Here is a 70,678-nt window from a genome sequence, read left to right on the forward strand (position 1 = left end):
CCCCTGTGGAGACTCAATCTGAATTCCATCAAGATTCACATAAACAAGAGGCTAACAAGCTTTCACTGTGTTACTTATCAAAGTCTGTGAAGAAGAGCCACCACTTTGTCATCGTCACAGCCAATATTAGATCTCCTGAGATAGGCTGATATTATAGTTGAGCATGTATTGAATATCAAGGAAAAGTAGGAAGTCAGAAGTTTTATTTAAACTGCAGGATACTCTCTGCTGCTGCATTGATAAATGACTCTTATGGAGATTGTGAGCAGATGTATTTGTGCTTGTAATTATACTTGTCAGTGAAAGCTCTAATTCAAATGTTTAGGATTAGTCATGGAGTCAGAGCCGGCCCGAGCCTTTTGGGGGCCCTAAGCAGAATTTGATTTGGGGGCCCTCTCCCACTACGCGAAGTCACCTGTGCTTGACAATTATTGACACAAATGTCACGCAATAATGATATATTATAAATGAATACAGTTATGTATTAATACAAAATAAATACTTAATAAAAAATAGATGCCTACTTAAATAAAAAAGTTTAACTTTTACTTTACTCTTTTACTAACTCTTTGAAACTTCTTAAAACAAACGGTCTCAAAACATAAAATAAATTATTTGCAAAAAATAATGACAAAACTGAGAAATCAGAAACATAATAAGAGCAAGGGTTCAACAATGACAATTATTGTTGAAAACTGTAAAAATATTATTATTATTTCTCAACTGTCTCAATACAGTGTAACTGTCCTCAAAATCTTTTTTTATTATTATTATTGTAACAGACTTTGTTGGATTGTAAATGAAAGAATCCAACAAAGTATGTTACTATTATACTGTTAATGATGTACTGGCGCTCGTTGTATGTGTGTATGCACTCTATTTTTCCCCTCGGGGCTTGCCGTAGATAGGAATGGGTAGTGCGCACTTGGTACCGGAGTGTCGCGGGTTTGGAGTTAGTGATCTGATGTGTGGTATAATAAAGTGGAGAAGAGTTCAAACTGCTATGTTTATTATTTATTCAAACTGCTACCCTTACACCTAGAAGGTTAAGTTCCCCTGCGGCTATTTTCTCCAACTTAAACCGATACCGTGACTATGCGCAGTTGAGAACGAATTGTCTATGCACTCGCGAGGTGTCTAGATTATGCGCATGACTTAAACGCTGGCAGACACAACAGCAGTTGTTGGCAGGTATATTGATCATGAAATCAGAATTTTCTTGTCTTGAATTATTCATTCATTCATATTCATTCATTCATTTATGTCACTTGTGGTTTAAGTCATCTAAAAAAAACAAAAATCTAAACTCGATTGGGGGGCCCCCTGGTGGCCAGGGGGCCCCAAGCAGCCGCTTAGTTCGCTTGTGCCTCGGGCCGGCCCTGCATGGAGTTAACAAATGTGGCCGTAAAATGCCCTCCATGCAGTGCTCATATCTTCTTTAATGTCCATCAAAGGGCACCCATAAGGTGAAAAGGTTCCCTATTAGTTGCTCACGTTCGATTGGGATCACTTCAGGGAGTCCTATCATCTTTGAGTGTCTACAGAACGTGCCAATGGACGTCGGCGTGCGTGAATCGCGTCACGCGCCCCGCCCTGCAAGCGCTAGTATAAACAGGAAGCAGGCGCACGCACACATTGTCTTTCACTTCGGAGCCGAAAAGTTTCTTGACTTCACGAGTGCTGCAGGAAGAGACTCTGTTGGAAATCAAGAGAAGAACTCTGTTCTCGTGTTGGTGTGACGGCGCGAGCAGCGTTGGCCGCGAGCATTACGGCTCACAAACTGCTGTTCCCTTTCGAGAGGTCTCTCCTATTGCGTAAGTAGCTTACGCTATGGGAAAACTCCTTTTCTCGAGAATATTGAAGTCTTTATGTAAAACGCATTGCAGCTGCACAGCAGACAGCAATGAGCGAAGGAGCTCGGTCATTGGCTGTGCTGCGGCAACTTGCTTGAACCAATGACGGGGCGACTCTGAATGCGCGACCAATGAGCGCACCTCGCGCCCGCGCGCGTCAGAGCCCGCCAAGATGGGCGTGGCCAAGAGCTATATATTGGGCGCCCCTTCATGAGAGTTCTTTAGATTTAATCTCCTTCAGCGAACACCTTCTTCGCTGGATCCTCCGGATTATTGAAAGCCTTCGCCGCCGTGGAAAAGCATACCAGCGGGATTGCTACGAGGACGTCGGCATCTTCAGCCGCCTTCGAACGCCATCCTACTGAGCCATCAGGCGCGCTGCACGCAAGTATTTTACATCTGTTCGCCCCGCGACATTTGTAAAAGAGCAATTTTCCGAGGCGTTGTTTCAAATGCCTTCCTGCAAGTCGTGCAGAGACCCTCTTACAGACTGGGATCGTCACATCATCTGCGTTCGCTGCCTGGGCCGGGACCACGCAGAAGCTGCTTTGACAAGTGCGGATGCCCGGAATGTGAGGACCTGGGTCTCTCCGCACTGCGGGCTCGCTTCGCAGCTTTCGGCGCGAGCGAGCCCATCGCCGCCACCCCTCTGTTTGAGCCGCGCGTTAAGAAAAAGCGCCGCTCACAGAGGCTTCCTGAAACTGAGCTCAGTGACGTCACGCCGAGCCAGTCTCCGCGTGCTTCACCGCGGTTCTTGTCTTCCCCACCGCCGGTTCAGTTCACTTAGCCGGACCCACACCCCTCTAGCAGAGCGGTGGGCCTTGTGACTTTCGGCGAGTCCGAGGACGACGGGGGAGTAGATGACACCTTGTCTATCGACGCCGCATCTGACGACTGGCCGGGCTCCGCTTTCGACCCCACCCCGTCAACGCTAACTAACACGAGTGGGGGCTCCACCATGGATACAGAGATTGTCCGCATCCTCTCGAAGGCCGTGGAGGACCTCGGGCTCGATTAGTCTTCTCCCGAAGAACCAACCCGAAGCCGACTGGACGAGTGGTTTCTGCAGGGGCGCCAGCAGGCCCCTCGGCAAAGGCCTTCTCCTTTCTTCCCGGAAGTTCATGACGAACTCACCAAGTCATGGAAAGCCCCCCACTCTGCGCGTCTGAAGCCTTCTTTTTCTTCGTCGCTCTCCTCTGTGGATGGCGCGAAGGAAAGAGGCTACGAGGGAACCGCCCTTCGAGGAGGCCGTGGCCAATAATCTCTTCCCGCCCTCCACCACCGGATGGAAAGCCAAGGCTTCCCACCCCTTGAAGCCCTGCCGCACTACTTTGGCTCTCGCTGGTCGCGCCTACGCCGCCGCCCGCCAAGCTGCATCAGCGCTTCACTCAATGGCGGTACTTCAAGTGTTCCAAGCCAAATTTCTCCACTCCCTGGACGAGTCTGGCCCCGAACCCGAAGCCTTCAAGGACCTACGCAGCGCGACTGACATAGCCCTGCGACCCACGATGGCCACCGCCCAGTCTATTGGCCGCGCCATGGCTAATTTGACTGTTCTCGAGCGCCATTTGTGGCTGACTCTGACGGAGATGAAGGACGCGGATAAGGCCCCGTTTCTCGGCGCGCCTATCTCCGCCAGCGGGCTGTTTGAACCGGCGGTTAAAGGTTTCGCCGAACGCTTCACTGAGGCCCAGAACGCTTCACAAGCTATGCACCATTTCTTGCCTAAAAGCTCCAGCTCATCGCAGAGGAGACAGAGGCCACCACAGCCGCAGTGGGCTAGAGCAGCCCCCACCGCCTCTCAGCCCGCGCCTCAGACTGACGCTCGACGCCGCTCGCGCTCCCACAACCGCAAGCCGCCTCCTGAGCGACGGGGTCCTCGGCCCAAGATTGTGCTGAACCCTGAGCCTCGAAAGCCTTACTAGCCACAGGAATGAGAAGAGAGAGTGCGTGTCTCGCAAAAGCCGGACCACTCTCTCTGCAAAATCTCAAACATTACCCAGTCCCCTTACAGGCGGCTGGAAATGTCCATACAGCAGTCAATGGGTCAGTCACAGAGCTCGCTCACCTGCAAACAAACGCCGTTTTTACGGCGACACATAGAAAACACAAAAATAGTATTTTTTTGTGTCACTAAGGGTTCACATGTCCACAAAGTGTGCATTCCCAGATACTGCAAAACAGTGATACTGTCAAAATTCATTCCCAGCTCAGGCTGCACGCCCCATGAATGTAGATCACGTGCCTACGGTTATGTACGCACCAGTACACACAAGCACTGTTCACACAGTTATGAATTCATCCCCAGTAAAAGCGGGAAACATTATAAAAGTGACGCGTGTGCCTACCACTGTCTATGCACCCCCACTTATAAACACTGCCTACACCTGTTCGGTTACCTTCTTTGTTTGTAATGAATTTGTTATATATATTCTGTTTTGTGTTTAGTAACCGAATAAACCTTTATTTTATTTATTATTTTACTTATAAACACTGTCCCTACAGTGTCAAACACAGCCCCAGCTCAGGCTGCGAGTTTTACAGACATAGCGTGCGCTGTTGTAATCACACACGCGCCCATTCACTCAGCTGCTCAGCGTGCGCCCGCGCCTCCGAGAGCTACGAGCTCAGGCGATTCGCTGACCGGGACCCTACGTCACAGCGGGCCGCCCCTAGCCTGTATTCAGCCCATATCTGTACACGCAGCGGCATGGGAAAACATTCAAGATATGCCGAAATGGGTGTTGAATATAATAAAGCACGGATACTCGCTCCAGTTCACTCGCAGACCACCACGTTTTACGACTGTGGTCGAGACGAAAGTGAGAAAGGAGTGTTCGCATGTTCTACGCACCGAGGTGTGCAAATTAATAGAAAAGGGCGCTGTGGAAACTGTTGCCCCCTCCATGAGCGGGGCAGGTTTTTACAGCCGCTATTTTCTCGTCCCGAAAAAGGATGGCGGTCTCCGCCCCATCCTAGATCTCAGACACCTGAACAAAGCACTAATGATTCGCTCGTTCAGAATGTTAACAACCAAACATATCCTCACGCAAGTACGCCCAGGAGATTGGTTTCTCTCAGTGGATCTGAAAGATGCTTACTTTCACATTCCAATAGCGCCTCATCACAGGCCTTTTCTGAGATTCGCTTTCGAGGGACAGTCTTACCAGTACACAGTACTTCCGTTCGGCCTGTCCCTGGCTCCCCATACATTCACGAAATGTATGGATGCAGCACTTTCCCCCTTGAGACGAAGGGGAGTGCGAATACTGAATTATCTCGACGATTGGCTGGTCCCAGCACAATCAGAGAGTCAGTTAATAACACACAGATCTTGGATTATCAGCCATCTAGAATGCCTGGGTCTAAGGATCAATTTTGCAAAAAAGTATACTATCTCCACGGCAGAAGATTTCTTTCCTGGGAATAGTTCTAGACTCGATGCAGATGACAGCTCGTCTCTCATCAGAGTGCGCGCTCACCATCCGGCGCCTTGCAACATCATTCAGGGTGGGCGCGTGCGCCCCCGTCAAGCGGTTTCAGAGGATGCTAGGTCTCATGGCCTCAGCATCAGCCGTACTCCAGCTAGGGTTGTTGCATATGCGTCCTCTCCAACGCTGGCTCAAGAGCCGCGTCCCGGCTCACGCGTGGTGTTCGGGCCACCTTTTAATCAGAGCGAACCACGGCTGTATAAAATCCCTGACGCACTGGAAAGCCGCTGACTGGTACCAGTCAGGCGTGAGTCTGGGTGTGAACACAAGGAGAAAGATGATCACAACAGATGCCTCCAAAATAGGTTGGGGGGCCCTTTACGAGGGCAGGCCTGTTTCCGGCTTTTGGTAAAACCCGGAGAAGCGCCTACACATAAACTGCCTGGAGATGAAAGCGGTCGCTTTGGCTCTCAGAGCCCTGCTTCCACATCTAAAAAACGAACACGTCCTGGTCCGAACGGACAACATAGTGTCGTACATAAATCGCCAGGGTGGCGATGGCCAGGAGACTGGCCAGGAGACTCAATGGCCAGGGGACTCATCTTATGGTCCCAGCACAACTTGCGCTCGTTGAGAGCAGCGCATGTGCCAGGCGCGCTGAACCAAGGGCCAGACATGCTATCCAGAGACAAGATTCTCCCAGGAGAATGGGCTCTCAACCCGCTGACGAATTCACACTGCTCTCTTTTCTTCACGAAAAGCACGGACGCGCTTGCCCAGAGCTGCCGAGCCGCCCCTTATATGCTTTTCCCCCGATCACGATGCTGCCACAGGTCATCAGTCGGGTCAGAGAGGAGAAAAACGCAGTGCTCCTGATAGCCCCACTCTGGAAGAACCAAACATGGTTTCCAGAATTGATGCAAATGCAATCTACACCACGGCCGATTCCACTGAGGCCAGACCTCCTCAGTCAGGCCAGCGGGATGATATTTCATCCCCGCCCCGATCTGTGGGCCCTTCATGCATGGCCCCTCAACGGGTTCCCAGGAACCTCACAAGTGGAGCGCTAAAAACCATCGCTGAGGCGCGGGCGCCCTCCACGAGACGCTTATATGCCCAGAAATGGAAAGTGTTTAGTGACTGGTGTAACACCGAGGGCCTGAACCCTGAAACATGCGAGATTACGAACGTACTCGCTTTTCTACAAGGGCTTCTGGAGGCGGGCCGCACCCCCTCCACGCTCGAAGTATATGTGGCGGCCATCACAGCGTCACACGACCCTAGAAACAAAACCTAATTATTCGTTTCCTAAGGGGCGCTAGGAGGATGAACCCTTCACGCACCCACTCAGTGCCGATCTGGGACCTAGCTACTGTCCTAGACGCTCTTAAAGGGCCCCCGTCCGAACCACTCCGAACCGTGCACCTTAAGCAGCTCTCGCTCAAAACTGCGCTCTTGCTGGCACTCGCCTCGGTCAAGAGAGTGGGCGACCTGCACGCGCTTTCGACAAGCGCTGCCTGCTTGGAATTCGGACCTAACGACTGCAGGGTCGTCATTAGGCCAAAACATGGGTATATTCCTAAAGTGCTCACCACTCCCTTCAGAGCACAGGTTATCTCCCTAACTGCGCTATCGTCACCAGCAGACGAACACGACGCTAATCTACTCTGCCCCGTTAGGGCTCTCAGAGTGTATTTGGAGCGTTCTGCCCTATTCAGACAGACAGAACAACTGTTTGTATGCTTTGGCGGCCGTACGAAAGGTTCCGCCGTTTCAAAGCAGAGAATCTCTCACTGGATAGTTGAGGCTATAGCGCTGGCTTATGAAGCCAAGGGAATGCAATGCCCCTGGGGAGTCAAAGCACACTCCACCAGGAGTGTGGCTTCTTCCTGGGCATGGTCGAGCGGGATACCGATCGACGATATTTGTGCGGCAGCAGGCTGGGCCTCACCGTCCACATTTATCAGGTTTTACAACCTACAGGTCCCAACATTGCATTCCAATGTACTATCAGCATGATGCTAGTAGAACTATGAGTTCATATCTAGATTATGTATGTGCTTGTGTCACACTGAGCGCCTTCTAGCCGCTCTATACTTTTTCCCACATATAAAGCTTGCCTCTGCCGGCTAGTTGGATGATAACTTTGCTTTTCAGTTCAGGCACCTGCCTCTGGCTATCATAAGGCGAAGTTCAGCACGCACGGCGTTTTGCATGGTGTTCCCATAGCGTAAGCTACTTACGCAATAGGAGAGACCTCTCGAAAGGGAACGACTCGGTTACTAACGTAACCTCGGTTCCCTGAGAGGAGGGAACGAGTATTGCGTAAGCTGCCGTGCTTGTGCTTGGTTAGTTCGCTTCAGTCGTTTTAACCTAAAGAGCTCTCATGACGGGGCGCCCAATATATGTCTCTTGGTCACGCCCATCTTGGCGGGCTCTGACGCGCACGGGCGCGAGGCGCGCTCATTGGTCGCGCATTCAGAGTCGCCCCGTCATTGGTTCGAGCAAGTTGCCGCAGCACAGCAAATGACCGAGCTCCTTCGTTCATTGCTGTCTGCTCTGCAGCTGCAATGCGTTTTACATAAAGACTTCAATATTCTCGAGAAATATTAATAGTTTTCCCATAGCGTAAGCTACTTACGCAATACTCGTTCCCTCCTCTCAGGGAACCGAGGTTACGTTAGTAACCGAGTCGTTTTCACAGCATTAACCATTGTGTGTGTGTGTGTTTGTGTGTGTTTGTGTGTGTTGGTTTCGTTGGGTGTTTCCCCTGAGTGTGTTTACATTACACTGTGGCAATCCCTGCCTCAGCATTTTATTTTCTCTTTTTTTTAAATTTCTAACTGAAAGAGCAACACAAGCGTGACCCTACGTCCTTTTCAGGATGTCATTCCGCTTGTGCGTTTCCTCACTAACGCTGCAGCCGACGGAGCCTCGAAAAGAGCGTGCTGGTCCTTCACATGGACGTGTCTTTTGGAGCTCCTCCTGACGACCAGATGTCGGTTTTTATTTATCCTTTATTTTACCAGGATAGTCCCATTGAGATAAAAATCTCTTCTTCCAGGGAGTCCTGGCCAAAATGGCAGCATAAAAAGTTTCACATATACAATACAAACATAAAATTCAAAAATCGTACATAAAATGTAACCCAGCACTCATAAAATGGCAACAAAAGTTACTTTACAAAACATGCACACGTTCCTTTAAATTGGTCGATAAGAGATTTTTAAATACGTTTAAAGAGGGGAGAGTTTGTATCATTATTATACTCTGCAGCTCATTCCATAACCAGGGAGCATAGGAAGAAAAGGCAGTTTTACCAAGCTCTGAACGTACTCTAGGAACCTTTAAAAGCAGTTTTGCACTAGATCTAGTGCTATAATTACAGATACAATAAGATAATAGACGACAGATATAAATTGGTAATTTGCCTAACAATGCCTTAGCAATAAACATCAACATGTGTATTTTTCTCCTTTGAAACAAAGAAGTCCAACCCACCAATTCATATAAAGTACAATGATGAGTGCGTGAGGAGGCACTCGTCACAAAGCGTAAGGCAGCATGGTAAACACAATCCAATCTTTTTAGCGACGATGAACCTGCATGCATATAAATCACATCACCGTAATCCAATACTGAGAGGAAACAGCTTTGAATAATTCTCTTTCTTGCTTCAAAAGGAAAACATTTCTTTAAATTAAAGAGGAAACCCAGTTTTGGTCTAAGCTTTTTCAAGAGATTTTCAATATGTACATTAAAACCTAATTTTTCATCCAACCATATGCCTAAGTATTTATAACAATTTACTCTTTCTATACAGTCCCCCTCTAAACTTAAAATCGAGCGATCTGTGTTGATGGAACAACGGGTGAAAAGCATATAATTAGTTTTTTTCGTGTTTAAAACCAGTTTCAGACTTGACAATGACAGTTGCAAAGACCGAAAAGAATCTTGCAGAAGCTCTATGGCTTGATTCAGAGAGTGTGCTACTGTATAAATGATTGTGTCATCAGCATATAGATGAATTCTAGCTAGAGTTATCCCACAACCTCGGTCATTGATTAAATAGAAAATTAAATTGGTGCTAAAACAGAGCCCTGTGGGACACCTTTTTTAATTGTTTGTTCTGCTGAAGTAAAATTTTCAACTGAGACACACTGAGTTCTTTCTGATAAGTAGTTTTTAAACCAATTTAGAGCTGTTTCAGCTCTGATGCAGCCGGTTGCAGCATCAGAGGTGGAGCTTCAGTCCCCTGGAGATGAGGATTCGGCTGTGTTGCCCCCTTTGGGGAGTGTAGCGTTGCCCCAGTCCGATCCAGAATGGACGGCTGCTTTCCCGGGCCACTGAGAAGGTCAGGCTTGCGTGGAATCCTCCACCACGTCCCGAACCTTCCCGGTTGGACGATTGGTTTCTCGAGGCGGGCCGTGCTGGTTCTCAACGCGCCGCCCCAGTACCATTCTTTCCGGAAGTGCATGAGGAGCTCACTAGCATGTGGATGGCACCGTATAGTAGGGGTTGAACAGACTAGTCGATTAGTCGCGTTGTTCATGTGACACTATGATTGCGCTAATTTTGATACTAACAATATGGCCGCGTCAGCAGGTGACAACAGATGAAGAGCCCAGACTGTCACTGCAGCAAGAAAGCAGCATTGGTACATAAAGTGTGTGGAGAGAGTTTACTAACTTAACACTAGATATTGTTGAAAACAAAAGTAAAAGCATGACGCACGCTCATTGTTTTACGGGAAAATGAGAGTTCAGACTCTTTATTAAAATCATTAAAAAAAATTTTTTCATATATTTAAACATATTAATGATAAATCTCTAATTCACCCGCAATTAATTGGAATATTATTTTGTATTACTCACTACATTACATAACGCGCAGATGTGAATTTATAGCTTTTTTTCTTGGCTTTTTTCTTTTTACACCAGGTCACTTCATGTGTTTCTGTGGTCTGATAGCTGTCCGATCGTCAAAAGACCAGGTTTAAATGTCATCTGGGAAACGCATTCGAGATGGATTGAAATCCGATCGCTAAAACCACTTCAGGAGGTGGTCTGGGCCGCCCGCATTCCAGACGAAACTGGACAAGTGTAAATGCATCTGGTTGTTGAAACCACATGTAAATTGGACTCTTCCCAACAATGCTAAAAATAAACGTGAGAGCGTGTTATAGGCTATATGTCATGTTATATTCATTATATGACGAAGCTATGGCAAACATCCATCACCGCAAAAGAGCAGCTCGAGCATCTATTCATCAAGCCAACGTGCAAACTATTGCAAATCAAAGTAAAAGTAAGGCTTAACACACAATCATCTTCGTTAAAAGTAAAGAAACAAAATTATCTTACCAGTGCTGTTGCCACTCTCTCTTACTGTGGTCTTTGATTTTAAAATTAGCTGATGATCAATAAAATGCAGCTCATTACTGTTGCTTTCGTTCAGACCCGTCGCTATGGGCGGGCCATATAGGGGGCCGGGCCCGCCCCAAAAAATGCTTGTGCCCCCCCACTTGACGCACAGATAATTTAATTTTAATTTAATATTATCATAGTTGCTAATTTTGTGTTGCATTAATGTTGCATTCTTTATCATTAAAATATTAAAAATATTAAAAAATATAAAGAAACAATGGTGTGATTTAGTTTGATTGATTGGAATCTACACTGCAACAGCCTATCACGGCCGTACAAAAGAACGTTAGGCTACGTACGTGACATACAACTAAGCCGCTCAACAGTTACCGCGCATTTTTGAAAGCTGTTTCAAAATGAGTTTTCGCCGGCTTACTCGCTTCAGTTCCTTCCGAGTGGAATGATACTTTGATGAGGAGGTTCTGCTCGGAGAAACGCTTCCTCTCGCTGTACTGGGACTGGAGAGAGGACAGCGCTGCCATCCACTCAAAGTATCTGTGCGAGTGTATTTGCGTGCGTATGTATGGTGTGTGTGTGTGTGTGTGTGTGTGTGTGTGTGTGTGTGTGTGTGTGTGTGTGTGTGTATCATGGCAATGCATATCCCTCTGTTGACTGCTTTAAAATGCAATGTTTGAGAGATGCTTCTAGTGTTACATCTAATATGTTGTGTAGTCAAGTGTTTTATGGATATTCATAACATTGCTTCTGTGTAATGTGGTGTAGGCTAGCTTACCTGCTCATATTGCTGTTGGTTATATGTTTAACGTGATGATTACGTGCTGCGCGACTAGAGTTATATATTATATAATAATATATATTATTATAAATATACCAACTGTAGGCTAATAATAATTGTGCCCCCCATAAATTTCATATGCCCCCCTTAAGACTGAGGTCTGGCGACGGGTCTGCTTTCGGTGACGTGAACTCCGTGTAAATGGAATCGTTTTGATAAATCAGATAGCTATCCGATCAGAGAAAACGCATGAAGTGTCCAGGTGTAAACAGCCCCCTAAGCTGTCTGTCAGCATCTGTATAATTGTCTGCTAATAAATTGCAAATTGTGGCATGTTGCAAAGCAGTCCCATCTCTTGTGTTTTTATGAATGACGTCAGCGACTGGTCGACGTACGCGACTTCAAAAAATCTGTCGTTCAACCTCTACCGTATAGTGCCAGAAGCCATCCTAGTGGCTCCTCCCTCCTCACCACCCTCGATGGCGGAGCGACTAAGGGGTATTTGGATGTCCCGCCGTTGGAGCGCACCGTTGTGATGCAACTGTGTCCAGCGTCCCCTTCCTCCTGGCGGGGCAATCCACGCCTCCCGTCCAAGGCATATAAATTTTGGTCCGGTCTTACGGCAAAGGCTTACAGAGCCTGTAGACAGGCTGCTTCCACCCTCGATGCCATGGTGCTCATACAGGTCCACTAGGCCCAGGCGCTCATGGACATGCACAAGGGTGGTTCTGACCTCCTCTGGGAGCTCTGTGTGGCAACTGACAAAAGAAACCGCACAACCAAAAATAGGTTTTATTCAAATGTTTATATGAAAATTATATAAACTTAATCTCTGTATTGATGGTTTGACTCCTTCTGTAGGTTCCATTGTTACTGAACGGTACAATGTTTTTATGAGTGAGTCATTTGAACCGATTATCAAAACTAATATTTCATTGAATCATTCACTCAACCGATTTGTACAATATACTGATTGATTCAGGAATGAAACAAATGAGTCATTGAATCATTCACTAAACCGTTTTGTTCAAAGCAAAGTACTTTCTAAAGCAAGCGCTAAAAAAAAATTTCTGTGTATAGTATGAATGTGTGTTGCTCAAAGACGCATAACGTCTGCTTCTGTTTTTGGTTTGTTTGGGAATATTTTTGTTGTTGCAGTGAAAATAGATAAAGAAACTGGCGATGTCTCTAAAATGTAAGTCACTTTATATCAACGTCTTGTTTACTAAACTATCGTATTGTTCAATCGTGCTGTTGGTCTGGATATAAGAATGACTGCTATATTTGGAACAACAGCTGTCTTGCACGTGTGATATTGTATCTGTACAATAAACGATAATGGTTTGACCACTCTGCCTCCTCTACGTAATAATCAACATGTGTTTTTAAGTATTCAAACAAAGCAGATGTTATCTGCATATTGTAAGCTTGCTGAAATCGTTTAAAATGTGCCTTTCAACAGTACCTTGACATTACATTCAGTCATTCAATGACGACCCTTTGACAAAAAAAAATTTTCATTTATTGAATAAGAAAACCTTAATCAATGTTCTTGGTATTGTACTCTTGAACTAATTCTTCGTAGCATTTTATGCTAGTATTTTATGTGCTCTCCTCACATTTGATCTACTTTATAAAACTACGAATGTGTATTAGCAGCACAGAGCTCCGAAAGTCATCATGATATTGTGGATAGTATTGTTAAGCCAATGCCAAAGCTTTATCCTGTTTGGATAAATACTTTAGCTGTGATTGCAGGCCTGTGTTGTGGATAATAATGGCATATAAAGTGATTTATTGATAATTTGATATTAGAGTATCTATCTCTTGAAAAAATATATTTTGTTGGGTGTGCTGATCAAACAATTCTGTTGTCTATTTTACCTGTCTGAGATTATGTATTGATATAGCAAAACAATGAAACCAAACAAGTTTGGATTCAGAGTACCACCAAAATTAGCTTTTTTTTCCAAGCATGCAATTATGCTATACAAAACAATATTGAGTTTATTGTTATGCAAGTCTGCAAAGTGCATCCAGCTCTGCTCGCACGACACATTAGTACAACCACAAATTTTATTGAAATTGTTGCTCTTAGGGAGATGTCAAGAGGCCCGGAAAGGGAAAGGATGATGATGTTTGGGAGGGGTGGTGATGACAGCTGTTTGGAGTGGAGTACAGGCTTCCTGATTTCTTACAGCATAAATGCTCCTTCATTTTCCACTGGCTCAATCCCAGATGGATTTGTCTGGACTGAGACTTCACTGCTTTTCCTCACCCTTCTTTCAAATGATGTGAGCAAGCACTGTGCTGGAGAATGGAGAGCCAGTGATTTGTTGCAGCAAAGGTTGTGCTCTGCAGTACACCAATCACACGCATTTCAGACAGCTGCGTTTGTTAGTGCCTTGGCTGAGAGGAATCGAATGATATACTATGTTCAGTGGTCAAGCATGAATTCAGTTTATGGTTGTTACGTTCCTAGCTGCGGCTGTTCAATTTCATGCGGTCTTTGAGTTTAATCTAAATATAGGTGCAGTGGTGCAGTGACGTTAATGTCCATTTGCTCAGAAGGTGAAACTTCTGTTGTAACAGTGGGTTCAAAAGTGTGAGACCATATTTAAAATTTAAGATTCAGGATCAAATAGAAATTAAGCCAGAAATAATGTTTTAAGATATGAAGCAAAAGAGAGCCATACTAAACGAATTCATGTTCATTCAACTTTTCACTTAAATATACCCTCAAATAACGGACTGTAACAATGTGGTTTAATCATAGGAGGAAGAAGGATCCATATGCAGCACCCTTTATTAAATAAAGTAAAAACTCAGAACTAGACAAACTCAGGCTAGGGAAACAGGACACGGGAATCGAATAACACAACATTACAATAACTCTCAAAGACTGAACTAGACACAGGGCTTAAGTACAAAGGAAATCAAGCTAAACAAGATAACAAGGGGGCGTGGCTAATCAGAAACACCTGGGGAGACTAATAAACAAGAAAAACTACAAAGGACTACAAAACACGGCACAGAACAGGAAATAACAAAAGTCCACACAAGACTGAAATCACAACATAGCCCCAGCCCTTGGGGGAGGGATGGAGGGCCAGGCCCGTGCAGGGGAACGGGACCAGGACATTGCAATGGCGGGCCTGGGCCGTGGGCAGACCTGGGCTGTGAAGCGTGGGTGGCGCTGGCAGATCAGGGGGCCAAGGTGGACCAGACAGTTCTAGACCAGCAGTGGATAAGACACATGCCTTTGGTTTGAGAGACCTGGGTTCGAATCCACTGTGAGACACCAATGTGTCCCTGAGCAAGACACTTAACCCCTAGTTGCTTCAGAGGCGTGCGACCTCTGAAATATAGCAATTGTAAGCTAAATGAATAAATGTAAATGTAAATGTACTGTGGGCTTGCGGGGCTCCTCATCCGTAAAGCCAACAGTAAATGTTGAGCCGCTTACCCGAAGGGCATAATCCAGGAACTCACTCAGTGACCCTCGAGGACCATCACGGATGAGTTTGGATTGTACATGGTTGTTGAGTCCATAGCAAAAAATAAATAAAAATCAAAGCAAAGTCCGAGAGGTCAGTGATGTTTGCAATGTTCAAAAAGTCTTGGATGTGGTCCTCAAGTGAGTGAGTCCCTTGGCGTAGTCGGACTAGGGTGACTGCTGGATCTATCTGTGGGTGAGTTCTTCTGTAACGAGGTGGTTGAAACATAGGAGGAAGCAGGATCCATATGCAGCACACTTTATTAAATAAAGTCAGAACTAGACAAAGTCAGGCTAGGGAAACAGGACACGGGAATCGAATAACACAACATTACAATAACAAGAACTCACAAAGACTGAACTAGACACAGGGCTTAAATACAAAAGGCAAACAAGCTAAACAAGATAAGGGGGCGTGCCTAATCAGAAACACCTGGGGAGACTAATAAACAAGAAAAACTACAAAGGACTACAAAACACGGCACAGAACAGGAAATAACAAAAGTCCACACAAGACAAAGGGAACACAAGACTGAAATCACAACACAGACATTTCCAAGACTCTTCGAAGTGAAAGTTGTTATTGTTGGGTAAACTTTTATAGCGGTGAGCAGGAGAATACAGCAAATATGACTTTTGCGTTCCCATTTTCTCTAGTAACAAACATTAAAAAAAAATTGTAAAAAAAATTCCATGATAGCCTTTCCCATTACTTTCCGAGAGTGAAAAAAAAAAAAATACTAGTCAAAAGAGAGAAAGAAGTCAAATTTACTGTCACTTCCTTAGCCAACTTATTTTAAAGACCCTTGCAACAGTCAACAATTTTTTTGTTGTTGTAATTGAATGCAATATAATACAACGTATGATGTTATAAATGTACATCAATAACAAAAATAAAAGAATACATCTACATCAATAACAAAAAAAAAAGAATACAATTGATAATTTATAGTAGAAACATTTTATTTATTATTTTTTTATTTTTTTTATTTACAGTAGAAACATTGTTACATGTGGTTTGACTTTTAGACCCCATACTATCTGTTTATTATCTCGGGAATATTTGATTTTGATTGGTCAACTGCAACATTCTGTGGACAGATATTTTTGTACAATGACGACTGCTAAACTCCAGAGTTGAGTCTGAATTTCAGACTAAGTAACCAGTCGTATAAATGATCAATAGGCTGATTGTGTGATTAATATGCAAATGTAAGCAGCATGTAAATGCGGCAATCTATAAACTTAACTACTGTATATAAAGTTATTTTCTGTTACATTAGTTTGGTATTGGACTGCATTTCCCCATCATCCTCCCTGGCACCTAACTACTCACACCTGTAAATCATAGCCTTTATCACCAGCACTATAAAGAGCACGCACAGTTCCTCAGTCATGGTCTGACCTCGTCTGATGCTACAGAGTTCCCTTTCGAAAGGTCACTTCGTATTGCGTAGCTATACGCAGTGGGGAAACTCCTTTTCCTCGATTTACTGAAGCCTTTATGTAAAGCGCATTTGCAGCTGCACAGCTAGAACATGAGCGTCTGGCTCGCTCATAGGCTGCGCTGCGGTAACTGCACATCCAATGACGCCAAGGGGGCGTGACCTCAGTCTATAATAGTCCCCGAATTCGCCATTATAGCAGATTTTACTCCTTCAGCGACAAACTTCACATCTCTGACCATTTATTGAGCCTTCGCCGTCGAACAAGCCTTCAGCCTGAGCGAGCTACAGTGCAGCAGACTACACATCTCAACCGTGTTTCTCCTGACGCCATCTCTCCTGTGGCTATCCGGCGATATCCTTTTCAATATCTGTTTATTATGCGTTTATATCTGTATCAGCGTTGTTCCATATGCCTCGTGTTAAGCGAGGCCTACGAACACGCGAGCTGCATTTAATGCCTGGGACTCTACCACGCAGAGAATGGCGGGACTCGTCTCCTTCGACGGACCGAGCGAGGCAGGACTAACTCCGACGCTTAATGCTTCGGATCCTTACACAGGCCGTCGCGGATCTCGAGCTCGAGTGGAACTAACCGTGCTAGCTGGCGCCGACCAGCAAAGCCGGCGAAACAGGCCTCCCTGCGGCTGATGCCCAACACTAGCCGAGCGCTTCCCGCCAAAGCCGTCCTAGCACGCAAAGGTAAGAGAGGGCGTGTGTCCCGCGCTTGCCGGACCACCCTCAAAGAAGCCAGCAAAACTTCCCACAACCCCCTGTTCAGTTCAGGCGGCTGGGGATTTTATTATTGTAAACAGGCCCGCAGCAGTGAGCGCGTCTTTGCAAGCAAACGCCGTTTTCACGGAGACCCAAATAAAGCACACGAGCACAACACATGGGTTCACGGTCCCCCATCACTAGGCGGCCCCTCCCCTGTTGTAACACTGACTTCCCCACACGCAAATGCTTGTACAGTCAGTCCAACACTCAATGTGTGCAAAAATCACAATATAAGGGTATCAGGTCCCCCTTTGTTAGGCGGCCCGTCCCAATCAGTGTGTCAAGCCCTAGCCACACGGGTTATAGCCTGGCAAGCTATCCCCGATGTGTCGAGTTGGGTTATAAACACTATAAAGCGAGGCTACTCGCTCCAATTCGCTCGCAGACCCCCAAAGTTTCAGGCGGTTCTCGAGACTTCGGTGAGAAGCAACGTGGGTCACATGCTTCGCACCGATGTACAGAATTCATTAGCAAAAGGGGCAATAGAATTAGTCCCCCCTGTGCTAAAACATACAGGTTTTTACAGCTGCTATTTTCTAATTCCGAAAAATGACGGCGGCCTCAGACCCACTCTAGATCTGAGACATTTGAACAGAGCTCTCATGAGACGGCCGTTCAAAATGTTAGCTATCAGTTTCACAAGCACAACACATGGGTTCACGGTCCCCCTTCATTAGGCGGCCCCTCCCCCATTGTAAGACTGACTTCCCCACACGCAAATGCTTGTACAGTCAGTCCAATAGTCAATGTGTGCACAAATCACAATATATGAGTTCACGGTCCCCCTTCACTAGGCGGCCCCTCCCCTGTGTAACACGGACTTCCCCACACGCAAATGCTTGTGCAGTCAGTCCAACATTCAATGTGTGCACAAATCACAATATATGGGTTCACGGTCCCCCTTCACTAGGCGGCCCCTCCCCTGTTGTAACACTGACTTCCCCACACGCAAATGCTTGTACAGTCAGTCCAATACTCAATCTGAATCTGGATTTGAAAGACGCTTACTTTCACATTCAAATAAATCCTCGTCACAGGCCATTCTTGAGATTAGCCTTCGAGGGCCGGGCTTGTCAATACACCATTCTGCCGTTGGGTCTATCGTTGGCACCCCGTACATTCACGAAGTGTGTGGATGCAGTGCTTTCTCCTCTGAGACATCAGGGAGTGCGTGTGTTAAATTATCTCGACGAGTGGCTGGTGCTGGCACAGTCGAGAAATTAGCTATTAGCTCACAGGGATTTGATTCTCGGCCATCTAAAATGCCTGGGTTTCACAATCAATGTTTCAAAAAGCAAACTAACCCCCAGCCAGAGCGTGATCTTTCTGGGCACAGTTTTAGACTCGAGAGCTATGACAGCGCGACTCACACCAGAGCGCGCGCTCTCGGTGCGAGCGCTTGCAGGCACTTTCAGATTGCGCGAGCGCACGCCACTGAAGAAATTTCAGAAACTGCTTGGTCTCATGGCAGCATCATCGCCAGTACTCCGCATGGGATTACTGCGCATGCGCCCCGATGCAGCATTGGCTGAAACGCCGTGTGCCAACTCATGCATGGCAGTCAGGCACCTTGCGCGTTATGGTGAATCACGGTTGTTTAAGAACCCTGATTCCTGGGCGGGCTCAGAACTGGCACCACGAGGGGTTGACAGTGGGAACAATTCCCAGGAGGAAAGTGGTTCTTACAGATGCGTCCAACCTGGGTTGGGGAGCGCTGCACGAGGGCATGCCTGCATCCGGCCTCTGGTCGAGCACGGAGCAGAGCTTACATATCAACTGTCTGGAAATGAAAGCAGTTGAGTTGGCCCTGAAGGCATTTCTGTCGAACCTCAGATGTCACCACGTCTTAGTCCACACAGACAATACGTCAGTGGTGGCCTACATGAATCGCCAGGGGGGCATCAGGTCAGGGAACCTGCATGCGATGGCGAGAGACCTCCTTTATATGGGCACAAACCAACCTGAGCTCTCTGAGAGCAGCGCATATCCCGGGCGTCCAGAATGTGGGCGCGGATATGCTTCACGGGGCAACACTCCCCTCGGCGAGTGGTCCCTGAACCCACAGACGGTCAGTCTGATATGGAAGGTGTTTGGCGAGGCCGAAATCGACCTTTTCGCCACGAGAATCAACACCCACTACAAATTGTTCTTCTCGAAGAACAAGGACGCGCTGGCCCATGTCTGGCCCAACCGTCCCCTTTATGCCTTTCCCCCCCGTCTCGATGATTCCACAAGTCATCAAACGGGTCAGAGAGAGCGGGTGCCCAGTCCTCCTGGTGGCTCCTCTCTGGAAAATCAGTTTATCAGGTTCAGTTATCGGACACAATCCCATGGCCTGTCCCACTGAGGAAAGACCTCCTCACACAGGCGAACGGGACATGGTGGCATCCGAGACCCGATTTATGGGCCCTCCATGTTTGGCCCCTCAACGGGTAACCAAGGACCTTCCTGAGAAGGTTTTAAGCACTATATCTGAAGCCAGGGCCCCGTCGACTTGGCGCCTGTATGCTTCAAAATGGTCAGGTTTTTCCAGCTGGTGCTCGAAAAATCAGGCTGACCCAGAGTCATGTGAGATATCAGTGGTTTGCTCATTCTTACAGGAGCTGCTTGACGCGGGTTGCTCCCCGTCCACGCTCAAAGTGTATGTGGCAGCCATAGCAGCACATCATGTTCTGACGGCTGGCCAGTCACTGGGAAGAAACGACCTGGTCGTAAGATTCCTGAAAGGTGCGAGGAGAATGAACCCCTCCAGACCTCCGTCTGTGCCGCCTTGGGACCTCTCCACGGTCCTGGGGGCTCTGAAAGGTCCGCCTTTCGAACCGCTTCCAATCGGTGTATCTAAAAACCCTCTCGCTGAAGACCGCTCTCCTTATGGCGTTGGCATCTATGAAGCGAGTGGGAGATCTGCAGGCGCTCTCTGTGAGCCCTGCATGTTTGGAGTTGGGTCCAGATGACTCCAGAGTCATACTCAAGCCCAGACATGGTTACGTTCCTAAAGTGCTCTCAACACTGTTCAGAGCACAGGTGGTGACATTATCAGCCCTCCCTCCTTCTGCAGAGGATGGAGAGGTTAATCTTCTCTGCCCTGTCTGAGCGCTGAGAATCTATCGGGAGCGTTCTGCGTCTTTTAGACAATCAGAACAGCTTTTTGTCTGCTTTGGTGGTAGATCCAAGGGGGATCAAGTCACTAAGCAAAGACTGTCTAGATGGATAGTGGATGCTATTTCTATGGCTTATACCGCAGCGGGTCAAGTTTGCCCTATAGGTATCAAGGCCCATACGACCAGAGGTATGGCCTCGTCATGGGCTTGGTCATCTGGCATTCCCATTAGTGATATTTGTGATGCGGCCGGCTGGTCCTCGCCTTCTACATTTATGAGTTTTTATAATATGGAAGTGCCTTCCCTGCAGGCGAAGGTGCTTTCGGTATGATTAAGACCCGTCGGTGGCCGGTCTTGTCATATATTACTGTGCACAATCACATATATATATATAAAACCGCTTTGGCCGGTTATATTCCATACATATATAAACCCGCTTTTGCCGGTTATAATTTCATATATAAACCCACTGGACTGGTTATATGTTCGTATACTAATAACCCCGACAGTGTCTGGGTTCATTGGTGTAGTATATTGGGTTATTTCTAACTGATGTATACTATTTTAGACCTGACGGTGTCTGGTCTATTTATACATAATTATACGGTTATGGCTTGTTCTGTATGCTCAGGGGTCCTGAGTTGCAGTGGCAGCCAGTTACTCAGTGCGGCGTTTTGCATGGCGTCCCCACTGCGTATAGCTACGCAATACGAAGTGACCGTTCGAAAGGGAACTACTCGGTTACTCACGTAACCTCAGTTCCCCGAGTTAGGGAACGAGTATTGCGTAGCTAGCCGCACTATGGTAACATGGCAAGTTGTCGCTTCAGTCGTTAAACCTGCTATAATGGCGAATTCGGGGACTATTATAGACTGAGGTCACGCCCGCGCGACCGGTTCCACCGATTCTGTAAGAAAAGGACTCAAAGTTAACAATACATGCACATATCACCTCCTAATGATATCAGTTCTGGTCATTGTGTCCTGGACTTGGCATGACAATTGCAGCACTGCTAAAAAGTTGTGAGCACATCAAATGCATGCCTTTTTTGAAGTTTTCCTAAAAGTGCTGTCACAGTACATGTCTATAACTAATATTCAAACGCATTTAGATATGCGGTACTAATAGCCGTTTCTGGCATCGGTCGTCACAAGTGTCAGTATGTTTTTGATGATGACCGCCATATAGGTCAGCATAAACATGAACAAAAAAATTACAGCTATGATCATGCCGTCTGATAACTCACTGCAGGTTTGATCACTGTGGTGCACCATGGTAATTATTTTTAGGTATCCAAGTGTTGACAGGTATCAGGCAGTTATCTACAGAACTGTCATTTAGATTTTTTTAGATTTTTTTATAGGCTATTAATTTAATGTATTGCACATATTTTTTGTAAAGTGATCAAACGAATAGTTGTAGTTGAAGTAGTTGCTAAGCTTTTTCAAACACCGAAGGGATCTTTCACAGTCCACAGGCCCCATAGATATAAACACTAGATGTCGCCTTGGCTACGGCAGTTCATTGGAACGAAAGCGTCAACAGAGCCGCCATCTTGAAACAGGGGAGCCCCTCATCAGCGTCAATGTAGGAAATAAAATTACCATAAATCGTCATGAATAAATGGTTCATTACAACGGTCAGACATGTATTTATTATAGAGTCCAGAGAAATTTTAAAAAATGTCACTATCTTGTGAAATGTAATCCCTTGCTGTTTGGTTTTTAGATTTCGTTCGTGTGAACATCCATACGCAGCACAAAAGTCCGGCATCATCCATGAATTTAGCGTTACCTAGAAAAAATAAAACAGATTATAGGTTATCAAACAAGCCATTCCGTTTCCAAAATAACAGCAGTGCCCAAGGCAGAGACTGATATTAATTTGACATCAGGAACCTCAGTAAGCTATCTCAACAGACCAAACTCTTAAAGAAGAAAGCAAACAGCCACGGAACTTGAACACTGGGCTTAGCAGTTAAGTCATGTACATAGCCAAGAAGCTAACTACAATGGTTTGGTTCACATTGCAATTAGAAGTTTTATATAGCAAGTCATCATGCATCGCTTTGTCAGGGTAAACCAGACTCAAACAGAGATAAACAATCCAAACAGTTGTTTATTGAACAAATGTATGAATGGCACAGTTCAGGTGAGTAGATGGCACATAAACAGTTCCTGAGTGAATGCTGGTGGGTAACTCACGTTTCTTTTCCTTGCATCTATTAAAGGTGCAAAACGCAAGTCTCTGAGTTTTTGCAGAACTACGCCCCCTCTGGCGACAAGCAAAACTGCAACCAGAGTTGTGCACGCTCATGGACCACACGCACACGCACGAGCACGAGCTGTTCATATTCATAACTATAAAGGAGCATCTGCCGCACAGATCTTTGGTGTACAGCCAAAATGTCTTCAATGGTAATAAAGTTATAAATCTGCAAGTCATTTCAAATATATGGAAGGAAAGACATTTGAGTAAATGACTCTTATGTGTGAGGGGAAAAACGGGGGTAGTAGAAAACTTTGTTTATGTTTTTACTGTATCCACCTATGATTGTATTGTTATGAAAACACGTTCATGAACAATATAATTGATTACTTCCCAAAAGCTCAAAATAATAATCATACCATACACGGTTGGTCAACAACGTTCACTCAAATGTCTCAAGGTAATAAACAATCAAATGTCACCATGACGTTTTCATAAAAGCCAAACAGGCTAATCCGGCGTAGACTTGCGGGGTTCAGACTCTTATTGATCTGCTAAGTAGAATATTCCAATAACAATACATCCTTTTTCTGTTATAATTTACTCAAAATTTCTGTCTAATTATCTGTCATTTTTTCAGCATGTTATATCACACTCAAGAATCTTGAACTGTTTTGCTAATCACTAAACTACATGTAGAGCGGATTTATTTAGTAGATATTTTGACAGGGACAATACACACTGACAAACATTAATGTGAAGTGTGTCAATACTTTATTTAGTAAATAGTTAGTCTGCTAAACAGTATGAGTAAAGTAAAAATATTTACCCCTTTACCATTGTATTTCCCTTCCTGCAATGTTCAGAATAAAACATGTATTTTATCTCAATACCAAAATATTTTACGTTTTCCTCGTTTTGATAGAATAGAGCTCCCACATACCTCATATACTACATACAAAATGTACCACATTCACGGGAAAAATTTACTAGGGGTGCGCCGATCCGATACTCAGTATCGGTATTCCTCTATTTGCCGGATCGGGTATCGCCAGACGAGACCATCCAAATCCGATCCGATATTGTATCTACGTATGTTATTGTTATACAACACAAAAGGCACAAAAACATTATAAAGCACTATAATGTTTTCGTGTACTGTATTCCAGGATTTCTGAAGCCATTACATATAGTTTAATGTGAGGTACAGATTTAAATCGTTAAATTAATCTTCACCTAAGTGCTTCCCTCCGGTGCGGCTGTCAGTCATTCTCAGCACTCAAATAGAGCGTCGCGCTCGGGAAAAACAGTCAACACGATGAAACTCTCTCCAAGATGAGTCAATGTTCCTATTATTATACTGTATATATGTAGATAAAGGTCTATGGTTCGCATAAAAGGACTTTAAAGTGCTGGAGTTTCACATGTTACTTTCAAACGGGTGTCTGTTAGATCACAACACAACTCATCAGTGATCACAACACTGGAGTAGAGAGCGATATAATTGCTCTTCACACGCACATTAACTGAAATTTAAAACTGTTAAAAGGCTCAAACAAATGAATAAATAAAGAAATATATGTATATCTTACTTTTGTGCTTTGAACTTTTCAATGCGACGCGCTGCGCGCCGTGACTCCATGTTGCTTCGAGCGCATCATTCTGCGCACGGGAAGCGCATAAGGTTTCGTGCCGCTCTGAATTGGAGCCTTTCATATTACAATACTTTTGCGCAATGGCAGTTTATTGATAGCCTTAGTTTTTCTGTCCAATCTATGTATCATATGTTGCTGCTTCATTAGAAAGTTGCGCTTAAAAATTTAAAATAAATATACAGGTCCTTCTCAAAAAATTAGCATATTGTGATAAAGTTCATTATTTTCCATAATGTAATGATAAAAATTAAACTTTCATATATTTTAGATTCATTGCACACCAACTGAAATATTTCAGGTCTTTTATTGTTTTAATACTGATGATTTTGGCATACAGCTCATGAAAACCCAAAATTCCTGTCTCAAAAAATTAGCATATGATGAAAAGGGTCTCTAAACAAGCTATTAACCTAATCATCTGAATCAACTAATTAACTCTAAACACCTACAAAAGATTCTTGAGGCTTTTAAAAACTCCCAGCCTGTTTCATTACTCAAAACCGCAATCATGGGTAAGACTGCCGACCTGACTGCTGTCCAGAAGGCCATCATTGACACCCTCAAGCAAGAGGATAAGACAGAAAGAAATTTCTGAACAAATAGGCTGTTCCCAGAGTGATGTATCAAGGCACCTCAGTGGGAAGTCTGTGGGAAGGAAAAAGTGTGGCAAAAAAACGCTGCCCAACGAGAAGAGGTGACCGGACCCTGAGGAAGATTGTGGAGAAGGACCGATTCCAGACCTTGGGGGACCTGCGGAAGCAGTGGACTGAGTCTGGAGTAGAAACATCCAGAGCCACCGTGCACAGGCGTGTGCAGGAAATGGGCTACAGGTGCCGCATTCCCCAGGTCAAGCCACTTTTGAACCAGAAACAGCGGCAGAAGCGCCTGACCTGGGCTACAGGGAAGCAGCACTGGACTGTTGCTCAGTTTTGCATGTCATTCGGAAATCAAGGTGCCAGAGTCTGGAGGAAGACTGGGTCCAGTGTCAAGTACCTACAGTCAGTGATGGTCTGGGGTGCCATGTCAGCTGCTGGTGTTGGTCCACTGTGTTTTATCAAGGGCAGGGTCAATGCAGCTAGCTATCAGGAGATTTTGGAGCACTTCATGCTTCCATCTGCTGAAAAGCTTTATGGAGATGAAGATTTCATTTTTCAGCACGACCTGCCACCTGCTCACAGTGCCAAAACCACTGGTAAATGGTTTACTGACCATGGTATTACTGCGCTCAATTGGCCTGCCAACTCTCCTGACCTGAACCCCATAGAGAATCTGTGGGATATTGTGAAGAGAAAGTTGAGAGACGCAAGACCCAACACTCTGGATGAGCTTAAGGCCGCTATCGAAGCATCCTGGGCCTCCATAACACCTCAGCAGTGCCACAGGCTGATTGCCTCCATGCCACGCCGCATTGAAGCAGTCATTTCTGCAAAAGGATTCCCGACCAAGTATTGACTATTGGGTGCATAACTGAACATAATTATTTGAAGGTTGACTTTTTTTTTGTATTAAAAACACTTCTTTTATTGGTCGGATGAAATATGCTAAATTTTTGAGACAGGAATTTTGGGTTTTCATGAGCTGTATACCAAAATCATCAGTATTAAAACAATAAAAGACCTGAAATATTTCAGTTGGTGTGCAATGAATCTAAAATATATGAAAGTTTAATTTTTATCATTACATTATGGAAAATAATGAACTTTATCACAATATGCTAATTTTTTGAGAAGGACCTGTATTTTAATTATATAGTATATATTTTGTCTGTATTGTTTTACAAAGTAAGGAAAATAATGTTTAAGTCAAGCTTTGATGCCTTTAACAAAAGAATAATCCCAGTCTCTTCCCCACAGTGAGGCATACAGATACAGTTTATTAGGTAATTTGGCACTGTTTAAATTATTATTTTAGTATTGGATCGGATCGGTATCGGCCAATACTGAGTCCCAGGTATCGGGATCGGTATCGGAGGCAAAAAAAGCGGATCGTGCCACCCCTACAATTTACTATTTTTACCGAAAAATACAATATAGCCAATGCAACGGCGTTCTTCCTTGTTGGTCAATGACATGAACACCTTAGCGTGTTAGCAATGGACACAAGGCTAACGTTACCGGTAGGCCATACACAAAAACATAGTTAGCATCTTTTATTGGATATGTTTTATGTTTCATGTTGTACTATTCTTCCGAACACAATTCCTAGTTTATGAAACTGTTCACTAACAATGGTAGTAAAACCAATTCTGATTGTACATGTATCTAGCTTACGCTAAAGCATTATACATTTTACGAATCGTCATTTGTTGTCATACATAGATTGGCCGTATCAAACATTAGAGACTGGGCTATATCTTACCGTTTTATCAAGAAAAAAAAGCCAACTGAGGATCCCGTTTGAGACCAAGAGCAGACCGGAGATCTCTCTATTTGTTGAATGCCTTCCCGAGGTTGACTCTCGTCTTACTCCGACGCCTGTCTGACTCCAATTTGGACCTTTTGGTGGCACTAGACAAAAATTTTCTTTTCTTTACTTTACGTGGAGTTTGCGTTGGGGTTTGGAACGGACTACAAGCCGGTCTCTTTGAATCCATCTTCTACCTTTGACGCACGAGTTGTCTTCGCTGATGTGGAGAATGGCGGCGCCGGCGAATACACAAACCTGCGAGACATAGCCTGGTGAGCGTGAACGCGCATGACGTCACGCCCAGTCTCAAATTCGAACCCGAATCCCTCTTATTTATTTTACTGTACAGGATTATAGAGGCAATTGCAGTGATCAGAGAAGGGCTCATTCAGCCCATCAGTCAATTGTTTATGCATGTATGGGTAAGAAAACATGTATTTTTAACATGAATTGTTGCGCAATGCACCTTTAAATGGTGGTGGTGATAGCAGAGGAACTGGATGAAGTGCACCTCTTGATGAACACGTTGAGTAGACAGGTAATCTTTATACAGGTAATCCACAAGGTTCAGACACGAGATGGAGATAGTTGAAGAGATGAAGGAAACACAGGGATTCAACAAAGGATGCTTACTAGTTGAACCACCAAGGTCTGTTTCAATGTTGGAGTCCAGACGATGAGTGGCTGAGAGGTGTGCGCTTTACTGGTGCTGCAGTGATGAGGAACAGGTGAAGGTGATAAGAAAAAACATTCTATAGTTTTTGTTTATGGGGAATTTTATATATATATATATATATATATATATATATATATATATTAGGCTTGAGTTTAATTAACCAAAAGTATAGAAAGTAGAAACTAACTGGAAAGGCAAGTGGCTTAAAGAGGCAAAAGGATTAAACTAAAAGGCTTGTCGACTTAATTCTGACTGCTTCCAGTGTGATTGAATTTCAGAATGTGTTTGCAATGGAATCATGTAGTCTAATGCTTTCATCGTGGCCAGTTTAGAAAAAGTGGATTATACTGTTAGGAAATAATGATTCTGCATGGCCACTGATACATAACCTGCATATCCACATGCATTTACGCATTACGGTACTGTCTGCTTACCTCAACACACATGAGGAACAGAAATACTATACATAGTGCCTTACAAATCAAATTAAGAAGTTTTTTTTTCTCCAATGGCATTGTAAACACCTCTCAATGTTTCAGTGGACAGCACTCCCAACTCTCCCACAAGGGGGAGACAGTCTAAATTGTCATAACAGGCCCTAGTCTTCAGAATGCATGCTGGGGGAGAAAAAAACACATTTGGAGTTTGGAAATATATTTACATTTAATCAATTAGCAGACGCTTATATCAAAAGTGACATAAAAATGAGGGGAACAATAGAAACAATGAAACCAACAATAAGGCAACAATATGTAAGCGCTAACTTTTTTTAATAAATACATAGAATAGAATAGTAAGCATTAGTATTAATGGGTCAAGTGTTGAAAAAATAAGATTCTTGAAAATGAAAAAAAGACTCTTGAAGACTCAGCAGCTTGGGTTGAGTTAGGCAAGTCATTCCACTAGCAGGCAACAGTCAAGGTAAAGGTCTGTGAAAGTGATTTTGTGCCTCTTTATGATAGCACCATAAGGCACTGTTCACTTGCAGAACACAAGCTTCTGGAGGTATTTTGCTATGTGTTGATACACTGTAATTATTATGTTTGAGATTTATTCAAACATACATTAAACAGTTTTAAGTACAAACAAGTACATTAATGCAAATATAATGTATTTTATATAAATGGCTTTTACTGGGCTTCATTAAATACAGTATATGTTCCATTTTCTTTAGGATCTGCCAAGCGAGATTCCACGAGTATGAGATCCTGTAATCTAGACCCTTGTAGAATCTTCAGTCAATAAGCTACAATATTTGTGTAAGTATTCTGCATTTCTTCTCTTCTCTAGCCAGTTTGCTAATCTAGTTGTCTAATAAACCTGGCATAATGTACTACACTGATTGGCTCTTTGATGAATGCTTTGTTCTTTTGTAAGTCACTTTTGATAAAAGCGTCTGCTAAATGCATAAATGTTTAAACATAGGGTGCAGAGTTTGAGTAAGAAGAGCAAAATTAGTGCCCACCAAAAGTGAATTACTGTTACCTCTTACTTTTTACTGTGCTAAAGTTTTTTTAACCATATGTCTCACAAACGTCTTGCTGTAAACATTCAGTTTCAGGCTACCCTAATGATTAATAATCATCAAAGAAAAAAAGAGTTTCATATCAAACACTTTGTGTGACCTAACTTCAGCACACACAGTTAGCCATGTGTTTAATTAGTCTTCTCTCAGCTCTTCAATCATTTAAGATTGCCAAGGCTTTGATTGCAGGTTAATTAATGGGTTGACTCCCAGGGGCACAGAGGTGTGAGATGAATCATATCGCCGGCTTCATGCAGACAGACGCTCCCTCAGCGTCTCCTGTCCAACCACTGGAACCCTGATAATGCTCAGGCTTATCTTACCACCTAGAAAGGATATAGTACATTTGTTACAATTAACAATCAGTGCAATACTGAGATTGCTTGTTTAGAGTAAGGCTTGTTTTCATGATGAAGGATGAAGGATGAAGATAAGGCAATGACATTGGTACTTTTTCAAAATCTTTTCAAAGATTTCCAGAAATGTTTTACTCCTAAATTAGACTTTTTTATGTTGTTGGATGATGAATGCTCTCCAATTGGTTTAAATTTCTAGGAGATGAAAGTAATTTCCTGGAAAGTGAAGCACTGTGAACTCGGTGAAGTACCATATGATGTAGGTTATAAACAGAAATCAGGGGGAAAAGTGTTTTTATCTGTTTTATTAATGGTTTTAGATGTGAGAATGGAGAATGGTAAGTTTAAGGTAATGACAAAAACAAATTACATTACGATACATTATTTTATCACCAATAAATGAATTTCCTGTTATATTAATCTGGTACATCATGTCATTGAAGTCATCAAGGCAGGCTTCAATTGACTGATGCTGCTTTCCAGTAAAACCGACTTCCAAGAACAAAATGTGATCTTAACTTTGACCTGTTGCATTTGTACTTATCTAACAAACTCTGCAAGATTCTGTCTTTCATCTGTAGGGAACTAGATTAAAAAAGGGTAATCAATCCAATATGAACAACACTGACCCTGATGTTGTGTAATTTTGGTTTCATTATTAGTGTTACAGTTAGAACTTTACAATTCACAGAACTCTTCAACACCATTTTATCAAATAATTAGCACTAGAATCAGCTAATTAGTGTGTTCAACAGTCGATTCTCAAGTGAATGTCTGCTGTCAGTGCTTTGATGATTCCAAGCTCTCCAGTTTTCCTTGACTGCTCATCTATCTGTGAGTTTTGTCCACAGATTTAACTTAACCCCCGTGGACAGGCATGTTTCTTGTGTTTTAATTAGATATTGTCTAATTAATTACTTTTTTTTTCGTGGAATGTCACTCACTGAATAGCTTATGGGGAATCAGGCAAATCAAAGCTACTTTCTGTAGCCCAGAAGAAAACTGCCATGAGGATTTATGAAATAGTTCATTCATTTAGAAATGGAAAAATATGATAGCAAGGTTGACACTTTTCTAACCTTAGTTAGTGTGTAATGTTGCTGCTTGAGCATAAACAACATCTTTAAGCAAAGTTACAACGCTCAGAGTTCAAAGGAAGATATTTTCTTTTAAATAAATCGTTTTTTAAGGACTAGAACAAAAGGCTGGTACTAGGGACTACACGACATTCCTAAAATTTACGTAAACCCCGCCACCGGGAACACAGTCCACGGGTGCTTCTCAATATCCCTCCTCATCTCTCTCTCTTCGCTCCTCCGTCCTCCATCCTATGACCCGGAAACTGATCGAACTCAGCCATCATGAAGGACATCTCAATTCTCTAATTGCACTGTGAGGAGTGAGGAGTGAGGAGGCTTCCAGAGGAGTCAAGAGCGAGAATACACAGGTGTATCCTTTGCGGAAGAGTTTTATCGACTAAACGTGACACACATATCCTCCCCCTTCACATCGGTCACAATAATTTTAATTTATACTTTACCTTTGCAGTTTATATAAACCACACATCTCACATATTTCAACAATGTATCTTGCTTTATTATTATTTATTATGAATTTCTTAAATAACCAAACTAATACAACATAAGGGCAGATCCTTTGAGCGCAGCTGTTAACGCTATGAAGTGATGCTCGAGTGATCAAATATTCCAAAAAAAGGTTTCATTCGATTCCTCCATCCTCATTTTCTTTCCTTGCAGCCTTCCCTCGCATCCTACAGGGGGTGGAGCTGAGACGCGGGGAAAGGAAACGAGAATGCACAAATAAGGAATTGACCTATGGCTAAGCCACGCCCCCATTCCCAAGTAAGCCACATCTCAACCGAGATAACTGTCTGCTCTGGATTAAGTTATGCGGTAGACCACAACACCAAATAGAAATTAAACAAGGATGTCTAAATCTGTTCTCAGGTAAAGTTAAGTCAACAACATATTTGAACGTTATTTTTAACATCTCTAACATAACGTTAGCCTAACATTAGAAAACGTTAACGTTAGCTTCTAGCTGCGTTGTAGGCATCATGTCACTTAGCTTCATTAACGTATCTGTAAATAACCGAGATAAAAAAGGTTAGCAATATTGTGCTGAATGATTCATGTAAATACTGTAGCACCAAACTAACGGAGAGGTAACGTTACTTTTGGTAAAGATGGTAAAAAGGCTTGTCCTGGAAACGTATGCAACTTAGACCTGTAGCCTACATATTTAATTTGATCATGAACCATTAATTACATATTAAAGCGCAATATTTTAGACAACCTTCTACCAAAACAACTGGGGAACTTAGTGTTTTTTTTTTTTAGCAAAACATGTAGCCTTTTCACTCCTCTTCAACATAAATAAATATAGCGCCTGTCACCGAATGTTGACTGTTTGTCCGAGTGAGTGGATGGGGCGTGGCTTAGCCATAGGTGAATTGAGAAGCACCACTTGTTGAGAAGAGGAAGAGGAGTTGTAGTAGAAGACATTATTTTCATATGCAATACAGTACTTAACACAAATGCAAATGCATGTCACTCTGTAGGCATCCTACAACAGTTCCCACATTAGCGATTTTATAGATAATCATGACAAAATATGTTATCGAAGACTTGAAGATAGTTAAAGGACAAGTTCGGTATTTTACACTTAAAGCCCTGTTTTAAGATAGTTTCTGACGAAATAGAACAGTTAATTCCAATTGGAGTCACAGGGTGGGGGGAATTCTCGGGACAGCAGCATTTGTCCAAATTTCAATCTTAACCGTTACATTTCATCAGAAACGATCTTAAAACAGGGCTTTAAGTGTAAAATATCGAACTTGTCCTTTAACTCCACATCAGCAACATAAATTCATCAACTAACCATTCAGAAATGTCCTGTTGCATTCTACATGTTGTCACTTCTCCTTGAGTCTCTCCATCATTGTCCGACTCCAGTTTAAACATAAAAGGCAGAACAGTTTCTGACATTTTAGTGTTTGTCTGCATAAGGTAATCGGAGCTGCTAACACACAAATGAGCTGTTGAAGCTCCGCCCTCTGTGCTCATTTGCATTTAAAGGGACACACACGAAACTACCAGTATGCGTTTTTAATGACCCTCAAAAAGGGACAATTTTAACATGCTGTAAAAAAAATATTTGTTGGGTATTTTGAACTTAAACTTCAAATACACACTCTGGGGACAACAGAGACTTATTTTACATAATGTAAAAGGGGGCATTATACCACCCCTTTAAGTTGACTTAAATCTAAACATACACAGAGACAATAAAGACAAATGCTTGCTTTTATTTCCATGTATTTTGTTCAAATTTGCATTAGGTCAAAAAAGGCAAAAAAAATCAGTTACGGGATTTTTGCTGATATTTTCAGGTTCTCTTCGCGTGGCGGTAAAAAATAAATTAAATAAATGTACTGTATTTTAGTTCAATAATGTTTTTAGATTTAATATTTTGTATTTTTAGGGGATTTTATGGTACTATAGAAAGACGCCTCTCATTGATATCATGCAATCACAAATTCAGAAAGTGTATGATGTTTAATAATGTCTTATTGCGCTTGAGTGGTCAGATAGACGCACAATAATGTCAAAATGCCTGTCGTGTGGAGTATTTACGTAAACATAGTTGGTTACGTGATGTCCTGAATTAATGTAAACCATGTAAATTGGATCCATGCATTCGTTCTTAAAGGGGACAGCTGTCTGTCTCAATGTTAATCAAACAACAAAAGACAAAGAGAAAATCACTTGCTGCTCTTGTATCTTTAATAAGAATCAGTTCATATTTGATTCATACAGCGAAGACTGTTCAGTGTTTTAGTTATACATTATTCAATTTCTGTAACTTGCTGCAGGTTTTTAGTGTAAAAAAGGTAATTTAATGTAATTTAGTGTAAAAAAGTTTATTTAATTTCTATCTTTGCTGTAATGTATTTTGTCCCACTTTTTGTAATTTGCTTCTTTGTTCTTATTTTTAATAAGAAAAATAAAATAAAAATAGCTATATCGTGAAATATAATTTCTTGAATACTGTGAAATAAGATTTCGGTCACATCGCCCACCCCTAGTTAATCCATTTATTCGCTTTTTGATCATATTTAAACGGTTTCGAATGCTTTGGAGCACGTACTTATGGTTTATTTTAAGCAAGAAGACACTTCCTTATTGCTTAAGTAAAAAAAACAAAAAACTTTTTTTAGAAGTTTAGGTTTATTGTTATGAAAAAAAGCACAGGAATACTATTTTTAATTTTTAATGAAATATATATTTTCCAAAACATGTTTTACTCAAAAAATGTGATAAAATCAAACCATAAATCTAAACAAGTTGTGATTAAAATTTGAGGCTTATATCTCAAGAAATGAGCTTCCAGTAAGGTTTTGTTCGGGGACAGTACCAAACATATCCACTAGATGAAATTCGTTTTCCATTCATTTCCAATACTGTCATTTTTGAGCATGAAAAGTACAAGTTTGACTATTTTTTTCAGGACCATTTAACCTTTTCAAATCATGTTCATTATTTTTTGGGGGGTGTGTGTTCACATAGCAAGTGCCAAAACCTTTACCAAGTTTCGTACCATTCCAATGAAGTAAAAAATTCTAAAACAAACAAACAAAAAACTTTTTCGGTCGAAAATGACAGAAGAGCACCAAAAGGGGAAAACAATATGTGGTGGCAATTTTCCACTTTACTTTTGAAAAGAACAACTTCCTTAATTCTTACATTTTGTCATTTTGTCAATTTTTCCTTAAAGGTTGTATCAGCGATTTCAGGCCCAAATGGGTACAACCACCACTCAAAATCAAAATAAACAGTGTTCTAACCAATCACCGACAGGGGCGGGTGTTGTTTGTTTTTGCGCTCGTGCACGCGAAGTCGGAGCTGAAGAATAAGGCAGCTTCTATCAACCCTATGCTATCAATGGACCAGATACATTTAACATGGAAGAGGCAATCCCCAAGAAGAGAAGGAGGATTAGGGCGAGGGAATACCCTCGTTTTTCGTCAAAGAAACAAATAATGATCAGGAAGGCTTTTGAACGATGGAGAGAATTCAAAGATTTAAAATTTTTTAAATCGGACGCTGAGGTTGCACTGTTTCTTCTGGACAGGTGAGTAGCTTCTAGTGCTGACTTTTTTGTATGTGAACTGTGTGTGAAAATATAATTCTTTAAAAAATATGAGTGAAGCTCGACTAAACTCGGATAGCTCTAGCGAATATCAGATTGTAGAGATTTAGTGTGTGAGATTGGCATGCTAGTGAGCGAGTTGATTCTGACGAATTGGAATTCGTTGAGGGAGGTGCGAGCTAACTTGGTTTGTTCAAACACAAACAGAAGTGACTTCACCCACAATCGCTGATACAACCTTTAATATAACCCCAACTCACCACGCCTTCACATGACCAATAACAAAGAAAATTCATCAAATCCAGTAAATGGAAAAGCATTCATCATTTCAAACATAAATTGCATGGCAGAGCACTGTAAATGTCAGTCTACAATGAACCACATTTATGTATATTTTAAGGACAGTGAATGTCGGCTACATTTGGACCACTTTCATTCAGACTTTAATGTTTTTCAATATTTTCAGCAGGCAGGTGTTTACTGTGACAACTCACTTACTTTCTTTAACCAGCATTTGAGAAATGCCAAATGGATAAAAAGGGTTTAAATTTGTTTCTCCTTATCTTGACTAACCACCATTATACACATATAGACACAAGTACTTGTGAGACTGAGGCATAACAAGTTATATGCATACATAGGCCTATATATGCATGGTAATGCACTGGGGACACAAATAAAAATAAACATCTCAAAATCCATAATTTTGGAATAAAAAAAGCCCTTATTCTTTTGAAATGTGCTGTTTTGCTTTTTATTCAGCTTTGAATGCAATATCTAACCTCTTTCTAATCTCATAAACAGTAACACTTCTACCCTGCACCATATGACAACCTATATACATTTTTTGTGTGTGTGTGTGTGTGTTTGTATCCTGCAATGTCACTCCGTGGAATAACACTGACACACACCAGCTCCTATGCTGATGCATTCAGCTTCCTCCGATCGTTAATTCAAACATGCGATGTAGTGGAGACATAATATGTGGGATTGTAGTAAGAGAGGGAATTTAAGATTCATTTTTTTCTTTCTAGTGGTGAGGGGAAGGTTGTATGGCAGATAATTAGAGCCTAGTAATTGTATTGTGCTCTCAAGCTGGGGGAAAGCAGGGTGACCATGGCAACTGATGGAAAAGTGAGTCATCTGAGATTTTTGTGTGCACATGTGGGTGTGTGTCTGCCCGTGAGTGTCTACTTGGGAGTTTTGTGACCACTAAAAGGGATGTACATCAGTGATTTTCACATTAATTTCAGGTACATGTGGAATAAGTGTTCTGTTTGTTTGCAGCAAGCAAGAATAAGGACTTTTTTGTCGGAGCATTCACATAAAATACCCCATGCATCCATTTCTGATGAATTAAGGTATATAATTGAAGGGAGCATATATCATGAAAAATCTCATTTTCATTGCCCTTCTTAAATAACAGTTTGATGTACTATATGTAAACATACTTTCAGAATAAATAAACATTTGAAAGTAAAAGGACAGTTGGTTTTACCGGTATTTTTAAGAAGCAGGGCAACATCCTACTTAGAATCCTATCCTCAATGGTGATTTCACTTAACATTTTCAAATCGTAAGTAAAAAATTGAGATAGGAAGTTTCCGTAACAAAGATAAAGTGGAGGAAGTTTGTCATACATGTTTTTTTCTTTGGTAGCATCTGGAAATCTTCATAACCTTATGACAGTACAATGTTCTAACAAAATAATGAATTTTTTGACCCTGTACTGCCAGTCGGACCATATTTGTTTCTTAAGAACATCTCAACTTGGATTGTTTTGTCAGCCTGTCACAATGTCATGTAGGTTTTGCAAAAAGGTTGTGTCATTAAAAGCTGTTGCAATTACAACTGCAAACTTACAACACAACCCATAAGTAACCAATGTGAATAGAGGGTCTACATGGAAGTTTCAGTAGAAAAAGGGAGATTATATTTTTATGTTTATTGAGCAAAGGCGTATCAAACTGATCTGAGACAGTAAAGGCATTTACAATATTACAAGAAAGTTATATATCAAATAAATGCTGTTCTTTTGAACTTTCTATTCCTCAAATCCAGAAAACATTTATTACTGTTTCTACAAAAACTGTTTTCATCATTGATAAGAATTTTTGTTTCTTGAGCACCAAATCAGCCTTAGAATGATTTCTGAAGGATCATATGACACGGATGACTTGAGGAATGATTCTGAAAATTCAGCTTTACCATCAATAAAGGTAACACTTTACAATAAGGTCCCATTAGTTAAACGCATTAACTAACTTTAATTTAAAACGAGCAATGCATTTGTTACATTTATTAATGATTGTTAACGTTAGTTAATAATAATGCAACTATTCATTTTCAGAACATGTTGATTCCAGTTCATTACATATGACAATGAGACATGAGACAACTTTTGATTTTAATGATGTATTATTAAATGTTGAAATTAACGAAAATAAATGTTTTAGAGGTATAATTCATTGTTTGCTCATGTTAACAAATGTTAACAATTGGAACATTGTTATTAAGTTATAAATAAAAAACATATTTTAAATTGCAATAAAATATCACAATATTACTGTTTTTCTGTCAAATAAACGCAGCCTTGGTGAGCATAAAATACTTATTTCAAAACGGTATCATTATTTTATCATTTTCAGTGAACCTCAGTCTAGATTGGAAAGTGTCCTCGAACAGCTGAAGGGGCGAGAAGGGAAGCTTGCTGCAGGCGAAAGACATAATGAGCCAGAAAAGACTGTTGTGCCACCAGCAATCATAAAGAGATGTGGACACCGTGATTAAGAATGATCCTCCCACAGAGACATATAAATCACAGCTGATGATACTTCAGACACAGCGAGACATGGGGAACACAATCCATAATTGGCATTTGACTCAGCTGGGAACTAAAGCCATCAGTCTTTCTCACTCAAAGTTGATATTCAAAAACAAAATTGATTGAAAAACATCTGTATTGTTAAGATTTAATGAACGCTCATGGAGGCATCACTGCCATGAGGTGTGGCCAACAGACCATGTATCATATAGGATGAAACATTTCGGGTGAAGTGTGGAAGGTGCCTGAAAAGGTTATCTGCCAAATTCTGAAAAAGAGATGGCAGTGTTAATGTCATGCCTGAAGATGTGTCTCATGCATTTCATTTAGATGTGACTAAGCAGTACCTGGCAAAAAAAGTTCACTCAGGTTTGCCTGCTTGGAATTACCTTTCAGATCTTCTCTGTATTGTGATATTCATGCTTTAAACTGCTGATCTAATTAATGAACATGTACAATCTGAGCTACCCCATCATGGCATAATGAACACTTTTGAGTTTGGCTGGAACTGCCACCTAATCGTTGTGGAGGGGTTTGAGTACCCGAATAATCCTAGGAGCTATGTTGTTCGGGGCTATATGCCACTGGTAGGGTCTCCCAAGGCAAACAGGTCCTAGGTGATGGGTGAGACTAAGAGCAGTTAATCCCATTATGAGACACAATCAATCGAGGACCGAGACGTCACCTGGCATGGCACAGCCGGAGCCGCTTGGAGTCTCTGGGAGGGGTGCTGGAAAGTGCCCCGACTGGGGACTCCGTCGTTCTACTGGGGGACCTCAACGCCCACGTGGGCTGCGACAGTGACACCTGGAGGGGCGTGATTAGGAGGAACGGCCCCCCTGATCTGAACCCGAGAGGGATTCTGTTATTGGATTTCTGTGCTAGTCACAGCTTGTCCATAACGAACATCATGTTCAAGAATATGGGTGTCCATCAGTGCACGTGGCACCAGGACACCCTAGCCCAGAGGTCGATGATCGACTTTGAGGTGAAGAGAGGGGTGGAGTTGTAAACTGATCAAACCTGAATTTGGGCAAGATCAAGTTTTAATATAGGTAGATCTTTTGCATGTCCGTGGACTCCATCCATTCTTTTAGTAAGGTGGATTTAAATTTTTTTTTAGATATAATATAATTACTTGGCATTACTTGTCATTGTTGTATGTCCAGAAGGAATCATGCCATATCCTAGGTTTTTGTAAAATGCCAGCACTGTATACGATAGTTTTGTGTGAGGTACACAGTAGAATTTAAGTTGTTAATCGTTGAAAATCGTATCCTGATCCATTCCGTGAAGGCGCGCATTTCATTCAAATGCACAACCACCTGAAGCACAGCATGTCGCAATCAGTGACGAAGCATGCAAGAGCCAATAGGCAATTGATATTAATTAACTGTGGCAGTTTCTCAATTTCAAGAACGCGTAGAACGAACTTGCATTCTCGGTGAGACTGGTCTTGCCAGGCGACCTTAAAAGAATGAACTCGGAAAGACGCGAGGACATAGAACTCATCACCATGACCATGGATAACAAAACCAGTCTTAAGTAGCACGGTTATATTTGTGGGAATAGCCAACAACAATATATTGTATGGGTCAAAATTATAAATTTTTCTTTCATGCCAAAAATCATTAGGATATTAAGTAAAGATCATGTTCCATGAAGATATTTTGTAAATTTCCTAACATAAATGCATAAAACATTTATTTTTGTGAATGAATGCAGCACAATCGCGAACATAAATGGACAACTTTAAAGGCGATTTTCTCAAGTTTCGATTTTTTTGCACCCTCAGATTCCAGATTTACAAATAGTTGTATCTCGGCCAAATATTGTCCTATCCTAACAAACCATACATCAATGGAAATCTTATTTATTCAGCTTTCATGTGATGTATACATCTCAATTTCAAAAAAATGACCCATATGACTGGTTTTGTCATCCAGGGTCACATATTTGTGAGAATTGAGGTGTGCTGCGATCTTGCTGCTAAACTGACCATCACAAACAAATGTCACAACTTATAAAACATTATTATAGACACAGTTTTCATATAAGTTTATAGCTTTTTTTATTTTACTGTGTGTGTTTATGAGAAGGCTATGTTTTAGCTATACTTTGTCAATGTTAAGATTCTTTTTAATATGCCAATAAAAATACTGACACTTTCTTAAAGTCTTTATCACTTTATTAAAATTAAGCAAAAGAGACCAACAAATGTTCACTTTCACGAGCTGTCACATACATGGATTTCTCGGCGACGTCATCACTGCTTGCGCACTCAGCCAGGGGGCAAAAGACCCGCGGTCTTCGTACCGGAGGAGTAAAGGGTTTCTGATGGCAGATACATTTGGATAGACGTACCCTGCCATGCATTTGCAGTTAGCCGTAATGATGTAACCAAGGCCCTTATGGACATACACCCAGGCACCATAAGGCTTGGCTTTAATGCCTTGCCTTTGATAGGGAGCACATCTGACCTCAACACGCAAAAATCCGGTGCAGCATCAAAGTATTTGACGAGCTGCACATGACCACATAGCACGTAGTTGTATGCATCAAGGGATTTGTACGCTCTAATCATTTCTCTTGTATACACACTTGGTGTCTGAATTAGACAATTAGGCTATATATATATATATATATATATATATATATATATATATATATATATCAGGCCATACAATTGCTGGCCACTTTTTGTCATCCACAATCCAAAGATCGTCAGGTATTGCGTATAGGGATCCGGCAAGATCTCACCATTGCTGAGAGTGAGTTTGATGGTCTTCGGGGTCTAGTGGACCCCAAATGACTTTTGCTCAAATTAAAAAAAATGTTCTCTTTTTCCAAATGGTTTGAAACTTTCTACGGCTCTCAACACTTTCTAGATCTACAACAACAAAAAAAAAAAAGTATGATATCTGTTTTTATGTTGGCGTGACAAAAATAGTCACACTCGTGGTCTTCGGGGTCTATTGGACCCCGCAATCAAAATAGACAAAATAACATCATCAAAATCAGAAACAACGTAGAACACATAGACAGAAATGACAGAAATAAAGTGGCACACTTCCAACAATGCAAAAAACATCCACAATCCAAAATTATCATGCTCACCACTGGCGCACATACACACACAAACACACACATAAAGAGGAATACATTTATACAGGAATACATACAGACTATAAAAACTGTTCTCTTATCATTTGTAAAATAAAATAATCTAAAATGCAGAACCACCAGAAAAATAAATTGGTAACACTTAGACGCATTGAAAATGTGCGCGCGCACACACACACACGCACACACACACACAGACACACAAACAAACACACACAGAAATACATTTGTAAGGCTATAAAAAGTCTTATAATTTGTCAAATAAAATCATACAAAATGAAGAACCACCTCAAAAATAAATTGGTGACACTGTACACATAAAAATAAAAATAAAATGTACACACACACACCCTGTGTTTGCTCCAACCCTGTCTGCAGGTTTGGCACTTCACTGTTGTGGTTGTTTTTGTGTGTGCTGTGTTTTTTCAGTACAAAAAATGCAAAATTTTGACAAAAATTATTTTATTTTTGTTATAATTGTGATTTTATAATATTTTGATATGAATCCAACTGAATCCAACTTTAGAAACTATATCTTTCAGTAATTCAAATAGCAAATAGCATATAATGGAGCTCTATAGCCATCTAGTGGTTAAAGTGATTTATTACAAATTTTAACCTGTATTTTCCAAAAAATTGGCAAAAATCTTACATTAAACCTTGTAAAATTATCCATGGTATCCCCAGGAATGAAAGTTAGAAATCTGGGTCTTTTATAAAGTTTATTTAACATAAAATGCTGTTTTTTTGTAAAAATCCTATTTAATTAAATATTTATTTATTTATTTATAGAATTTTTTTAAAAATCATAAATTCTACAAAAACTGCACAAATGTTGAGTAAAAACATTAATGAACCGAGTAAAATTATATTTATTAAAAAAAAAAAAATTGTTCGGTTACAAAATTAAATGTTGTTGTCTGGGGTCCAATAGACACCGAAGACCACGAGTGTGACTTTTTTTTGAAGACCATCAGAGGGTTAATATAATCGCCACGGTCGGAGGTAGTACTTCCCACATAATCCATCGTCAAATCTTTGATTTACAGTAAAGTAACGTTATAGCCTATGTGTGCAGTCATGATATGTTGCAGGTCGTAAAGTAACGTAAACAAGGTTAACTTATTTAAAAGCAAATTCGGGCTCTATAGAGGCTATTAAATTACTAACTTAGTCTAACATGATAATTCATACATGCATCACAGTATGTCCGGATTTTGATTCGTAAACAGTTGGACGTTTTACATAATGTTATATTAATATGAAACACAAACAAACAGATCCATCTCTGAAATTGCAGTTTATTATTGAGTCAACAAGAAATTACAAACAATGCGAAATCTACGTTAATTACAATGTTCTTTTACAGAACTCGGCATAACAGATAGAGTTTTTTTGCCCCCTGGATGCGCACGCATCCGCTATTGTTTGTATACAAGAAACCCGTGTATATTTCGCATAGACAGTAAAAGAAATGGACACAGCGACCTCGTTGATTTCAACGGAGAGAGTTGAAGCCGAACATGGGCACTCACTTCCTGATAGCCAAGCGTTCTGCGCAGGCTCAAACTGAGCTTGATGACGTAGATGTCACGTGAGCAACCTGACTGACAGTTGTAAATCTTCTAGTAGCTGTGCCAAGACAAATCTGAATCACCCATAGACAGTCACCCAACGTTAATCGTGCACAGAGACGGTGAAGCGCGACCTGCAGCAACTTTTGGTAAGTATTCTGATTAATTATTTTGTCATTTTGCTTAATATTTATTTATTTAAAATTTAACGTCAGTACGCCTGCGAGACTGTGCGAGCTTCTCCTCCTGTCTATACGGTAATGTCTCTATTGTGCGACATGAAGTCGCGTGGTTATGACGCAATTTTTAGCCTATTTTTACAAGAATGGCTTCTACGGGGCCATAACGTAAGATACAAAGTAATGGAGCCTTTTATACATTGTCGTGTTTCTTTAGAAATAAATAATGGACAAATGAAGTCTTTGGACGCCTCAGATGTAAAGTTATTCGCTGTCAAAGTGACGCCAAAATGAATGGGAGTCAATGGGATGCTAACAGCAGGTGATAGCCAGCTACAATGGCGGCCCCCGGAGGCAGCTTCAACTTCCGCCTGATGGATTACCCCCTTGATATTTCGAGCCTGCAGCGGGAATCTTTTTGACGTAATTTCCACTGAAACAGGAAGCTAAGGCGGGACATATTTAATGACTCCTCCCCCTTTTCAAATAGCCAATAGTGTTTTACCTCAAAGACTGCAAGTCGTACTTGAACCCAATCCGAGCACAGATGATACGTTGGATTCAGTAGAGGTGTGAATAAATTCTAGCCATTTCATTCTTAACCAACGTACAGTTGAAAATGGAATTAATTAAACTTGAGCGTTTAAGCAACCAAACTCTCATCTCCAACTCATATTATTGCTCCGTTACGTGTCAACTTTAGTGATGTCCAGTTCGTGAACGAATCGTGTTTTTGAAGAGTTATTTTTAGTGAACCGGTCTAACCAGTTGACCAAATTGAACTGAATCGTTCAAAACAGTTTGTGCCTTGAGTCAGCGCTGATCCACAGTTTTCTAAAGTTACTTGCTTTTGGAAGTGCCTGATAGTCCCTCCTGGGGGTGTGACATTTTAGATTCTAGAGAGCATTTGATTGGACAGTATATATATATATATATATATATATATATATATATATATATATATATATATATATATATATATATATATATATATATATATATAAGACTGGAAAAACTTGAAGGACTTTAAGAGAGGGCCACTCTCTGAGAAAACAAAGGAAATTAACATTTGAACTCCCCCTCATGCACTACTGAGACGAAGGTCTTACCTCCCTCATCCTAATCTACATTTCTGTCCCCCATTCTTCATCCTGGCAGAGATCTCCCAAACTCACACAAGAATCTAAATGGTTTAATGTGAATGATTATGATCTAGTTTTATACATATTTGGTATTATTTGAAATGTCTCGGTACGACTGGTACAAATGTCTCATTCCCAAAGAAGTAAACCCAAAAGGTAATAAAGTTCTTAGGAAGTTTAGAAATATCTTCCACATCCTCCAATACTGGAGGGTGTGTCTTTGAGTTAACACCTTCGACCATTTGACTGAATGCTAATTTTCCACTGCTAGCAAATGGTGACTTACAGGTAAATTTCCACTGTGAATGATGTTTAGATTTGAAATGAGGTCTGGGTATATAATGAAACGCAGCGAGAGCTCAGGGCCTTTTTCTATTTCTGAGATCGGCCCGTGAGGCTGAGAGTTGCGAGTCTCTCTGCCTCACGCATTTCTTGTCGGGTAAACTTTTTCCTCTTTGTTCTAGAACATTTGATGGTTTGCATTGATTATCTTTCAATTGATTATGGAATTGTAATAATACATTTACCTGACATAATAAATTGTTATATTTGATTATTCTAACAGACTTTGACTTTATTTTGATTGGAGTTAAAAGGAATAGTCAAACATGAACGTATATTTAATGATGCACAGATATCATTGAAAAACCTTTTCATTTTATGGAGTCAGATGAAACGAGTTAATACATAAGATAAAATGTATTGCATTTAACCAAAAATACTTTGCCACGAGAAAAGACAGTAACACGCAAAGACCTTCACCGCTAATTCGAATACCGCCATTGGATCGAGTTAGACGGCCTTACAAAGTGGTGACCCCGACGTGATGTCGCAACAAATGAAATTCGCGAGCAACATCTTTTCCAGCAAAGTATGGGGATTTTAAAATCAACACGAGGTTTGAACATCTTCTCTTTCTTCTGCCGCTGTGGTAAGTCAACTTTTTCTTCCCTTTTGAGAAGTGTTGAGAAAATGTTGTTTGCATTGTTACGGTTCGGAGAGCCCTTTGTTTAGTCCGGAACTGAAATACGTGAGGACGTGATAGCGGCAGCGCAGATGAAGAATGAAAACCCTTGTTAATAGATTTTAAAGATATCCTTGTTTGCCTAAGCAACAAAAAACGAAACCTAAAATCGGAATAACATCTTCCAAATGTTTTTCGTGTAACGTTACTTGATGAGGAGCTGTAAAACAAACCCTAAAAGTTTTCAAATCAGCCGCATGTTTGTCGCCATTGTTGTATTGGCTTTGTTGAAACAAACCAGCAACACGTGAAGAGAATCAGCAAACAGAAAGAAAAATCTAAGTTTGTAAACGATCGGAAAACACATGATTTTATAAATAAAAGGCAGGCCGAAATTCCTAAATTTGGAAAAACAGGATGATATGATTTACAGGCTAAAATCGGATCTCAAGGCTAAGCTAAATGCTATTGTCCATGCTGTTTCCAAAACAAGGCTAAGCTAAATGCTATTGCCCATGCTGTTTCCAAAACAAGGCTAAGCTAAATGCTATTATCCATGCATTCAAAAAACGCTTAACCCTTTGTGTGACCACCAGCCCACCATGGGCCCTAGGCCATATTGAATAATATTCTATAATAAACCTAAACTAATCTTTACAAACTTTATATTGCATTTGAAAGCTTCCACTTTAACACAGATGGGATTAAAAGGCAATAATGCAATAATTTATATTTTCAAATTTGGAGTTGTGCTTCACACATTGTAATGCACTCATAGAACACACTTTATAGTTGTTTGTGCTACTATATGTGCACATAGGCTAATTGTAAGTTTATTCTTTAAACACAGGATTGCTTTATTGTGGGTGTATTTGGAACACTTAGGTAAAGGCTGTTGATGTTGTATTCTAGGCCATGTATCCTGTGTGAACTGAATTGAACAAGTGTGTGTCTATGCTGAATGTGGTTATAATGTGATTCACAATGAATTTGAAAGTCATAAACAACAAACGCACATCTCATTAATTCTTGAAAGTCCCGAGACAGAAATACTTTTCATATTCGGAGAACGAAATATTATCACGTTTGAACTAATTCTGGATTGCTCTGAAATTATTTTTCAAAATAGATTACAGGATTCGTATATTTCCACAAGTTTGCGCCAGACATTAGTGACGACTAATACTGAATATCAGATTCAAGTGTACTTGAATGAGGGGAACGAGTTATTTCCATCCAGAATCAGCAAAATGCTGTTTGATCAACCTGGATTCGGGTGCGTTCCATAACCTCTGTTCCTGAGGTGGCGTTCAAGGGGGCTATTCAAGTGCCTGTTATTGTGTACGTGTGAATACGGCACATCTCAGATATTTAGCCAATTACCTCTGTTTTGATAAGTCAGACTGGCGAGATTGTGTCGTGCATCCTTAGAAGAAGGACTGCAAAGTGATATAGTTTCCTGATCTATAAACGGAAAATATAAAGTAAGAGAAAATAGAATAATCAAACGTTAAAATGTCTTTGCCTTCATATAGTCTGAATTTTTGTATCCTTGGTGGAAAACTCCCATAGCTGCGATAAAACCACGCAAAGGAACATAGATGAGAATCAGAAACTGTGAACGCGCATCTCATTAATCCTGAAACAAAAAACTTTTTCATATTCAAAGCTTCAGGGAACGAAATTTCCCCAAATATAAATAGGAACATGTATAATGATCCTGTCCTGTTTACATTATGGGCCGAAAAGGTCGAGCCTACACTGTATAAACTCAATAAAAAAGGTCTTAACATGGACGCTATTGAGAATGAAATTTCCACTTGGTGGAAAACGGTGGGTAGTAAGCAGAAGAAATCAAAACATGGTGAAATAATTGAGGCTTTAAACTTCATGAGTTATAAACGGCTAGATAAGTCAACAACATTTCTATCTTCGCTTATGGATATTAAATGTGAAGAAGTGCATTCTAAAAATGCAGAGGCAAAAATGTCTGAGGCAAAGATTCAAGATCTCCAAACACAGCTAGATAAATTACTAGCTGAGCAGTTAGCCCTGACTGAAAAGTGTAAAAATCACAAATACACCATTGCAGATCTTAAGACTAAACTAAATGCTAAAAAGTGCATGTCTCCCAAAACGCTCAACAGCGATGGGACTAAAAATGTGCACTTCTTAAATGAGCCAGCCTGCTCTAACAATCCTGTATCTTTTCAGACAGGTGAAGCATGTGATAAAGTTTTGAACAGAGTGCCTGTTTCAGCCTTTAAGGTGATACGGCACCCAAATGGCACAGAGTCAACCATTCGGCGTCCTCTAACGGTAACTGAATGTAGCTTGTTTAAAACAGAGATCGGACCATTCCCCTTGAAAGGGCCATTCGAACCATGGTGGAGACGCATTGTTAGTCTAAAACATGCATTTCAGCTTGAACCAAAAGATATTTGGCAAATTGTTATCAGCTCAATTCCAGACGTTCTGAACTATAAGATACCACAGGCTTTGATGACAGGGAACATCGTGCAGTCAATGTATCAAGATGAGCCTGAGGATGAAATCTTTAATAGACTAAAACAATGTCTTCGCGATCTACGTGGTTGTAGTCCTGTTGGATGGGAATTGATTTTCAATCGGAAACAGAGTACTGAAGAATCGTTCGAGACGTATGCAGAAAATATGTTTGAACTGTTTGAGGAGTATTCTGGAATTGAAGGTGTTAACCACAACAATGTAACTCTCCTTGATTTACTACTTACAAATGCAGGACCGCGTGTACAGCAATCGCTCATGTATGGTGCTTCTCCAGCAAAAAATACATTCGAAGGTATTGTTAGCTGGGCAACAAGAATTGAGTCACGAAAACAGATGCATGGTGAGGTAGCTGTGTTAGAATGTCATGAAAATCCTCCATTTGCAGGAGAATTCAGAAAGCCACACAGTGAAAAACTGAGCAGACTCTGTAATTCCTGTCACAAAACAGGCCATACAGAGGAAAAGTGCTGGTCATTGGGCAGAGGCAGACCTCCACCCTATTTCAAAAAACGCAGAAAACCACACTCTGATGACACAAACCAGCGCTCTGCAAGCAACCAAAGCTCAAATGCATCCCTCAGTGAGCTAACAACTTTGGTCACTCAAGGCCTTCAGCTATTAGCCTCATTTGCTAGTCGGGTAGCAGCCCAATAGCAAATGGCTTAATAGTTTATCATCTAAATTCATTGAATCTGTCACATTTTTCCCTTAAATGTATTGAAACAAGAACGAGCAGAGACTCTTCAGAGACCAGAAACAATATAATTTCATTTATATTCTTAAATTATAATATACATTATATTGTAATCGCCAAACAGGGCATTCATTTGAAAAATATGACATTAACATTCATCCTTACAGTTCGATTTCGTTAACCTGCTACCCAGTGCCAAAAGGGCGGAGGTGTGTTTTAATTTTTTGCCTTTGAAAAACACTCCCGGAAGTGTGGCACAGGTAAAGAAATTTACAAGGAGGGTGTGAACTAAACATCAGACAGACCACAGCCTTTTGCAGGTAACTAGAGACCTGCACTAACCAAATGTGTGAACGACACCATGAACTAATTCATGCCCACAGATCTGGCTGTAATGAAAGCAACTTGTAAAACCCGAAAACTGGGATCTCTAATGCTGTGACACAGCAGACTGTGAAGGCTCGACTGCAAGAGCAGCTTTAAGGTGTCACACACTGCACCGAAAAAACAGCAATATTTCAGACCTGGTCAATGAAACTCGGTTTCATGTGACAACTGGAATTAAAATTGCAATGGACATGATAATGGAGCAAGCAAAATAATTCCACATGTCTGAATTTGAAACTGTTTGAAAACATCAGAATTAACTGTGGTTCTCTCTGCATTTGTTTCTGTCAGGTTTACTTCTGCAATTCCTCGGAGGACGGATGCCAGTACGGGCCGGACCTCACGATTGTTAGAACATAACCTTCGGGAGATGGGTGAAAAGACACTTCAAGAGGCCATTAACATCTCACAATAGCATATCACTATATAAGCATGGCCTCCCAGTATAGAACTGGAACTAAATTTACAACACAATTATCATAGATTAGATTCCACCCATCTCCTAGACATGAACACTGAACACACACCTCCATCACTACACCCTCACAGCATCATCACCTGGAATAGATCAAGTCTATCCAGACTAAATACTACACATCATGAGAAGATAAAGATGACATAGAATCCAAAAGTGTCACTTCACTAAAGATCTATTGTGCATCTTCACACTAACAGAACCGGATAGCTTCACGCACATAGGATGGGAAAGCTGATCCCATGACATAGCATACGCTATTCACAACACTCTGCCAACTCATGGGAAAACACTGGAATATACATATTAATGGCTACAGTCACAAATCAATGCAATGTATCAAAAAGCAGAGGCAGACCTGCTATTAATTTCAAAATGTTTAAACTTTCTGATTGTTATTAGGGTGGTTGGAAAGTCAGAGGGCCCCTGATTTCTCAACAAACCACTAATAACAGAAACATCAGAACTAAGTAGATCGCTTTGTGTGAGCGCTTCAATCAATTACAGAATTTACAATTCAACCCTGTCATTGACTGTGACTTAGCCAACACACACACACACACACACACACACACACACACACACACACACACACACACACACACACACACACACACACACACACACACACACACACACACACTCACTCACTCACTCACTCACTCACTCACTCACTCTCACACCTGTTGCAAGGAATGAACAATCTCCATTCTTGAATACATTTAAGCATGTTCCAAGTCACTTCTTAGATTTGCATAAGTGGCTGGCATTGGAAGATTCCTGAACAAACACTGATTATTATATACATATGCATTTATTGAATAGTATTGTTGTTATTACATGACTTCTTGATCCATAGAATCTATTTGATTGCTTTGATTACACTGACCTCTTGCTGCATCTTCTTTATATAATTCAGACCAAAAAATATATATATTTAAGAATTGGATATTTAATATGAGACATCCTTACCATTCAGGACCTTCAGAAACATATGAGACAGATGTACCATTCGCACTTGTTGACAAGAACATGGTATTTTACATTGAACATGACATGGTTTTGTTGCATTATGCGTTTCTATGCATTTCTTCACGAGTTCAAGTTCATATGTGTTCAATCGTGAAGCGGACATTTAAGATGCTTTTCAGATGTCTCACACAAGGCAGTGTGAAGCCAAGGAGAGCCCCTTCATCCATCGAGGTCTGCCCAGACAACCACACCGCTGAAGGTGACAGGATTGGTCAAGAAGGGTCAGGTTATCATCATGGGGAAGGTGCCAGAGAAGCAGAAGTTTCTCTATGAAGGAATGACACGTCGACTGAACAAGTCACAAAGGTCCAGATTGACTCTATGAACTTTGCTCACATTCTAGGCTGAAACGCAAGAAGAAAACCTGAACGCATTCATCCACCTGCTGAACTCAAGCTACATACACCTGGTGAGACCAGGTGTTCTGCAGGTGAACAAAGCCCTCTGAGCTTCTACAGATGCTAACATTGCAAAGACAATTTTTGAGTTATGTCTCGAGGATTACAACAACCGTCTTACTGTGACCACGTAAGTGTTCATCTGAATTTGACCCACGTGGTCAAGAGACCAATCTGTAAGACTGGAAAAACTTGAAGGACTTTAAGAGAGGGCCACTCTCTGAGAAAACAAAGGAAATTAACATTTGAACTCCCCCTCATGCACTACTGAGACGAAGGTCTTACCTCCCTCATCCTAATCTACATTTCTGTCCCCCATTCTTCATCCTGGCAGAGATCTCCCAAACTCACACAAGAATCTAAATGGTTTAATGTGAATGATTATGATCTAGTTTTATACATATTTGGTATTATTTGAAATGTCTCGGTACGACTGGTACAAATGTCTCATTCCCAAAGAAGTAAACCCAAAAGGTAATAAAGTTCTTAGGAAGTTTAGAAATATCTTCCACACCCTCCAATACTGGAGGGTGTGTCTTTGAGTTAACACCTTCGACCATTTGACTGAATGCTAATTTTCCACTGCTAGCAAATGGTGACTTACAGGTAAATTTCCACTGTGAATGATGTTTAGATTTGAAATGAGGTCTGGGTATATAATGAAACGCAGCGAGAGCTCAGGGCCTTTTTCTATTTCTGAGATCGGCCCGTGAGGCTGAGAGTTGCGAGTCTCTCTGCCTCACGCATTTCTTGTCGGGTAAACTTTTTCCTCTTTGTTCTAGAACATTTGATGGTTTGCATTGATTATCTTTCAATTGATTATGGAATTGTAATAATACATTTACCTGACATAATAAATTGTTATATTTGATTATTCTAACAGACTTTGACTTTATTTTGATTGGAGTTAAAAGGAATAGTCAAACATGAACGTATATTTAATGATGCACAGATATCATTGAAAAACCTTTTCATTTTATGGAGTCAGATGAAACGAGTTAATACATAAGATAAAATGTATTGCATTTAACCAAAAATACTTTGCCACGAGAAAAGACAGTAACACGCAAAGACCTTCACCGCTAATTCGAATACCGCCATTGGATCGAGTTGTGTGTGTGTGTGTGTGTGTGTGTGTGTATTTTTTTGTCCTGGCCAAGAATGGCAGCAGTTACAGTCACAAACTTACAGATCAAAACAACACAAAACACTTTAAACAACTGCACATCATTGAGTCTTCTTCAAGTGAACGAATAATAGATTTAAAATGTTTCATAGACACCAGAGTTTGTAATTTCAATTTCGTTTGGAGTAGATTCCATTCAAATGGAGCTGCATACATAAAAGCCCTTTTTTCCCAGTTCAGTTCTTACGAATGGAACAGGAAGAGTATATCAATTTTGAGACCGGAGGGAATATTTCCCAACACTTTTCTTTTGAGTAAGACAATAATTAGGTAGTAGTGCATTATCCTTCTAATGGACAGAGAGGGCCAGGCTACTCTGTTATACAATATACAATGATGAGTTACAGGTTTACAATCTGATATAAATCTTAAAGTGCTATGATAAACAGCATCCAAAGAAGAGAGAAGATGAGAAGGAGCAAATTGATACACCACATCACCATAATCAAGTACAGGCAAAAAAGTAGCAGAAACTAACCTCTTTCTTACATTAAATGAAAAGCAAAACTTGTTTCTAAAATAAAAGCCAAGCTTTATTTTTCATTTTTACTTTGAGTTATGGGAGAGCCAAAAGATAATGTATCATCAATAATGATGCCAAGATATTTATACTCTTTTACTAACTCAATCACATTACCTCGTAAAGTCTGGGGAGGAATAAGATTGTCTACTACCTTTTCCCAAAAGCCATTTGAAGCTTAAGCAAGGCTTGCTGTTAAGAAGGTGCACCACAATACATAACAGTATCATCTGCTTAAAAGTGAAAATTACCATCCTGAATATCATAATCAAGACTATGTAGATTGTAAATAAAAAAGGCCCCAACACAGATCCTTGAGGAACACCTTTAACAATCTCCAATAGTCCTGAAAGTTTACCTTCAGCCTGAACACATTGAGTTCTTTCACTTAAATAATTTTTAAACCATAAGATAACATGATTTGATAAACCAAAACTCTCTACCCAGTAAACAATTACCGTCTTTCAATGTTGAAATTTGGTTGAAAATAAGTCGGTCCACCTTGGACTAGTTTACAACGTGATTTCAACTGATCATCTAAGATACCACATGTTTTCAAATGATAATCTAAGACAGGATAAGTCTGTTATACGTGCTAAAATAACAGAGAAAAACAAACGACCAAACCATGTTCATTATTATCTCAAATAAATTGAAAGAGTTTTACATATTCCATTTAGACGTTGAAGATTCTACCTGTTTTCAACGTTGAAAAGTCGTAATTAGATGTTGAAGATTTACGTCTACGTCTAATAAACGACTTTTTGCTAGCTGGGTAGTCTCTGCAGCAATATTTCATGATCCACTGTGTCGAAAGCCTTTGACAAATCAATAAAAAGGGAAGCGCAATAATCACCTTTATCCACTGATCCCACAATATCATTTAAAACTTTCAAAACGTCTGTTGTGGTACGTTTTTTTACGAAACCCTGATTAATTATTAGATAGAACTTTGTTCACATTCAAATAAGAGGTCAACTGGTCACTAATAAAACATTCAAAAAAATTTGATAGGACACAAAACTTTGAGATTGGTCTATAATTATCTAGTATAATGGGATCTCCCCCTTTTAATAAGGGAACAACAAAAGCTGATTTCCAAATTTCCGGAATAACACCAGTATCTAGTGAAAGAAAGGGGTCGAAATAATATCAGCTGCTAATTTCAAATAGACAACACAGGGCCTGGGGCCACCATGATGGTAGTTGAACAAACTCAGGGTTACAGGATTAGTTTCGAGTTGACAAAACCAAACCAATCCAATCTTTGTTGGTACCATGATGCTGATCATCAACTTTCAGGCTTTGATCCTGAGTTTAGATGTGACATCAGTTGCGGACAGCCAATCCCATGCTGAGAAAGAGTGAAAGTGAAACTGTGATTCATTTCTCGCGAGAGAAGCAGCGCGATTCACTTCTCTCTTCTGCAGAATATTACAAGAGTTAAAAATATTAAGAATTTAAACAAATTTACACAGCAAGAAAAAAATAGCGGTCTATGAAAGAGGACAACTAAAAGAAAAGGTCTTGCTATATCAGTGCAAGTAAAAGTTGTGAAGTTAATTTATACAGTTGATAAAGGTATAGAGAGAATTGAACACTTAAGCTCACATGTATTCATTATATAGCTTTATCTATTGATTCTAAAGTGTATTTATATTACCTTCATATATTTATTCATTTAAACTGTGCGTAATAATAATTGATTAACTAAAATTGTACATGTGTGATTGATCAAGGGTATATCTAATATCTAAATAATACAAAATTATTATTCCAAATAAGCATTAGTAAAAGCCAGACGATTTTGTTTTTAAAAATAATTTGCTATGTAGTGATAATTTGAAGTAGAAACAGGTGGAGTGACTTTATCCTTTGCTCACAGCTGATTGGTCTAAGTTCGGTTTGCAACCTCTTACCTGGAACATAACCTGCCCCGGACCAGGTTAGCCGTGGAGCGTAAGTTACTATGGCGATGAACACTGCTAAAAGCCAAACCACTTTCATGGTGCCTAAAACCCAGGGTTGGCGCAAACTAAACTGAAACATACATGGCTAGCCACAGGATTTCGACCTGTTGCCTGTTCAATTGATTATGTGCCTGGATTACCCCATTTTATTAAAAGCTGCATTGTGACTGCCCGATTAAGAAGCACGTGGAAGAGTTTTGCGAGCTCTGCCATGGGGTGGATTTTAATGATAATGTCTCAAAGGACATGTTCCGCTATGGCCTTACGGACCTCCTGGAATACCTTATGCCTGACAACACCCCGCAATGGACGTTAAAACAATATATTGACATTGCCCTGCGGATAAGCGGCTCGCTATTTACTGGGGGCTTTGTGGATGAGGGGTCCCACAAGCTCACAAGATCCCCTCAGCCTGATATTCACGTCAGATCTGCCGAGCCTGCTTTTCACATCACACCCGCCCAGCCTGAGAATCTTAATTTCACGCCAGCCATCAAGCCTGCCACCGGATCGGTCTATGGGTGTCCAGGATTAATTTCCAACGTGACAGATCCACCGTTGATGTCAGCACGTACTGCCAAGCGGGCCGCCCGAACAGGGTCCGTTCCGCTGAGATCACAGTTCCAGAGTCTCATTCCGCCGAGACCACTATCACAGGGTCTCGTTTTGCAGTGACCACCATTTCAGGGCCATATCATAGGATGGCCGCCATTCCTGAATCTCTTCACGTCATGCCTGCCAAGTCTGAGTATCTCCACGTCATGCCTGATTTGCCTGATCTTCACGTCATGCCTGATTTGCCTGATCTTCACGTCATGCCTGATTCGCCTGATCTTCATGTCATGCCTGTTCAGCCTGATCTTCACATCACGCCTGTTCAGCCTGATCTTCATGTCATGGCTGTTCAGCCTGATTTTCACGTAATGCCTGATCAGTCTGATCTTCACGTCAAGCCTCATCAGCCTGATCTTCACGTCAGTCCTGCCGAGCCTGAGCTTCACGTCAGTCCTGCCAAGCCTGAGCTGCTTCATGTCAGTCCTGCCGATCTGCACTTCACGTCAGTCCTGCCGAGCCTACGCATCACGTCATGGCCACCGAGCCAGAGACTGTTCATGTTATGCCCGCCGAGCCAAAGACTGTACACATCGTGCCCGCTGAGCCAGAGACTGTACACGTCGTGTCTGCCGCACAAGAGACTGTTCACATCGTGCCTGCCACACAAAAGACTGTTCACGTCGTGCCAGCCGAGCCAGAGATTGTTCACGTCACGTCTTCCGAGCCAGAGACTGTTCACGACACATCTGCCGAGCCAGAGACTGTTCACGTCACGTTGGCCGAGCCAGAGACTGTTCACGCCACATCTGCCAAGCCAGTGTTTCCGGACAAGATGGGCGCGGCCGAGCCAGTGTCTCTGGACAAGATGGCTGCTGCCGAGCCAGTGTCTTCGGACAAGATGTCCGCCGCCGAGCCAATGTCTTCGGACAAGATGGCTGCCGCCGAGGCAGTGTCCCCGGACAAGAGGGCCGCCGCCACCTCACATGAGCCCTCGGACAAGACGACCACCCGGTGTCTGTTCATTCGTGAGCCGGTGTCTATTCCTCGTGAGCCGGTGTCTGTTCCACGTGAGCCGGTGTCTGTTCCACGTGAGGCGGTGTCTGTTCCTTGTGAGCTGGTGTCTCTTCCTCATGAGCCGGTGTCTGTTCCTCCTAAGCCGGTGTCTATTACTGAGCCCGTGTCTGTTCCACCCCAAAACCCCATAGCTACCCCCAAGAAGGGGTGGGGGCTGCGGGAAGTAGGTCCCTGGATGGGATCATGGAGGCCGCGCCGCCATGGCTGCCAGAAGGGTTGTCTCCGCCATGGTCACCCGAAGGGTCGGTTCGGCCCTGGGCCCCTGAACTGTCTGGTCCGCCCTGGCCCCCTGAACTGCCTGGTCCACCCTGGCCGTTTGCACAGCCTGCACCGCCCTGGCCGCCTGCACAGCCTCAGTCTCCAGGCCCTCCTCCGCTCCACGGGCCTGGCCCTCCATCCCACCCCCGAGTCTGCCTCCGCTCCACCTACCTCCTGGAGAATTGTAGGAGCGTCTGGAAGCCGCTCCTTTGAGGGGGGGGGGGCTATGTAACGGTCATCAGCTGGAGTGCCCTTGAGAGCCACCAGAGGGCACTCCACTTCAGATTTTTGTTTTTCCCTCACAACTACATTTTCCATAACTCACTGCCTGGACTCATTATCACTGATCACATTCACCTGTATGTCATTAGCATGGGGACATAAGCATAGGGGACATCTCTAGGGTCTTCAAGTGGGCACCTTCCATCCTCAGTGTTTCGTCGACTAGCCCACGACACCTCAAGAGGGCTCGACAGTGACTCTGGTGTCCCAGAGTCACCCCCCTCCGTCCCCCACTCAACTCAGCCCGGCTTACTGACCTCTACATCCCTCCTGCTGCTGAGACCTAACCACAATCTCGCAATCTCTCCGCAACCCAACCATACGGGCCAACCCGTTTGACTAAGGCTGTCGAGCCCCACTGGTGCGTTAATATGCAGTTTCAGTGGCAACGGTTCCGTATGGGATACCACCTACAGCAAAACAAAATATCTGCCCAACCACCTGTCATTCACGCAATAACACAGGAACGTAATGACTGTAAATACTATACAACCTATACAAATAAACCAACAGACTCTTCAAGTTTTCAAGAATTCTATGAAACCGTAGCATGGCGGCCTGTACACAGCCAGCTAGAATCTTTCCGTCTCAAACACAGCCAGTTGCTGCTCCTTTCTGCTGCTTCAGATAAGTTCTTTACTGTGCGACGCAACACTTGGCCACTGAATCCGACATCTCTGAGGAACCGGGTTGTAGAGTGTGCCACAAAACCTCGACAACCCACTTCCACTGGATAAACCTGGACTCTCCATCCTCGCTGAACATACAACAAAAACTACAAGTCCCAAGAGGCCGTTAGGTCCAATGGCAGCACACACAAACAATACATCAAATGAATGACACTTACACATTATTATAAAACACAAATGCCTACGTCCTGGGACGTAACACCTTTTATCATGATAGAACAGTATGTAGACAGGAAAAAAAGTGGGAAAGACAGAGAGGGGGAACAGATCAGGAAAAGTCTCTGAGTCGGGACTTGAACTCAAGTCTCCTTAGGTATAACAGCACCATATGTAACCTCAGGCTATCAGGACCATGTAGCCTGCAAAAGTTTTTTAAATATTAGAACCTCATTCTCTAAGATACATGGGGGGAACAGAATTCAATGGCATAAAATCCAGCTGTCGAAATCCCTTCCCCCAACCCCATGATGAGAGAAGTTGATGTAGTGGCTTAAAAGATGCTGAATCTATTCTGTGTGTGAATGGAGCTTAACCAGTATCAGTCCAAAGGTTGATTTTTTTTGCCATTTGTGGCTTTTATCATGATAGAACAGAATGTAGACAGTAAAAAAAGTGGGAGAGACAGAGACCTGGATCAGGAAAAGTCTGTGAGTCAGGACTCAAACACAGGTAACCTGAAGCACAACAGCACCTTATGTCAGCATGCTTATCACAAGGCTATCAGAAACATGTTGCTTGCAAAAGTTTTTTTTAAAATATTAGAACCTCATTCTATAAAAAACATGGGGGGAACAGAATTCGACGGCATAAAATCCAGCTGTCGGAATCCGTTCCCCCAACCCCATGATGAGAGAAGTTGCTGTAGTGGCTTAAAAGATGCTGAATCTGTTCTCTGTGTGGATGGAGCTTAACCAGTATCAGCCTAAAGGTTTTGTTTGGGCATTTTTGCCTTTTATCATGATAGAACAGTATGTAGACAGGAAAAAAGTGGGAGCGGATGTCGGAGCAGGCAGCTGGCATTTCTGTGGTAGTATCAAGTGGTTGTCCCACCATCAATTGTACTACCTGTTATGGTGATGGCCAATGTGTTTGTCTGGGCCACTTGCGCTTCTTCAGCTTTTACCGAGGCTGCAATACCTGATCTTGTTTTGCACGAGACAGCGGTGTCCGCTTGTGAACTCCCTGTTTGGAACGACACAACCACTGTGGTTACATGTGAACTCTCAGTCTGCCCTGAGGTGACAATGGAGGTCGTCCCCGAACTCTCAGTCTGTCCTTTTGTGTTCACGGAGATAACCCTTGAATTTCAGTCCCGACAACTCCGCTCTGGCCACCTGCTCAGTCGGATCCACCTCAGTCCCCAGTCTTGCCTCCACTCCATGGATCTGGCCCTCCATCCCGCCCCCGGTCCTACCTCTGCTCCACCTCCCTCTGGGAGTTATGTAACTGTTTGACGAGTGTCTGGAATACGCATCTTAAGGGAGATTGTTTGGATTTTTGTGTGTATTTGATCATTCGCTGGTTTTTGATTACTCTTATGGATTTTCCTAAATAAATGCAGCATTTGGATCTGCAACCAAATCTCAGAGCAGTTTGTAACAGTTTCAGTCTTGGGGCCCTATCATATAGCTGGTGCAATGCGGCACCAGGCGCGACGCAAGTGTTTTTTGCTAGTTTCAGCTTGACGCAGTTATAATTTTTACATCCTGCGCTACGTTGTTTAAATAGCAAATGCATTTGCGCCCATTTGTGTGCCCATGGGTGTGCTGGTCTGAAAACGAGGTCTGTTGACGCGTTGCAATTTTGAGGCAACTGAAATAGGCTGCGCCATTGACCGACTAAAACCTGGTCTAAAGTAAATGGCAATATTTATTTATAATAAGTAATATTTTTTGTTATTAAAAGAGCGCGTTAGTAATGTACGCCTATAGCCAGGTCCAACACGCGCATACACTCTGCTTATTACACACACAAGTACGCGGAGCAGCACACAAACCAGCCAAATATAAAAAATAAAAGGATTACAATGTAAAAGATTATTTTTGGGAATGGGAGATGAGACTCTGATTGGTTTATTACATGTAAAGCCCAAAACACACCCATTACTCATTAAGAGAATGGGACAGCCCTTTTAGACCATCCGCCTGGTGCGGCAAACATTTTTCCAGTCGTTACTAGCAACTAGCAAAAGTGGATTCGGACATGCCCTAAGTGCACTTGTGCCATGTGCTTTAGACCATGCGCTTAGATCGTTAAAATAGGGCCCTATGTCTCTAAAACTACTCAATTAAATCTTTAATTGCTAATATTTCTGTCAAACATAAAATGAGAGAGAGAGAAAAACAGAAGAAAGTTATATTATGCTATGAGGAGAGTCTGGAGACTTCATGAAGATATTGAAGATATAAGAAGTTTTTTTTAATTCATGATTTGATGAGAAATGCTTGGGTTCGTAATGAAGTCTCTTCATTACTTTGTAATTTCCTTGACCAATAGTTCGAAGAGGAGATGTGAGATGTTTACTGAGGAGAAATTTTTGAGAAGCAGGTGACCATCTCCATTGGATCCCCATTTATCTAATTGCTGGAGAGTCTGGAGACTTCATGAAGATATTGAAGATATAAGAAGTTATTTTTAATTTATGATTTGATGAGAAAAGCTTGGGTTCGTAATGAAGTCTCTTCATTACTTTGTAATTTTCTTGACCAATAATTTGAAGAGGAGGCGTGAGATGTTTACTGAGATGTTTAAGTGTTTGTTTCCTATGTTGGGTGATACATTGAAGGTTTCTTTAAAATAGGGTAATATTAAACATCATCCATATAGGTTAGCTACAAATTCTTCAATGAATTACAAAACATTTTACAATTACAGTAAATAAAACATTGTGGCTTAATGAACTAGTCTTAGATTGCTAGTGAACAAAACATAATTGCTGTTTCCAGTGTATCAGCTTGTGGTGCAAGTCTAAGCAAAACTGACTTGGATATACGATTAATATTTTTTCCGGTCAGTGTTATTTTAATTATTATTTATTTATTTATTTATTTTAAATCTGTGGCAGTAGACTCATGGCTGTGGAGGGATTCGTGACATCCATGTAACATTATAGTCCCCATTGAAATCATGAAGTATTTTGGCTTTTAGTATGAATATAGTCGGTATCTATAAGCTGTGCTTCAAAAGAATGAAAAAAAACGCATTTAGAAGATAAGCATTCAAATTTACAGTCTCTCACTTCTGCCAATAGGGATCTCCCAGTCACGTGACCCCTAGCCGCGTGTCAGCCATTTTGACGGAATACTACTCAGTGGCAATGGATCTATTATTAGGGGTGGGCCACCCCTCATAATAGATCCATTGCCGTGGGTAATATATATTATTAGTATATTATTATACTAATAATATAATTACATAAACACGTTTTGAAATTGGGCTACAGTGTGTTAGGTAAATGCATTTACCAGTAACGTTACTGACTCTGAAGCTAACTGAGCAATTCCACGGCTCTCTTCTCTACTCTTTACTACTACTTTAATACTGTTTCTAGCTAATGTTGGTAGGTTTTTTTTGACTGCTACAAAAAAAAACGTAGAAAAATGTAGTCAACCCATACACCATTAGAACCGTGTACATTTTTGTTATTGGTTGTTGTGTTAAATCTTACCCAGATACAATAGTGCTATTTTCTGATTGGCTATTGTGTAGCTCGACGAACAACACCAGAGGAGACGATCTTGATTCCTGCCGGTTCCACAGTGAGAGCGGCGCGGCCAGAGTTTTGGGCACTGCGGCATATTAAATATATTACAAATAGTTTTTCAGCGTGAGAAATACAATGTGTGTTGGGAGAGCGTGACAAAAGAACGAAATGAGTGACTGTCACGCTCAATGCATGACACTTGAGAGCCCTGTTATGTTATGCTGAATGGTAGTGTGCACACACACATTGCGGATTTCTATGGCAACTAGTGGATTTATAACATTTGATCCCGAACTCCGAGAAATCATTAATTAGCCTTCGAGGGGACAACTTACCTGATCCAAAATGAAGAGTGCAAAGCTGTGTTGAGTTGGAAGCCAAACAATAACACCACCATCAGCGTTTTGTCTGTTTATTGCCGCCAACCACTTGTTTCTCCGTTTTGTTTCTTTTGGGATACGGTATAAAGATATTCCTTTTGTATCACGTATCTGATCGCATCCAATTGCACAGCATCGCTCGGGCATGATAGAAATATTTCGCAACGAGCTGTATTATCACCGGCGGTATAACATTTTCTATTCCGTCAAAATGGCTGCTCCAAATGGCGTGACGTCACGCTGGACGTCCCTATATGGATCAATGATCAACGCACTTCAGTTTCTCATCAGATTTTCTGACCAATCAAATGCTCTTTAGAATCTACAACTTCCCGCCCCCAAATTGAAGCTGAGGCTAAAATTGGTCACTTTCACTTGTTAACACATTTATTACTAGTTTCTACATGGTGAATGGCATAGGCCTATAGTGTACTATATAGGTCATGGGGAACTATTCAGACAGTGTAAATATGCTTTACATTGGGGAGAATGAAGTCTGGTTTCACGTTAGTGTCACACGAACTGCCGCAGTGTGCACTGCACACATTCTGCTCTGGTCCAGGGAGACGATAAACAGCGTGGATTTTATGCGCAAGTCGGCGCAGACCACAAAACATATCGGACCCGTTTGAATTCTGCACAGAATGCTATATTTTAAAGCGATATGGAGGAGGTTAAGAGGAGAAACGGTTAGAGATTAGAGGAAACTGCAGCTTTACCGAGCCCTACAGTTCTGGCCGAGCTGTGATATAAACTAAACGCTATTGGCTATTTTAAAAAGAGGTGAGGAGCTGTTCGATACGTCCCGCCCTATCTTCCTGTTTCAGGGTAAATTACACATTGAATAATGCTGCACGTTTCAAGGCACATCAGTTGGCCTTTAATGTAAAATTTGTTTCCAGCAGCCTACACTGTGTAGTGAGATTCCGATTTTTAAAAGTAAAATATGGAATGTGAATGTAAAAATGAAAATTACAGGGAAACTCAAGGGCAGACAAAAATTCGAATTATGTATTAAACAGCTAAGCACTCTGCCATAACATAATGTTTCAGCTGCAAAACATGTGCCAAGAAGGACTTTTTATGTCCTTTTCGATTGAACTTAAACCTATTTTAAAATCTCTCCTGTTCAGTATAATTAATGTTCTTCACAACAGTTTGAACAAGGCTTTACAGAGGTGATAAATGTCAAAATGATATTTCATCAAGGAACTTTGGCACTGCATTCTGTGAAATAATTAGCATAGAAAATTTAAAATGTAAATGGTTTCAACTTAATAAGCAGCCAGAGAGAGACCTTTTTCATCAAAACATATCAGAAAAACTCAACTGTTTTCACTGATTGGACTGAAATGCCATCTATCTGTTGAGAGCTTTGTTTAACATTCTTCTAACATTTCCTTAGATGAAATTCCTGTGCATAAAAGAGATGTTTAGAAACAAAAAATGTGTAAAAATAATTTATGCGTGAAGAATATGTGAAGGGAAATGTTTTTCTATTGCGAGATACATTATTGTTAAGGTTGAACCATCATGTCCACAAGGTATGGATATGACTCTATAATCATTCTACACCAGTTGCTCTGCAGCATAAAGCTGTTGAGATAATAAGGCAGTTAAAGCCAAAAGGCCTTAATATTTAATTGAAGTACATACTCAAGGCCCTAACAAATCCACAATATTACAATATAAAATGTATTACATTTTAAAAGTTGTCTGTTCTTAAATCAATGCAGTATATTAAATACAGAGCAAAAATGTAGAGGCATGATGAGTGACTTTCAGCAAAACTCAGCATATCTGAGAGATTTCAGAATATCTGAGAGATTTGACTAAAGATGGAGAGTAATTTAATTCACTTTTAAATTTTTCTTTACAGCTTTTATTTTTATTGTTATTGAAGGTAATATAAGACATTATATATTTTTGATTGTAGATTATAGTCATCATTTGTACAGAATTTGTGAATAACAGAACCTTTTCTGAAGGTTCAAACAACACCTTTTTTTACTATTTGAACAGGTAAAATATTGTTTTTGTTATATAAATACGTAAAAATAGGGCACAAATATAAAGGAATTTTCCGTATTGTTTTTTTAACCGGTGTTTTACCTGTATTTTCCATATTGTTTTTTTTTAAATAGGTGTTTTACCTGTATTTTGAATTCAATAAATGTTTTAGGGTCAATAGAAATTTCTGTAAAATTACTGGATTGTCCTGGCAAAAAAAAAAAAGGAAAATGTACTGGTAATTTTCTGCTATGACATTATCATGATCATAAATATGATCACCCAGCTGATGTATCTGTGATGTTTTCTGAAAAGAATATTGTAAATGTAAGGTGTGTCACATTTGGAGCTCAAACCGAATCTTGTGCAAATTTGTTGTTCCAACCCTGATGAATCATAAAAAGCTCTATCTTATTAATTCTCCTATACATTAATTCACATTTGTTTTCTTGTCACATTTGCATTCTCACCAAGAGACTGTTTGTACTTGTACCCACCATTTATACAATACAAGTAACGTCTCGGTTACGTATGTAACCCTCGTTCCATGAGTACAGGGAACGGAGACGTGTCGTCAGGGGAGTTCCCTGATGAATTGGGATAACGCTAGGGAGCCAATTGCCTTCGAGAGAATTAAAAACGAGCCAATGGACATTGGCATGCAAGGTTTGCATTCTGCGACCCGCCTACCAGCGCGGGTATAAAAGGTGGAAGTAAACATTGCGCAATGCTTTTCGCTGAGGAGCCGAACAGTGTCCAGTCCTCCGCGAAGGTACAGCGACATGGCGAAGGGATGACACGTCTCCGTTCCCTGTACTCAGGGAACGAGGGTTACATACGTAACCGAGACATTCCCTTTCGTCCTGGGAACTCCGACGTGTCGTCGGGGGAGTTCCCTGACGAATTGGGATCCCTAATAAAACGCCATGGTGCTGGCCCCTTCCAGCGCCCGGCTAAGCTACCCTGCAGCAGTTTCTTTAAATATGTTGCTGGAGCTAGCACGGGAACCACAATGCTGTTCCGCAAGACCCACACAGTGGATATTGGATAACACTGGGAAAGCGTTCCCTCAAGAGAGGCGAAAACGCTGCGGAAGCCCCAGCCTGACTGAGGAAGGCCAGGAATACACATATGTACTAGCCCAGAGGGATAGTGAAACATATGGCAGTCCCTGAGGTGGTCCCAATCCAGGGGAAGTGGGAGCGTACTCAACAGGGACGACGAACGAGTCCATCAAGGGGAAGACACGGCTGAACTGCACGTGGCATCATGGGTCACAGTAGAGACCACTGGAAGCACCCAGTCTACTAACAACTCCTACTAGGTAGCAGACCTGGCGCCGGGTGGTCCGCCACGGCCAGCACAGGAAGGGTGAAGGAGGAACTTACGAGGCTCACCGACGTAGGGCGCCATACGGAGCAAAGAACGCACGTATTCGCTGCGAGGCGGAGTGCCGTAGCAAGCCGGCACAACCTATTCCCTCGACCCACTGGCCGTAGCCAGAACTCGGGAGGAAACAGGTTCCACACGAAGGCTATAGAACCTAGCAAACGTGTTCGGTGTCGCTCAGCCCGCAGCTCTACAGCTGTCTGTCAGCGAGGCGCCTTGAGCCAAAGCCCAGGAAGCAGCAACACCTCTAGTGGAGTGAGCGCGCAACCTGGGAGGACAAGGCTCACCCAGAGACTCATATGCTCGGGTGATAGCATCCACTAACTAGTGGGCCAACCTCTGCTTGGAGACGGCCTTCCCCTTCTGCTTGCCTCCGTAACAGACAAAGAGCTGATCTGAGGTTCTGAAGCTTTGCGTTCTGTCAATATAAACCCGCAGAGCGCGGACGGGACAGAGAAAAGCTAGGGCTGGGTCTGCCTCCTCCTGGGGCAGCGCTTGCAGGTTCACTACCTGGTCCACGAAGGGAGTGGTAGGAACCTTGGCCACATATCCGAGCCGGGGTCTCAATACAACGTGAGAAAGGCCCAGCACGATTCGTCGACCGAAAAAGCCTGCAGATCCCTGACCCTCTTGAAGGACGCTGTCTTAATGGACAGGATATTAAGCTCTACTGTCAGCAAAGGCTCAAAGGGAGGACTTTGAAGAGCTCTAAGTACCAGAGCAAGGTCCCAAGAGGGTACAGAGTGCAAAACACGAGGTGGATTTAGCCTCCTGGCACCCTTAAGGTATCTGATGACCAGGTCGTGCTTCCCCAAGGACTTACCTTCTACTGCATCGTGATGCGCGGCTATTGCGGCGACATACACCTTGAGGGTGGAGGGAGACAGCCTTCGCTCCAACCCATCTTGCAGGAATGAAAGCACGACTCCGATCGGGCAAGTTCGGGGGAGCTGTGAGCCAGGGCATCCGTGCCGAGTGTCCCCTCGGACAGGGAGTAAAACCACTGGCAATGGGTCGTGTCCGGAGAGGCAAACAGGTCTACCTGAGCGACTCCGAAGACACTCCAAATCAGCTGGACCGACTGAGGATGGAGTCGCCATTCTCCTGGCAGGGGAGGCAGCCGTGAGAGCTCGTCTGCCACACGGTTGAGCTCCCCTGGAACGTGAATGGCACAAAGCGACCTCAGATGCTTCTGACTCCAAAAGAAGAGGTGGGAGGCGAGTCGCGACATACAACGGGAGCGTAGACCACCTTGATGGTTGATGTACGCAACGGTCGCAGTGCTGTCCGTACGGACCAGTACATGCTTGTGTCTGAGAACCCCTTTGAGGCGACGCAAGGCTAAGAGTACTGCTTGCAACTCTAGGCAGTTGATGTGCCAATGCAGTTGAGGCCCCGTCCACAGACCTGAAACTGCATGCCTGTTGTACGTGGCCCCCCACCTGGTGGCAGGGGCATCTGTGAAAACCACAGCATGCCTGGAAACCTGGACTAAGGGCACTCCGGCCCGTACAAAACGCAGGATCTGACCACAGGGAGAAGGTTTGGCGACAGTGCGGGGTCACCTTGACCCGGAACGTGCCACTGTGCCACGCCCACCTCGGGACTCGATCGTGAAGCCAGCGCTGAAGCGGTCTCATATGTAACAGGCCGAGCGGCGTTACTGCGGCTGCGGCTGCCATATGCCCCAGGAGCCTCTGAAATTGTTTCAGTGGGAACGCTGTCCTGCCTGGAAAAGACCTGAGGCAGGTGAGCACTGACTGGACGAGTTCCTCCGTGAGGCGCGCAGTCCGGGCGACCGAGTCCAGTTCCATACCGATATAAGAGATCCTCTGCACAGGGTAAAGTTTGCTCTTGTCCCAGTTGACCTGAAGCTCCAACCGGCTGAGGTGCCGAAGCACCATGTCCCTGTGATTGCACAACACATCTCGCGAGTGAGCTAAAATTAGCAAGTTGTCGAGGTAGTTGAGAATGCGAACGCCTTGTTCTCTCATGGGAACAATGACCGCCTCCGCGACTTTCGTGACGACGTGGGGTGACAGGGCCAGCCCGAAGGGTAGGACTTTGTACTGATACGCCCGACCCTCGAAAGCAAACCGAAGAAACGGTCTGTGTCGAGGGAGAATCGAGACGTGAACTACGCGTCCTTCAGGTCGATCGCTGCAAACCAATCCTGGGGACGGATGCATTCGAAAATGCGCTTCTGCGTGAGCATCTTGAACGGGAGTTTGTGCAGGGCCCGATTCAAGACTCGCAGGTCCAGGATCGGCCGTAACCCACCGCCTTTCTTGGGTACAATGAAGTAGGGGCTGTAAAACCCGGACCTCATCTCGGCAGGAGGGACCAGCTCTATCGCGTCCTTCGCCAGCAGGACATCGATCTCTCTCCGCAAGACAGGGGCGTCCACCAACCGCACACGGGTAAAGTGGACGCCCCTGAACTTGGGAGGCCGGCGTGCAAACTGTATTGCATAGCCGAACCGAATGGTGCGGATGAGCCATCGGGACGGACCCGGAAGCACTAGCCAGGCTTCCAGGTACCGTCCCAACGAACCCACCCGGACCACCGGCGTACCCGCGGAGGGGCAGCGAAGTGGAAGACAGGGACCCGGCTCTGGTGGCGTTGTAGCGACCGAGAGCGGGGTCTGGGTGTGCTTGACACCAACCTGCTTCCACCGAGGGGCAGACGGCAGAGAAGGGTCATGGGCATTCTGCTGCGGACTGCCCGTTGCCGAGGGGAGGGGGAGAGACGAGGAACGAGGCCCTGCCTCCTCGTGTGCTGGTCTCTGCGCCTCCGGGGCTCAGCCGCAGACCGGAGTGACGCACCTGGGGCTGCGTCACTGCTATCCGCAAACTGGGAAGAGGGGAACGGGGGTGTAACCGCTCGGGGGCGGCACACACTGCCGTCCTGGCCCTCTTGGACGGGGGAGACTGTGTGCCCACCAGTCTCGGCCGTGGATGACCTGGAGGAGGAAGAGGAAACTGCTCTTTTTTTGAAAATGGCGGAACAAAAACAAATTCAACATAGGATTTTCCACCCGGCCCTCCCCCGGGGGAAGGAGGTCTGCAGAGGCACCCTCCCTGGGAGCAGCATACAAGTACCTCTCCAGGTCGCCCATCTCAGGAATGCTTTCCGCTCTTCTTCTTCCGGGAAGGGGCCGGAGGTGTCTGAGCGGGCTTGGCCGCCCTCTTACGACCAGACCTCCGTCCCCCAGGGGTAGACTGCTGCCCTGGAGGAGGAGCGGCCGTAGAAGGGCGAGCAGCCGGAGGCTCTACGGCCACAGAGGACGGACCAGCAGCAGTCCACTTCCTGTGCAGGATGTGCCGTATCGCCTCCGACTGCTTCTGGGCGGTGGAGAACTCTTGGGCAAAGCTCTCCACCGTGTCGCCGAAGAGGCCCCCTTGGGATACGGGGAAGTTGTGAAGTTTGTTCTTCTCCGCTTCCCCCATATCCGCAGGGGTGAGCCATAGGTGGCGTTCCGGGACCACCAAAGTGGACATCGCTCGACCCAGGGAACGTGCGGTTACTTTCGTCGCCCGGAGGGCGAGGTCCGTCACCGTACGCAGCTCCTGCAGCAATCCTGGGTCGAGACCACCCTCCTGCATGTCATGGAGTGCCTTGGCCTGGTGGACCTGCAGCAGCGCCATGGCATGCAGGGCAGAAGCGGCGTCTCCACACGCCATGTAGGCATCCCTGGTCAGACCAGAGGAAAACCTACAGGCGCGGGAGGGGAGTGAAGGGGCACCCTGCCAGGAGGAAGTGGTCTTAGGACACAATTGCATCGCAACCGACCGCTCCACTGGGGGGATTCCATCGTACCCGTGCGCCGCTCCGCCGTCAAGAGTGGTGAGGAAGGAGGAGCGAGGTTGTCTACGTCTGGTCGCGGGGGGGGGGGGGCCAGCCAAGACTTCTTCAGCTCCTCATGCACTTCAGGGAAGAATGGTACTGGAGCAGGCCGCAGGGTAACAGCACGGCCTGCTCCGAGACACCAATCATCCAGCCGCGAAGGTTCGGGACCCGGTGGAGGGTTCCAGACGAGCCCGACATTCGCGGCTGCCCTTTCGAGCATAGCGGCCATTTCCGGATCCGGCTCAGCCGCAGCTACCCCACCCAAAGGGGGTAGACCCGCTGAGTCATCACCAGCAGATGACCGCTCTTCCGCCGATGCCGCGATCGACATCTGATCCTCAGGCGGTGCCCCAAAGGAGACAAACGGAACCGCACGAGGTGGTCCCGGAAGCCCCTCCGGCACACCCGATGGCAACGAGCTACTAGAGGCGTGGGAAGCCCGTGAGGATCTTTCACCAGACAGGACATTCCGCACGGTAACCCTCATCCGCTCACCAACAGGAATCACCGAAGTAGCCATCTGCCGAACTGAACCAGCAGACTAACTAGATCGGGGATTCTCTGAAGGGACTCCCCCATGTTTCAGGGTTCGCAGTCTCGAACGCAGCATCGCCAGAGTCATATTCCCGCAATGAGAACATGACTCATTCACAAACGCTGCCTCAGCGTGCTTTAAGCCCAAACACGAGAGGCAGTGTTTATGACCATCTTCCTGAGGGAGAAGTCGACCTCATCCAGAAACGCACGGGTGAAACGACATCCTGAAATGGACGTGAATCGCCCGTGGTGCTCTTTTAGGAAAAGAAAAAAGCTCTTTCGTGTGCCGAGGCACAGAGGGAACACCGCGGCAGACACAACGGGGAAACTGCAAGCCTGTGTGCTGCACTCACTCAATACCAGCCGTTAAAACGACTCTTTGTTTTCAGAGGAAAACGGCCAGCAGTAGGAAGCGATGTACACTCACGCGCTGTCACACCAGCACAAGAGAATCTTCTCTTCTTCAAAGAGGACTCGTGAGTTTAAGTCTCTCCGGTTATACAGCAGCTCGGACAGATACACACTGGATGGCTCCGAAGCAAAAAGCATTGCGCAATGTTTACTTCCGCCTTTTATACCCGCGCATGTAGGCAGGTCGCGGAATGCAAATCTTGCATGCCAATGTCCATTGGCTCGTTTTTAATTCTCTCGAAGGCAATTGGCTCCCTAGCGTGATCCCAATTCGTCAGGGAACTCCCCCGACAACATGTCAGAGTTCCCAGGACGAAAGAGAACCAAGGATATGCTAAAGTCAAGTGGTGAGTCAAATACTAAACCTCAAGTGTTAATAAAAATGCTAATATAATGGCAATACACTTGCACTGCGATAGACCTCCTTAGATGACTCAAGTCAGGTATTAATGTTAATAGAGGGAACATGAGAGATTTTGCTGAAGCTGTCAAGGACAAAACCCTAACAGCAAATCATTCAGTACATCTAAAAAATATACAGTATGCACAAATAAATTAAATTTGAAAGAAACCAAAATTGAGACAAAAGCTAATCCCAAATAATCTGAAGGGGGGACAAATCCCAGAACTCAATGTGTCCAGGCAGTGTTGCTTTAATGATTAGAAGAGGTGTGATCCAAGAGTATTTCGTTATACTGTAGATCAGACCTTTTATTTAAACAAGATCAAGATGATACATGACTACATGATTGACCTCAGAACCAAGCAACATGGAAACATAACTTGCTTGCTTTTATCTTTTGTTTATATTTTATTGTACATTTTATTATCTGATGTAATTTATTTACATGACAAAGTTATTTGCTGTACAAAAAAAAAAACTGAAAGCAAGGATGTTAAAGGGAGAGAGAGAGAGAGAGAGAGAGAGAGAGAGAGCAAGAGACAGAGAGGGAGGGGGGGGTCGAACAGCTATTAGGACTGGAAATTAACTTAAGTATCTTTTTGCAAGAAGCGAGTTTTATTCAGGGGACCAGCTCTTGATCCAAGGGATAGGTGGGCTTTCATGTAATTTCTTTAATCATACAGCAGAGGGGTGATTCAATAATATATATATATATATATATATATATATATATATATATATATATATATATATATGTGTGTGTGTGTGTGTGTGTGTGTGTGTGTGTGTGTGTGTGTGTGTGTGTGTGTGTGTTGTTGCATATTGCTGTTAAAGACAGAATATTTAAACAATAGAAAACATCAATGATGACTTTGATGACAAAACCAGATCTGAAATGATGCTGTTTAAAAGTCTCACACAAGGCACTACAAAAGAATTGTAAGATAAAGCATGAAAAGGAAAATGCTGAGTAAATGTCAGCTTTGATAAGATTACAAAAATAATATTGTGAAAACAGCACTGCGGATCATCTTTCATTAACAACAATTCCCAGTTGGCAGTCCAATATAAAGCTTGATAGAAGTGGTCACTTAAGGCTTATCCTACCATGACCGGAGTGCTGTGGTCTCAGTGCCTCCTAGTGGATATCATAGTGTTGCAATGGTGGTTTGTCTGTTCACTCTATCTGTTCTTTGAGAAATGCATTAAAACAGTCATTGTAAAAATTCATGTCTATTCTTTGTACTTGGCTTGTGTGTGTGCTTGTGTGCTTGTGTGCTTGTGTGTGTGTGTGTGTGTGTGTGTGTGTGTGTGTGTGTGTGTGTGTGTGTGTGTGTGTGTACGTAATTTAGAGTGAAGAATTATGCAGTCTTCTATAATTTTCTGATTTGTATGTATCTTGGCAACTCATCTATATAACTGAATTTGAATAGGCTGAGAGATTTGTTAAGTGTCAGGAAAAAACATAATACAAAACAAATCCATAAACATATTTGTTTATTTTCATTTGTTGCTTACTTTATTTTATTAAACCTTGTGGAATTTAAAAATACATTTCACTACACAGAAACAATATGTATTTAAATTTCAGTATTGATAGGTGGTTATTTTCCTCTAAATTTTTTGTAGTTCATTAATAGCCTTGCATGAAAATCAGACCTTTTCGAATAAAATGCCATAAAACAAATAACATTAATTTAAACATCAATATAAATTTAAACTGTCTAAAAGAGGCAGGTTTTCTGAAGGTTATTGTATTGGGCCAATACTATATGTGTATGAATATATATATATATATATATATATATATATATATATATATATATATATATATATATATATATATATATATAGGTCTTTAGTTGTATTTTATTAATG

General features: G+C 42.5%; 1 long non-coding RNA gene across 1 annotated transcript; it reads left to right on the forward strand.

The window, feature by feature from the left end:
* The first annotated feature begins 27,009 nt into the window (after positions 1-27,009).
* On the forward strand, positions 27,010-29,413 carry LOC143744704 (uncharacterized). The gene is made up of 3 exons (XR_013205900.1): positions 27,010-27,268; positions 28,385-28,469; positions 28,925-29,413. It is a non-coding gene; the product is annotated as an uncharacterized LOC143744704 (long non-coding RNA).
* The last annotated feature ends 41,265 nt before the right edge of the window (positions 29,414-70,678 follow it).

This window comes from Siphateles boraxobius, unplaced genomic scaffold (assembly GCF_051911475.1).
Source record: "Siphateles boraxobius isolate OS27281-9 unplaced genomic scaffold, OSU_SipBor_1 20, whole genome shotgun sequence".
Classification (NCBI taxonomy): Eukaryota; Metazoa; Chordata; class Actinopteri; order Cypriniformes; family Leuciscidae; genus Siphateles; species Siphateles boraxobius.